At 35.2% G+C, this 72,089-nt stretch overlaps 4 protein-coding genes across 10 annotated transcripts; all 4 read right to left on the bottom strand.

Annotated features, from left to right (window-relative positions):
• Positions 1-5,243: 5,243 nt before the first annotated feature.
• LOC125680152 (toll-like receptor 4) lies at positions 5,244-7,696 on the bottom strand. The gene has a single exon (XM_048919595.2). It carries the CDS (start codon positions 7,674-7,676, stop codon positions 5,598-5,600), a length of 2,079 nt encoding a protein of 692 aa, XP_048775552.2. The 5' UTR covers positions 7,677-7,696; the 3' UTR covers positions 5,244-5,597.
• Positions 7,697-10,226: 2,530 nt separating this feature from the next.
• On the bottom strand, positions 10,227-24,285 carry LOC125682559 (patched domain-containing protein 3-like). The gene is made up of 4 exons (XM_056155612.1): positions 24,165-24,285; positions 16,031-16,968; positions 14,655-14,861; positions 10,227-12,703 (listed from the first exon to the last, which is right to left on the bottom strand). The coding sequence occupies exons 2-4, from the start codon at positions 16,962-16,964 to the stop codon at positions 11,304-11,306; spliced, it is 2,541 nt and encodes an 846-aa protein (XP_056011587.1). The 5' UTR covers positions 16,965-16,968; positions 24,165-24,285; the 3' UTR covers positions 10,227-11,303.
• Positions 24,286-32,554: 8,269 nt separating this feature from the next.
• On the bottom strand, positions 32,555-43,009 carry LOC130051992 (patched domain-containing protein 3-like). 5 transcript variants are annotated; one of them, XM_056155608.1, is made up of 5 exons: positions 42,896-43,009; positions 40,037-40,136; positions 38,962-39,899; positions 36,053-36,259; positions 32,555-34,068 (listed from the first exon to the last, which is right to left on the bottom strand). In XM_056155608.1, exons 2-5 carry the CDS (start codon positions 40,051-40,053, stop codon positions 32,669-32,671), a joined length of 2,562 nt encoding a protein of 853 aa, XP_056011583.1. In that variant the 5' UTR covers positions 40,054-40,136; positions 42,896-43,009; the 3' UTR covers positions 32,555-32,668. The 5 variants fall into 5 exon arrangements, with proteins under 5 accessions (XP_056011583.1, XP_056011585.1, XP_056011584.1 ...); XM_056155610.1 differs by having other exon boundaries at positions 40,048-40,136; positions 42,896-43,008; XM_056155609.1 differs by lacking the exon at positions 42,896-43,009 and adding an exon at positions 41,286-41,414.
• A 6,102-nt stretch (positions 43,010-49,111) lies between these two features.
• On the bottom strand, positions 49,112-59,861 carry LOC125682557 (patched domain-containing protein 3-like). Of its 3 annotated transcripts, none has more exons than XM_056155605.1 (5): positions 59,747-59,861; positions 57,761-57,897; positions 52,889-53,850; positions 51,547-51,753; positions 49,112-51,381 (listed from the first exon to the last, which is right to left on the bottom strand). In XM_056155605.1, the coding sequence occupies exons 3-5, from the start codon at positions 53,844-53,846 to the stop codon at positions 49,982-49,984; spliced, it is 2,565 nt and encodes an 854-aa protein (XP_056011580.1). In that variant the 5' UTR covers positions 53,847-53,850; positions 57,761-57,897; positions 59,747-59,861; the 3' UTR covers positions 49,112-49,981. The 3 variants fall into 3 exon arrangements, with proteins under 3 accessions (XP_056011580.1, XP_056011581.1, XP_056011579.1); XM_056155606.1 differs by having other exon boundaries at positions 57,761-57,865; XM_056155604.1 differs by lacking the exons at positions 57,761-57,897; positions 59,747-59,861 and having other exon boundaries at positions 52,889-54,501.
• Positions 59,862-72,089: the final 12,228 nt, after the last annotated feature.

Genomic DNA, 72,089 nt, shown 5'->3' with positions numbered 1-72,089 from the left:
CGTCCGTCTGTCCGTCCGTCTGTAAACTTTTCACATTTCAACTTCTTCTCAACAACCACTGGGCCAATTTCAACCAAAGTTGGCACAAAACATTCTTAGGTAAAGGGAATTCTAACTTGTTAAAATAAAGGGCCAGGCCACCTTCCAAGGGGAGATAATCAAGAAAAGGTAAAAATAGGGTAGGGTCATTAAAAAATCTTCTTCTCAAGAACCACTGGACCAGAAAAGATGAAATTTATAGATAAGCTTTATTAGGTAGTGCAGATTCTAAATTGTTAAAATCATGGCCCCCGGGGGTCGGATGGGGCCACAATAGGGGATCAAAGTTTTACATACAAATATATAGGGAAAATCTTTAAAAATCTTATTCTCAAGAACCACTAAGCCAGAAAAGCTGAGATTTATATGAAAGCTTCCTTATATAATGCAGATTCTAAATTGTTAAAATCATGGCCCCCGGGGGTCGGATGGGGCCACAATAGGGGATCAAAGTTTTACATACAAATATATAGGGAAAATCTTTAAAAATCTTATTCTCAAGAACCATTGGGCCAAAGAAGTTCACATTTACAAGAAAGCTTTCTGACATAGTGTAGATTCAAGTTTGCAAAAACCATGGCCTCCAGGGGTAGGTTTGGGGCCATAATAGAGACTACGGTTTTACATGCAAATAGATATGGAAAATCTTCTGATATGGACCAAGGTGACTCAGGTGAGCGATGTGGCCCATGGGCCTCTTGTTAAAATGTATTGTGCATGCATGAAAATTATCCGTGCTTAAATTCTTAAAATCCTTCATGTGGACATATCCATGTAATGCTATTGATTATATCTGATAATATAGGGATAATGTTTCTGTTTTATTTATTACGTATCTAATATCCAGGTAAACTCAACCAGTATTCCCCCTAGAAGGCTATTTCACCCCCCTATATAAGGAGGTGTTATTTTTGGCGGGTTGACGTTCGGGGAATAAACCATATCCGGAACTGACGTAACCAAGGTCAACAATTTACGTAATATCGAATCATTTAGACTTACGTACTCACGCGCATATATAATCAATCAATTTTTATTTATTTCTTTGAGCCAACTGACTTATCAGAGTAACAAATACAATAATAATTACAGGCCTCAAGATCATAATGCATTCAAAATCTAAATATTGTGATGAAGTGATTGAGAAGTCAATCATTCCAAAATAAAATTGAATTAATTTAAAAACATTCGGTCTAGAACAATAATACTTTTTCAATCCCCCTCGGATCGTTGTACAGTGGACATTTTAATATAAAGTGAAATTCGTCCTCAATATCATGAAGGTCACATGTACAGCTTTTGTTACGTTATGGTGCCTGCCTACTTCAATATTCAAAAGATGGCTTGACAACCTAAATTTAGTTAAAGGTACACATGCTCCAGTTTGCATGTTAGATTTTAATAAGGCTATCATACCATGGTATTCTATGAATGATATAAAACAAATAAAAAACCTCTCTTAAATATGCATACAAAAATCTACGGTTGTAGAGATATCAATGAAAATAGTTTTAAAAGAAAGTCGGTCTTTTTAAACACTTTCTTTCCGAAACGAGCCGAGACACTATGAATTGTTTTGATTTAGGAATTTACATGAAATAAAGCCGAGAGTCAAAACTCTGGGGATATGATTTCCCAATTTTAGCTTATTCTTTTCTGCTTTTCCTAAATATACAAATATACTACTACTACTTTACATTAAGTTTTTATGCATCTTCACTAGCCAAGGGTTTTTGGTCCACTCCTTTCCCCATTTATTAAGTTTGGTCCTGCCCTGAAAAGCCAGAACCTCTACTCCGTGGATTATGAAAAAAAAAAATTGTAGAGGCCTTCCTACTCTACATGAATATGTATTTAGTTTTTGTTACAGATTTGCAGTTGTAGAGAAGAAGATATTTTCGAAAATGATCTATCTTTGTCCCGCTCCTAAAGCCCCTGGGATGCAGGAGTCTTCAATTTTACGTCTCACTATGCCTTGTTTAAAACATGCTTCATACGAAATTTGAAAAGAATTGGAATTGTAATTATCAAGGAGAACTTTTAAAAAATGTTTAGTTGTTAACACATTTAATCACTGACCATTTTGGCCCCACCCTGTTACCAAAACCCCAACTCTAGGGATCATGAAATTTACAATTTTGGTTAAGGACTACCTGCTCATTCTGAATATCCATTTAGTTTCAATTTAGTATTAATAGCATTAGAAATGTTTTTAAAATGTTTTACACATAAACACTATATACCAAGTTTGGCCCTGCCCTGGGGTCAGAACTCCTACGGGAATCATGAAATTTAGACAATTTATACCCCCCTCGTTACAATTTTGGTAGAGACCTTCCTTCTCTACATCACAATGCATTTAGATTGTCTTACACACGTGTGGTTGTAGAGAAGATGTTGCAATATTTGTCAATTGTTTAGCTTTTGCCCCCACCCCAAAGGCCCCAGGGGTGGAGGAATCCTGAAATTTACAATTTATACCCCCCTCGTCCCAAAGATGCTTCATGCCAATTATGAAGAGAATTGGAATGGTAGTTATCAACAATTAGAAGTTAAAACTGTTCAATTGTTAACGCACGTTGAACGACGCACGACGACGGACGCAGACCAATTACAATTGGTCACCTGAGCATATTACTCAGGTGATCTAAAAAAAAAAAACTTTCCAAATTCTTTTCGAAGCCACAAATAAATACAAAATAGATTCTTTAAAACCCCCAGAATATTGTTTGAACCGTAAATATACATGTATTAGAATTCAACAAAAATTGTCAATAAAAGAAAAAATTCAATATTTCAGATAACATTTATTCCGACGACGGGATTGCTTATCATGGGTTGAAGTTGACAACTATACAGCGTTCTTTTTCCCCAAAGAAAAATGTTCTTATCTAATCCTTAATAACTACTGCCACATTTTGTCCGTAAACATGTATTTACAGATATTTTCGTGCCGACAAAATCAGTGAATTTAGCTGTTTTGTGAAAAAATGAACTAGGATTTATATGTGGATTTGTGTTTATTTATTGAGCAGGTCTAAGATCAAAAGAAACCTGCGATCTGGGGATGCGAAATATGGGTATCTAAAAGATAGTGCTGAATATGACATGGACGAAATATCCGTGACGGGGGAATCCGTGAGTGCATGATGACACCGAGAGTGATGTCCGATTAAGTGTTGAATCGTATAGGGGTTACACTCACGGATGAATTAGCGAACCGTGGATAACGCATAGCTCGATGATGTAATGTACCGTAAGATACGGATCCACTCTGACTTTTATCGCGCGTTATATGCTTTCGGGTTTCGGCCGTACTACATTTACCGCTTACCTGTTGAATGTATTGGTAGTGCGCAAACTCCGTACAGCGTCAAATTCTCCGGGACTACTTTCCCCTACGAATAATGATAGTGGAGTTGTAGCATAACGGAACATACTAAGCTGACCGGAGCTTGGGTAGTGCGTGTCACAATAACAAATAAGTAAACAAGCACGGAAGACTTCAATCGGAATCAAGTTCCTGCATTAAAATGCTATATTTCCAAGAAAGGAATGACTACAACCATTTATATAAATTAGGCCTATATAGTATGATAAAAAACAAAATACATACATATTTTTTTTCCTCATTCAATTTCTGGTTCATTATAAATGGCATGCCTTTAAACCCAACTTTTACAGTCAAAATCGCTGCTCTATAAACAATGTACTTTTAACTTTATCCAGTCAGGTATGCCCAGAGTACTGCTGGCTATCTAGCTGTGTCTAGCATCTTGATCGATAAATACACACATGGGTGACGTTCATATTTTTTCTCCGTAAGTTGAAGGTAGGAAAAATAAATGATTTATACATTTTATTTTGACATCAAATAAAGAGTTAATCGTGCATGGACACATATTTTGGAAATCATATTCATTGATTTATTTAGTCATCAATTCATTTGCCGAGAATCAATTTCTTCATGAAAAAATAACTTGACATCTACATCAGTGCTCACGAAAACTTCTTTGAGACACTAACCATACTGGCTAATTAATTCCACAATATTGGATTATCAGGGGCGAATTCAGGAATCGCAGTTGGGGGGGGGGGGGGGGGGGCGTAAGTTTATGAGACAGAGGGTCGGGAGGTCGCCTTGAGGCGAAGCCCCCGGAAGCTCCTGGATTTTACAGATTTTATAGGGCCTGAAATATGAATCAGTAGTCAATTTTACTATTTCTGTCATTTTTAATGAGGTAAAATTAATAAAATGCAATTTTTGAAAGGATTTTTGGAAAAAATGTAAGTTCTCCCAATAAAAATAATTCAATAAATCCAAAGATTTTGTCATTTATTTCTCTGAGAGTGGAAGAAATTATTGTTTCTTTAACCGTTTACATTTTCCTAAACAAGAGACCACGATTTACCTTAATTTTGAAAATTTTAAAGGAGGTTGGGGGGGGGGGGGGCGCCGTCCTGCGCCCCCTTAAAATAGAACATAAACATTAAAGAATGCATTTTAATAACATTTGATAACATGTAATGATTGACAAACATAAACCATACTACTTCAATCCCCCCCCCCCAAAAAAAAAAACCAAACAAAACAAAACCCAACTTTATAGGAGATTTTTTGAATCCAGCCGTTTACTGATCCAATTTTCTTCAATGTTCAGATAGGTACAATGAGTGCTGAGTTAATTTCTATAAGCCAGTAGCCTTAGGGAGTCGGGTTGTTGATGTTTTGATGAAGCAGACCTTATATTTATTATGTTTCGTCGGTTTTAGCGTTTTTTCTTTACTCCCTCGATTAACATATTTTAGTACTTTTTAAAAATCTCATGAGGCTCACTTTTAAAATATTTTTATGTTCTACTGCGTTCTTAACCGGACACGTCCGATTTAAACCTAAAGTGACATGCAAACGATGAGATTAAAAGTTCCTATTTCATGACTGAATAACATGTTTCTATTTTATAAAGTTATATTTTAATCTGCATTATCTAAATCCATGTACTCCATGAAAATTATGAATTAAAATGTATTCTGATAAAGGATGCACAATGACATTAAACTTTGAACATTTCTTTTTTTTAAGGGGGGGGGGGCTTAAATCCGGTGGTGTGAACGGGATTTCTATGTAATCATCAACTGATCTAAAGATTCGGGACACTAATTTGATATTCATGACAATATGAAATTTTTGTAAAGTTCGCTCACTGTTATTTATATAAAATAGCATGTGTAATTTCCATTGCCCCCCCCCCCCCCCCCTAATCATCTCTTCTGTATTCAGACATCGTCGATGCTTCATTTTGTTTTCAATGTTTATGATTTTATCAAAAAAGGTTATTACTTCCGCTGAACAAATGGCTTATTTGTCATTCGCGGATACACTAGATTCCACAACACGGAACAAGCTCAGCACTTGGACCGAGACTTTCTTCACAGATGAGAAGAAAAGAATAATAATAAAAAAAGCTATGAAAATGCATGTACAGTTCTTTGAGAATCCATTGTAAGGAAAGCAAAGGATCTGATATCAAAAAGTATCAAACTGAAGTTATGTCAAGCTATTTTCTCAAAGAATCGCGGATTTGATTCCAAAAAGATTCCTTTTCATCTTCCGTTCCTTGGGCTTGCCATTTTGCATATGTCATGGTTGAGAGAATTAACCTTAATGGAGTTGTAATGTTCTTTGGTTCAATTTTGTCAATCAAAATTACAACGAGATTGTTATTCTGCTCCAAAACCATCCGATTCTGTACGATAATTAGCTCAAAGTCACACCATTTACTTTTTGTAAAGTTGTTAGATAAAACAACAATGATCTTTCGACTCGTTTGAATGCTGGTTATTATATTGTCTACTATAAGCTTTCCTACTTGAAAGTCTCGGTTATGAATACACAGATGATAGCCCTCCCGCTCTTCGAGTGTTGGAACCAATGTATTATGTACAAAGCCCTGGTCCTCCTCTGCATAAACCACGAAAGCGTCGTAATTAAAATCCCTCTTATCTTCAATGGTTTCATACCCATCCCTTCGTAATCTGTACATGTAAATCAGATATCGAATGTGCCACCGTGCCTTGTAGACGACGAGAGCAATAACAAGAACGAAGAGAGAAACTGAGCCGATAATTATTAAGACTTTTACATACTCCGGATATGGACACATTTCGGATTCTGTCAATTCTATGATGATTTTATTCTTTAGGCTTGAAGGAGATGCACAGAGTATGGTTTTACAGATTTCTGTTTTCGGACATATTTTCTGTCTATTGTCTATTGCCCAGTCATGAAACCATTGTACTTCTTTGCAGGTACACGAGAACGGGTTATTTCCTAGGTTTATGAATCTTATGCTTTGTAGAAAATCGGGCGGAAAGGATTTTTCATCTACAGTGACGATGCGGTTATCAGAAAGGTCGAGGTATCGAAGTGTTTTTGACTTTCCGAATACTTCATATCCATTCCATTCATCTATAGAGTTCCTGCTCAGAATTAGTTCCCGTAACTGAGGCAAAACTCTAAGAAGACCACGTGGGATATATCTTAGAACACATTCCACAATGATTAGAGATTTTAAATTTGTGAGAGGGGTCAACATTTGTGTAAAAATCGTTTCATTCACCTTAAAGTAATTCATTGACAAATCTAAAACTTGAAGTTTACGGGTATTTTCAAAAATCAAAAGTGGGTAAAAGTTTCGAGGAAACAAAGAAAAATGAAATGCATTGTCTATGAAATATAGGCGCTTAAGACTAGAACTGTTAAATGCATTGTTTTGTATAAATTCCAGTTGTTCCGCCATTTGGCTCAAGTGAAGTGTTTTAAGTTTTGGAAGCATTGAGAACGTGTTAGAGAACAGTGTCCGTATTGCGTGGTTATTCAGATTCAAATATTCCAAATTATCCAGGCATTTAAACTCTTTAAAAGTTGAGAATTTATTACTCTGAAAGTCAAGTATTTTCAAACTACTTAAGTTGAAATTGCAGAAATTCGGAGAAACATTGAAATAATTGCTTGAAAGATTCAAATATTCAACGTTGCTGAGATGGGAGAAGTTCGTTGTTTCCGTTTTTAACCTGTTTCCGTGGAGAGACAGATTGCGAAGAGAAGTAACTGGAGAGAAGAGATTTCCGTCGAGAGTCTTTATTGCATTAGACTCTAAAGTAATGTTGAGGACATTGGTGCTTTCTAGTCCCTGGAAAAATGTGGCTGGTATGGAAGTGAGATTTACCCTGTTTATTATCAGCTTAACTAATTTCGGACTGAGTGAATTAAAACTTTCTGAAAATTGTTGCCCACTTAAATGTTGTTCATCCTCAATATGAATGTGAGTTAGGTCACTTAAATCTGCAAAAGAGTCGTTTGAGAGTGTGTTGATTCTATTTTTCACAAGAATAAGAACCTCTAATTTCGATTTTCTCGTCAAAGGATTCGTTAGATTTAGGAAAGTAGATCTGTTGACCCGACCCAAGCAGTTCTTATACATATAGAGATAGGTAATGTTGTCTGGAAACCGCGGGATGAAAGTCAGATTTAGTCCGCTGCATAATGCGAAGTTTCTGTAACACCGACATGGATTGTAGATGCACTTGCCCCATGGAACATTCTTCGGAGCGTTGAGAGATTCATTGTATTCCATTAAAAGCAGAAAGGAGAGGAAATATAATGCAATACGTGCCTGAAATGAAAAGGAATTTTCCTTGAGAAAAGTTCGTATTGTTCATACTCGTATGTGTAGATAAGAAACTACTACAACACTTGGAGCGTTTTATCATTTAAAGATATCAATAAGATCATTTTATATATTTACGACATGCAACCGATTCTTGTGTGATTTTTTAAAAATGAATTCTAAGGGTTCTTAGTTTTCAACTAACAGTTTGGTTACTGATATATGTTTGTAATCCTTCCTGAAGAATACTGATTTTAAGTTAGAGATACACATATACTACATGAGTATTTTCGGTTACATTCTGTATCAATTTTGAACAAATATTTATCAACGTTTGTCATGCTTTCTATCCATCCCAGAGACCATAATTATGATTATTTTTGATTAAATCAACTAATTGAAGGATACACTATCATGTGACAAAATTTACTTACAATCTGTTTAAAAACAGGAATTAGATTCGTCGTCCTTAATAAAATCCATGGCTCATGGACAGTAATTCTGAAATTATGAATTGGAAAAAGCCCACAAAGCAATTCAAAATATATTAGAACAGGAATCTTACCTCCATTTTTCATCTCGTAAAATTTTCAAAGGTATATGAGTAACTTTTGCACACCTTTTGCACTTTATATAGCATTTTCCATGTCAATAACTTCCTTTAAATTAATCTATTTCTGAGATAGACCATGCTTCTTTGATAAATACAAGGACAAATATAGATCAAATGTGGTGGCGACAAGCTGTGGGGGGTGCTAGTTACGACTCCTTTTACGAGGATATGCGGAACAAAAATATTATGTACTGCTGTGATTTTTATGCCATATTTACGTTACCGCAGTAGAAAATTCACACGCAGTTGTATATTGTAAACAAGATCAGGCCAACGTTTAGATCATTTGTCAGTTAAACGAAGTAATCCGTGGTCAAAGTCAGTGTGTCAAGAACAGCTAACAATCGATATCAAACACGTCCAACAGCCCTTTAACATTAACTTATTTGGCAGTAACCTGCCTCGATTTAAAAACTGATCATACGTAGAACAAACTCTCGCGTATCGAATCATATATCGTGGTCTTTGGTGATCAGGTCTTCCAACAGTCTGTTGGGCACGAATTGTGCTCCTTTGTTAGCTGACCTGTTTTTATATTCATATGAAGCAGAATTTATTCAAAAACTTCTACGTGAGAAGAAAAAATCTCTCGCTGTGACCTTCAATTCGACTTTTAGATATATCGATGACGTTTTGTCTATTAACAATGATAGCTTTCATTCATATGTCGATTTGATATATCCCTGTGAGCTCGAAATAAAGGACCCACGGAGTCGTCCACTTCTGCTTCATACTTAGATATTTTATTGAAAGTAGACATTAACGGCAAACTAACAACTCAACTGCATGACAAACGGGATGATTTCAGCTTCTCCATCGTCAACTTCCCACATTTATGTAGCAATATTCCATTATCACCTGCATATGGTGTTTATATATCTCAACTGATTCGATATGCAAGTTCTGGGTATAGTCAGTTTTTAAATCGAGGTAAGCTACTGACAAACAAGTTGATGGTACAGGGATTTCAACAGTCTCGATTGAAGTCAGCATTTCGCAAATTCTATGATCGTTATAACGATCTAGTTCGTCAATACAACCTCACATTGGGTCAAATGCTGTCTGACGTGTTTCATACCGATTGTTAAGCCGTTCTTGGCACACTGATTTTTACTGCGGATGACTCCGTTTACCTGATCAGGATATGGGGCTCACGGCGGGTGTGACCGGTCAACAGGGGATGCTTACTCCTCCTAGGCACCTGATCCCACCTCTGGTGTTTCCAGGGGTCCGTGTTTGCCCAACTATCTATTTTGTATTGCTTATAGGAGTTATGAGATTGATCACTGTTCGTTATCTTCACCTTGCATATGAGAGATGTAAACACCATATGCAGGGGATAATGGGATATTACTACAGAAATATGGAAAGCTGGCGATGAAGAAGCTGAAATCATGACAGTTGTCATAAAGTTGAATTATTAGTTTGCCGTTTATATCTATTTTCATTAAAATATCTTATGTATGAAGCAGATGTGGAGAACTCTGTGGTGTCTTTTATTTCGACTTCACAGGGATATATCGAATCGACATATCAATATAAATAATCGCCGGTAACAATAAATAAAAAACGCTGTCGATATCTAAATGTCGAGTTGAAGGCCACAGCAAATTCCTTTTTCTTCTCATGTAGAAGCTTTTGAATAAAATCAGCTAACAAAGGAGCATAATTCATGCCAATGGGAATTTCAACAGACTGTTAGAAGACCTGATAACCATGCAAAGACTACGAAGATATTGTCAATGAAGAACCCCAGCATCTTTTTGATTTCAATTTCAGAGTAACTGTGCGTCGAATTAATGTGGTGAATATTTCCTTGTTCTATCTTTATTGACAAAACAACCGTCTATAATGTTCAAAATCCTTGTCTTTCAGTTATTATGAGAAATGGTCGTGTAAAGTGAAGCTGTTGGTTTGAGAATAGTTTTACTACAGTTCTTTGAAATTTTTGAAAATCCTTATTTGATTTACACCACTTCTTGCACATGTGCACAGTTACTATTTTGTTAGGCGTGAAGATAGCGACTTGGTAGAACATTTACTGGATCCTGTAATGTATCTCTGATTTTGTATGGAATTTTATGCAGTTTTGGAGTTCAGTATAAGTACGGTAATTCATATTCATTCGTTCCATTGACTGGAATATCAAATGTTTTTCGAACTGAATCATGATTTTGAAAACATATACATTGTATCACTGTTTTGAAAATCTTTTGATGATCGGTGAATTGTAAAATGATATCGAGGTAAGCTACTGACAAACAAGTTGATGGTACAGGGGTTTCAACAGTCTCGATTGAAGTCAGCATTTCGCAAATTCTATGGTCGTTATAACGATCTAGTTCGTCAATACAACCTCGCATTGGGTCAAATGTTGTCTGACGTGTTTCATACCGATTGTTAAGCCGTTCTTGGCACACTGATTTTGACTGCGGACAACTCCGTTTACCTGATCAGGATATAGGGCTCACGGCGGGTGTGACCGGTCAACAGGGGATACTTACTCCTCCTAGGCACCTGATCCCACCTCTGGTGTGTCCAGGGATCCGTGTTTGCCCAACTATCTATTTTGTATTGCTTATAGGAGTTATGAGATTGATCACTGTTCGTTGTCTTCACCTTGCATCCGCTGTATTTCGATTTCTGCAATAACTGTGGTAAAATTGACAATAAACATCATCCAAAACTACCGCATATATTTCTTTTAAATTCTCAAATATTAAAGCTAAATAAAAAAATACGCAATGAAAGCCTAAATAGCAATACAATTAAATTATGATTATGAGCCTGTGGAGCAATCAATGAGAAAAAGATGCATTTACAAAAAAAAGAAAAAAAAGAGACCACATTTGCGTTAATAAAAGTACATTGTTCATCATAAGATAAAACTAAACAAAATTGTTAACTAAATTCGCTTTTGTTGTCACTCGGGTTTTGCCTTCTCCCGGTTCCTAACCAATTCAAAACAATGTATTTGATAATCAGATTGGATTTAAGCTTGTACTTGATTTAGTTCGGGGTATGGGTGAGCCTTCCCCGCCATTATTGTATAGTTTTTTGTCTTTTAATGGTCCAATGAACGATAGCACCACTGGAATCAAAAGTACAGAATGAGCAAGACCGAAACATATCACAAGGAACGTCAATTTTCCAAAAGTTTTAAAAATGTAACTGTTGGCAAATCGTAATACAGAGATCCCAAGGAGAGTGGAAAACGCAGCATTGAATATTGGTCCTCCTGACCTGTCCAAAGCAAGTTGAACTTTAGTATCTCTGTTGTCTGAGTCTACGGCAAGGTAGGCGTGGCAGATGTGGGCGCTGAAATCTACCGAGAACCCAACAGTCATGACAAGGTGTATCATGGATATGGAACTGAGGGAAATATCCCAAAAGTACATAAATCCAAACAATCCAAGAAGTATGGTAAATAAGGACACCGCTATAATGGTGATAAGGGTTGGATGAGGCATGAAGAAGATGGTGACGACTATTATAACAACGATGGCGATTCCGACAGTTTGCAACGTGCTTGGAAGAATTTCAACAAATTGTTCAAAGAAAATGAATTGGCCAGAATATACTATCATTGGAATAGCAGAATTATCTGTCAGTTCCCGCATGCGCAACATCATTTGACCTTGGTCGTAGGTTGATTTCAAGTTGTTGGTTTTCAAATAGAAACGGGACGAGATGATGGTCGATCCAGTTGAATCAATCACTACATCACTGGAATACTGTATCATAGATCTCAAAAATGTCTGGAGAGACTTAATAAACGCAGATTCAGAGGTATCAACATACAAAGGGGATTGTTTGAAGGCCGTCAACCAGTTTAATTCAAAGGACGAATCTATGTCTTTGTCGTTCTTCGCCGTAGTTAGCACTGATGTAATGACACTCTGTGTCCATGCAGAAGAATATGTCTGATTATTTTTCACATTAAGATACAATATTATCTCTGTTCTAAAATATTCTTCAAGCCAAGTGGCGTATTTGTGAAGAAAAGAGTCATCCGCAACAATATTTTGTAGAGAAATTCCTTGTTGGAGGTGAACGGCACCATACACAGAAAGTCCAATGTAAATTGCAAAGATAAATATAATCATAATCTTTAGTGACAAGTAACTAACAATCTTTTGAATGAGTTTTTTGGGATACCTCTCCAGAGGACTGTCAACATTTCTGCGATTTTTAGGTGGATACCCGGCACATGCGTAAAGTAAACATCCTGTTTTCCCATCTTCTCTCAACAATTCTTTATCCTTTGTTGTTACACAACATGCCACACAATGTCGATTGCTTTTGATTCTCCTTTCATGGATGACTATGCATGCAGAAAATATAGTCATTTGATTGAAGTAACAGAAAAGCACAGCCACACCTGAAACAAATACAAATTCGTTCAAAGGATGTGCAAAGAACACTATTTCCTATCGTGGACTACTAATAGCTTTCCTATCAATAGGATTGTGATGGTATTGATAAAGCGATGCACGATCTTTATCAAAAAGAATGAATGAACAGTTATAATTTACATAGACGCAAAACCTACAAGTTCCCAAAAATGAATTTTACACAAAGCTCCTGTCTAATTATGATGAAACTTGATGCATATACGTTACTTTGAGTACTTAAAAGCAGGTTGATAAAGCCTCAAAGCAAAATGAAGCAATCAACTTAAGAATCTCAAGATATCCCAAAGTGCTCAGCTGGCGTGAATAACTTCAGCCAGACAGAGAATAACATTTGCATGAAATGATAGTGGCATAGAAAGGTAATTCTGAAGAAATCAAATTTGTCTCATTCAATCGAAAGCCTTAGCAGACCTATTAGGATCGTTTCTATAAATGACATTAATAATGACTGAGGATGCAGTTGTTATTTAGGTGAAGATGATTGGGTCTGAAACAATAAAAACTCGTAGCCACGATTCTGCAACCCCTAGAGGAACATTTGTATTAAGTATAAGTACTAAAGATGCAGTCTTGACAAGTAAATATTTCCTCCACCAATAGAAAGTCATAGAGACCATATTGAAATCTGAATCGTCCCCTCTGCGAATTTTTCGCTAAAATAGAGACGTCACCATTACCAAGTGAAGTGATAAAATTTCAACCTATCCACGGCCATAACAGTGATGGCTTTCATTGTGACTACGCTTAAAAGATCCGTGATTTAAAAAACCTTTTACTGCTATGAGTTTGGCGAAAGAACAGTCACTATGTTTGACGAAGCGCAAGGATCGAGAACGAACCCACGCCTTCCACTTGCGAAGTGATCGCCTTAACCACTAGGTTATACCGCGACCGATTAATTCAGTAGAGGCATATTTATACAAAATATGGTGACTGGGGTTGCTGCCATTTTCTAAAGAAGTTGATTATGTGTCAGCCAATGAAAAGTCCTCGAGGCCATAATTAAATTCGAATCACTCCAAAAGGAAGAAAATCTGCGTGACAAGTACGGAGAAATTTGCAACAAGAATGGCGACTGGGATGTTGCCTTTCTAATATGGCAGATAATTTCGTTTTGGCAATTCGAACGCTATGGCGGTGTATCTGTCATATCTAAATTTGGATGACTTCAAAAGGTATCAAGATATTCAAAGAACAGCTAGAAGGTATGCACGTCTTTAGACGGAGCGTATTCAGGCACAGCGATGGCTGAATGTCTGTCCTTTCCTTCGGGGTTTTCAGTTTCTATTTTCATTTCTCTGTCATAAGATGAAACTTGCTGTGAAACGTCTGTATGGGTCACCCTAGATCATAAAGTAATTTTGATCCATTTCGACCTTACTTGCCGGAGTTTTGTCAATTTATTTGAAATTTACTAGTAAGATGATATGAAGGGTACATGGTTTGTCCGTCTAACTCCTCTCACGTTTTCAAGTGAGAAAATTATTTGACAGAGTGTTTGTATCAGTATTGAAGATGTGCATCTGGCAAGAATTTTGATTTTCTTCAAGTTCTGAGAAAATAATAGTTCATTGAACTTGGGATTAGGGTGGGTTAGAGTTACGATTTTGAAGAAATATTACAAATTGAGTACATGTACATGGTGTGTCCTTTTAACGCCTCTCACAGTTTTGAAGCTAAGACCTTTGTAAACACCTTGCAGATGTGGAGATTGCAAGAATCTCAATTCCCGACAATTTTCCTTGATGTTTGAAAAAAAATAAAGGCTGCTGAATTAGTCAATTTTGGGGAAATATTATACACACAGAGGTCTTGGCTTGCCAAGACAACCACTATCATGACGTGTAATCTCTGAAATAATGTATTTCAATCCTGTGATCATTGTCCTGTCTGTCCTACAACATAGCATTGAATTACCAATGTAAATACAGAAGTTTCTGACGCTAATGAAGACTGAACTGGCTCCAATGAGAAAAGTAAGAAAGTCTGTCACGGACGTTATGGTGATGGCTATTCCACTGGTCTTCATCATGAAGTAAATTCTGTCCGATACGCTGGATTTTTTAATGGACTTAGCATCAGCTATACCCGACATCAAGATAAAAACATCGTCGATTCCGATTCCTGAAAAATATATACAAAATAACGTTTTACAGATAAGTGATGGATGGGAATTTGCAATGTGTTTTGCCTCGACCTTAGAATTCAGAAGCTCTAAGAGATCGAAATACATCCTAAAGAGCAATTGTAATGAATGAATACATAATAAGAGAGGATTGAAGACCCTCGGTGGCGATGAATTCACCATACACTTCTTCATGAAAAATGAATTTGGAAATATCAAAATTCATTGTGCATGTTCATCAGTTTTGTGTTTCCCTTAGTTTAATCATGATTACTACCATTCATTTTGATAGCATGCTTTCACGGAGCGTATTACGTTTTCGCAAATTTTGAAGAATGTTAGTTTTACTTTACGGGAAATCCCAATTAAAGATGTCCTTCGTTGAAGTAATATAATTTTGAATCTTCATTCAATGATAAATATGGGCTTAGTCAAAGCTATTATAAGCATAACTAACACTGAACACCTACATCATTTTATGTTTTAAACCAATCACAACTTCTCAGTTTGCCAGAAAGGCCCGAGAATGTGCTATTGGTTGTAGACCTAAGCTTCTATGATATTGTCTCATTCTGGGCGCTTCGTTCTTGAAATTTCCATAAGGCTGATACTAAAATCACGGATTGAAGAAACGAACAGGCATTTTTAATTTATTCAAAAATGATCAAAACTTATTTCTTCTGTGAGATCATATCATTACTATCATTTTTGCTATTGCAGTGTAGTTTATCGAAAACTAAAGTAGGTTTTTAATTAATTTTACGACATTTACTAATTAAGTAAGATTCTATTATAGCTTACGGACTTCATCCCCCATATGGAACAATATTAAAGGTGCAAGCAGTAACTCTGCAGCAAGTGTTTCGGAGTTTATTGGCAACATTTGTTAATTAGTAAGTATATGTATTTAAAGATGTCTCTAAGGCGAACCGGCGTCTACCATTATGAATTTGCCTTCCTTAAACGCCATTGCAAATTGGAGCGAATTTGTTTAGGATTGTATGCCAAATGACTACCGCAAATGTATGTCGACAGGTGCTACTTGCATTTTGAAAGGCTGAGTATCCAGAATATTGGATTGAAAAAAATATCCAACTGTAATAGTTTAGTCAGTCGATCATTGAAAAAAAAAATACGTGACGACATTGATATCACTGTTAGTTCTTACCTATGATAAGAAAAGGGATGACGCCCACAATGCTCATATACTTCACTCCGATAAGACTCACAAAACCAAAGGAAGGCAAGACAGATAGAACAGCCGCAAAAACTCCAGCCTGGCCTAAAAAACTTCTGTCTGCTATAAAATTACAGTTCATTCTTGAGGTGGCAATGGAAGCATACGTCATCATTAGTGCTAATGTCAAAACGTAGAACAAAATGTCTCCCCCTATGTTCTTTTCAATTTCGTCATCTAATGCACTGGAACACGAGTATGCTAATTCTGAGATTGTAACAACAGCACCCGGAATGGCATTAATAAACTGATCTGAATAACCGCTACGAAGATAGTATGTGAGCTTTACTCCGATGGCAGACGTAAGCAACCCGTTTGACGCAGAGGGACTCGCAAGAAGAGAAGATAAAGACGTCTGCTTGAATATGGGGTATGTTATATTATTCGCTAACATCTTTTGTTTGAAATCATTCGACAAAAACATATCACCCGATACTAGACAAACACCAAATCGATTTAGACACAATTCAGTAAATGTAGAAGCTGCTTCCGATGCAGTGATGAAAATCAAGTTTCGAATATAATTGTCAACAGACTTGATATCATCTAAAAACGCTGACGTCAGCATATTTCCTCTATCCTTCGTGAGAATTAACTCTTCCCAGACATCAACTGATTTAAAATCCCGTTCACTAGGGTAGATGTTCTCTAGATAGTCCCTGTCTTTGGAGGCCTGACTGTTAACTGGTATATAGAGTCGCTCTGCTCCACTTTCCACCTGGAGTCGAAGCATTCCAAGACCAAGGAGACAATTCACTGCGATGGCGATAACCAGGATTTTAACAGGGTGTCGCTCCAGAAATCGTCCATAGAGGTCAAACAGACGACCTATCTTCTCTTCGTGTTTAAGGTAACACTCGCCCATATTCCTAAAACATGAACAGACATCTTTAACGGTGTCAAATAAAAACTTGGGAATGAAACCCTTTGGAAGGATTTTTAGCGACATTCAAAATCACTGCAAGAAAAACGAATTTTTTTTTTTAGATATTCATGGAAAACATGTAGGTCATTTTTGAATACAAAATGTGCGCATGAACTTCATGAAAAAATGTAACGCATGATAAAATACAAAGTTGTAAAAAACCCATTCAATGTTGGTACCACTTCATACAGAATGTTTTCAGGAATACTGCTGCTTTGTAAAACCTGCTAATCTGAATGTAGTTACTGGTTTCCTTTCCATAATATGTCAGTGATTTTTCGATAGTACAGGTCTGGCGAAGGACAGCCACTACCTATATTTAAATGTCTTCATTTTGACACGGCGCCAGTATCGTGAATCAAACCCGAGACCTTCCAGATGGGAAATGATTGCGCTACGCATTCTTTAATTTGATTGTTATTACGACTTGTCAAGAAAGCGTGTAAATTTGGATTGTTCATAATCTATCGCAATTTATTGAATTATTTCAGCTCAAACAAGAAAATGTATTGACGTATGCGTCAAATTCGGCCGCAACAAGTTGGTAATTAATCAAACTAAATTGTAAAATGTGTACGTTTTGTCACAGAGAGGAAGAGACAATCTAACATATACTGTGGGAATGCGATTGTGTTCAAGCTTTCAACTTTACATAGAAGATAAAACAAACTTTCATATAGCTTTTACCAAAAAATATTTTATTTTAGGTACTCCTGGTAAAAGGTTTTGTATGCAAAATACTCTTATCCTTTGGTTGAAATACTATATTTATACAGCAAGATGTACTGAGAAATCATTGAACATTCGTTTTGCAATATCCTACTTAAAATTCTTTTATGAAACACAAAAATTCCTATTTTACAAAAATGGTGATAGCGAAAATTTTGATACCCAGTGGAACAGATGGAGCCTGATCTTTACTTAACTCTCTCTCTCTCTCTTTCTTTTCCTCTCTCTGTGTGTGTGTCTCACATATAAAAAACTTGTCTGTATTCCTACACGATCCTTGGTATGCATATTTTGAACATATATTATGATATATACAGATTGTTTACAAAAAAAAAACAAAAACAAAAAAAATCAAACTATGTAAAGTAAAACAAAACCCGTGAAATAACGCCAGTGATCAATTTCAAGCAGTGATTAATTTTAAAAAAGTACCATAAGGTATACGTAATTAAGAGTAGGACAAACACGAACCCTGGAAACATCACGGGTGGGATCGGGTGCCTGGGAGTAAGAATATCCTGTTAACTATCAAAACTGTGTACAGTAAACCATTTAGAAACCTTCATCTTTTTATATCCCCTACGTTAGTCCTTCAATGTATGGTTCATTCTGGCAGGCTAAGGGTATTGCTGTCATTCCAGATAAAATCCTATTGAATCAATTTTCATCTTTAAAGAAGTAAAAAAAAATTACTCGCATGTAAAATGTATTTAACAATAAGAAATTGTCAATTAAATTTTTAATGAATATTGTTTGGTTTTTAAAACTATCATATGAATATTAAAAAATTAATGAAATAAAGTTCAATACTACAAACTCTGGTTACTTGATATAAAACTATAAAGTTGTGTTCTTTTGCAGTGCAAAAATAAATAGTACGAGTTAACTGATTCTGTATACCGAAAATTGTTATGTATCAAAATCATGATTAAGCATGTTAAATTTATTGTTATCTATCAAAATCGTGATTAAGTATGTGAAATTTATTGTTATCTATCAAAATCGTGATTAAGTATGTGAAATTACTGTAATTTAATTTGATAAAATAATCAAATAACAATGAAAGCTTATATATATATATATATATATATATATATATATATATATATATATATATATATCACATAATAATCAACGCTCAGTTCCTGCTGGTACTTTCCCCTTACGGCTCTTCAGGGAGTTTGCCTAGAATGTTTCAGTTTCATAGGAACTTGTTAACAATGTAGATTATTGATACTTGTCGTTTTTTCGTGGTGTGTGATATTTGTTCATGTAAAAAATGTCGCTTGATAAAGACGCGGGTTGCGTCGAAAATTTGAATTTTAAATAACCCATGTACAGTGTCGTGGCCTTTTCATATCTTCGCTAGCCAAGGGTTTACGATCCGCTCTGCTTCTCTACAAACCCTTGGCAGATTTAGTGCGATTTTCGTAGCTTTCATTGGCACCCTCTAGCAGATTGAAAAAAACAACCCTGTTTGGATTACATCGTGCTTATCCAATGAAAATGCGTGTTTCAGCTACTGTTTAAAAGTTGTTTAGAAATGGCTGCGCTCGTTGTTCAGAAATGGCTACGCTGAGAGAGTAACGCAATGTGGTATGCAAATCATTCAAAATATTAATAATAAATATAACTATCTGCGTACTTGAAAAAGAAATCGGTGAGAATATTATTTAGAAAATAAACATGTGTGAACCCATGAAATATATGTAGTCGTTGAGTCTACGTCTAAAAATAACCCCACGTGTGCAAGGTGAATTCCAAATTGAGGAAAATAGCAACTGTCTAAATCTAGGGTAGATAGAACATAAAACAACGAATTACAAGATATGTTTGATATTAAACTTATGGCACGGTACTGTAGTAAATAAAATGCACCTCTTTGTAGAGGGCCTCCGTGGCGAAGTGGTTAGAGCATTGTACTCAAAATCACACGGCCTCTTAACTCTGATCGGCGCGGATTCGAATCCCACTCGCACCGGTAAGTGTGAAAGTTTACTTTCGGAAGGTCGGTACATTGTATCTGGGTTTTCTTTTCCACCAATAAAAAACTGGGCGCCACCAGATAACTTGAAAAATTGTTGAGTATGGCGGAAAACATCAACCAATCGAGTCTGAACTGCGCACGTGACATTATTGGTTTGGATATGTATTTGATACACGACCAAGTAACAGTTGTAGGTATTTAAATTCCTTTGTTTTGCACGTGATCCAACGTAATACGTTCTCTAATTGAGCAGTGGACTTTCCCTGCGTCCAATCATATGCTGAAAGTTGACGCTACAAAACTCGCACTTAAATCTGCCAAGGGTTTGTAGAGAAGCGGAGCGGAAACCCTTGGCTAGCGATGATGGTCTTTTCAGTGCTTTTATAAATTTCTTTACTGGCCTTGTGTCTTCTTAGATCCGATACTTTAAGAAAGATGGGGTATATATATATATATATATATATATATATATATATATATATATATATATATATAGTTTATATTGTACGCCTGCAGTAAATTATGGAGGTCTTTTTAAAACCATAACGTATAATCGCCCGCCTCCTGGCGGCCGATATAATAAAAAGTAGAATAAAATTTTCACTGGCGAGGTGGGCGAGTGTGTTTAACACCATAAGTGCTACATAGGATTGTGGTTACGATTTCTATATGAAGGTAGAGTCGTTGCTTTATATTAGCACTCGTTGACATCCACAATCCACAATCTCCTTCTTTTGAAATACTGACAAAGCTTCTGAATAGTTTTGATGTTATATACACTAAAATTGTACAGGTTTGAAAAAAGAAAATTTGTAAGTAATAAGATTTAAGATATTTTTCACATAGACCAAAAAAAAAAAAAAAAAAAATAAATAAATAATGAAACCCGTCTTCGATATCATTCTTAACGAACAGTGGTTAGACATGGGATTCTTTTTAAGTTATTACGTAAAATGTTATTAAAAGGGAACATCTAATTAGGTTTACTGCTGTGATGAATTAACAATCTTTTTTATTAGGCCTACCATCCGACGATCCTATCTGCACAATAATTGTTTTTCTCACTGCAGTGTAATGGCGTCAAGTCTTACTTCTCAAAAGCCTCTCATCCTGACTCAGTTCTTTGTTGATTTCTTTTATATGTTTGCTGACTGCTCTATGATGCTTTGATGCTTTAATTCTAAAACATTTATTTTCTGACACTATGAAGAGGCATGAAAAGGGGCAGATAAAAAATTAACATAGACACTTGAGCAAGTCTAAATGCCCCACTGCAGCAATTATTTGTAATGCTCAGTCTTATTGATTCAATAGCATTTTCAAATGAGCTGAAATGCACAATGATTAAATGGTCGAATCGTCCTTTTTATGAGTAGCTGTATAATACAACATGTACATGGTTCAAAACATATAAATTCGATACTTCTAAATAATTTCCACTTAGGCTGCGCATATTGTCCTTTGGGCCGGATCTGCCCAAAAATTCTGGGTAGTGCCAAATATCGGATTACCTACAAACTATTGCAGGTTACATATGTAGCCGCTTTCTTTCTACCACTCCATCACTACATTCACGTGAAGACGTGATATCCATATTCCTTTCACCAGGTAACTTGCATAGGAAAATAACATAAAGGCAGACCGTGAGATCGGCTGCATGCGAATAGATCAAACAACTGTGGCCCACTCTAGACTGTTAATCACCAAATACACATTTTATCACTCGCAAGTTGTCCTTATTAAGCTTAAAATTATCTCTTTCAGGTCTTCTACGGATTCTTGTAATCCATAAATGTAAATGACATACAAGTTACATCGATATAGAATCCGCCATTAAACAGACGCTTCCCCGTTGTGGCTGCCAAAACTGTTACCCATAACATAAAGAATCAATGCTACTTACTCTAGATAGGCCCTCAGAAAATTGTAGTAATGCGTTACTGCCTGTTAAAAGCTCCAGTAAGGACTCGGCACCTAGTAAAGTCTTAAATCAGTTCTCGGTAACAACAAATTATTGACATTACCCTGAAATAATTTGCACCGGATGTAAAGAGAAAACTGTTCAGTTTATCCATGATCATGTGCTTCATGTATTCCAAAACTGAACGGGTTTGTTCAGCTGGAAATCAGTTTAGCGTTCCGTCCGAAACGCTAAATACTGATAATTTACGTTCCGGCTCGCAGAAGTTTGGTTCGGGTTGTGATGTTGGTTCCGGGCACATACTTGAGTATTTATTAAAACTTTACAAATATAAAGTGTTTACGAACGTATCTTGTGAGTTTTATTTCTTTCATCGGGTTATACAATAATCAATATCATTATATGACTATATTTATGTCTTTTCAAAAACCAAAAATTGTCAGATCGACATGTGTTTATTCTTGTTTTATTACGGAGGTTAGATCTCCATTTTTGTAAAACAGAAATGTGAAATGTCTTTACAGTTCAGACGGTTTCATAATTTTCAGTCACTTGGAGCTATTACGGAACTCAATTTACGAATAGGGGCAAGAAATTCAACTTAGAAATGATATCTAATGCTGCACATTCTATGTAATAGCTTGTTGCTATGCTCAAACACTCTATTTAGTCGTATAGTGCCAAGGCCCAGCTAAAATTCGATAAAAAATTAATTGGCATTTTTCCGAATTCATGTTTGCAAAATTTTGGGAAGTTTACGAAATTTTGGGATGAACCTTGATAGTAATTTAGATTTATTATGTATTAATATATTAGAATGCAGAATAGAATTTTACACCGTTTAGTTTATTGTTTTTACATCGGCGAACTTGGGTTCATTATATATAGAGTTCTATACCTTTATTCTTTAATAGTAAATCCGAACCGAAACGATATAATTGCCTTTACTCCAGCATGATAAGCGTTTGATATCGACAGAACATCCTAGAACTGCATTATGTCTGGGCCTACTACAAAACAAAGTCCACGAACTCCCTGTACAAATGACTTAGACACAACAGAACATGAACTGTCTGACCAGGGAAACTTGGACCTCCCGATTCTCCCCAGACCGTCCTAACGGTCCTTTTCCTCATAGTCAGTAGTACTGGTAAAGACTCCACAACTACTTCAGTATATTCATGATTCCCTTCGGAACATACCAGAATTTTTCATGAGATCGAGTAAAGTAGTATTTCCAATTTTGTATCACGCATGACGCAGGATTTTGCATGGAAATCAGTCATTTTACGAAGATTGAAAGCGAATCATTTACGTTTAGATTGTGAAAAATCAGTAGAGGTATAATAAGCTTACATAAAGCTTACATAAATGAAAGAAATATGTTTTTGCTGCAAATATCTGAGAACATTTTAACTACCAGTGTGGTCCTTCAATGGATATTTTCTTGACTCATCAATTTGCACTTTTTAATTCAGGTTTGTAGCATACAAATAAATTGTCAGTAGCCAGAGTTTTTTCCGTATGTACAAATAAGTTTCCTTTATATTCCTGTCACATATAGAAAAAGTTTTCTTGATAATTTTGAAAGTTTGCTGGTCAGAGGGAAAATAAGTTAACCAGTAAGCCAAAGATCTTTAATTACGGACTCAAATTAGATTGTCCGAAATTTACAACGACGGACGTAAAATCGTTCTGCTTTAAAGTGATTCAAAATTATTTGCTATAGTGTCATAACCAGATGTAATAGATGTAATAAAACCACAGGTCGTCTGTAAAAACCCAGATTCCCATCATAATGAAACGTAGCTGAAAGTAAACACATCTGATGTCAATGGCGGAAGTGTAAGGTATATTTCACATCACTTTCTGAATGTTTACAGATATATTTAGCGCTGTTAATTCCAGCTGTAGGAAATTGAATTCTGTAGGAAACTGTGTTAACATAATCATATTTCATCTTGTTCCTCTTGTAACGCGATTTCATGATAAAATCTTTATTTTAACCGAAAGGACCACGGTTCAGAAAAATTGGTTTCATACCCACAAATACCGAAAATGACGATTTCCTAAATTATAGTGGAGGGGAAGCTTCGCTATAAAAGTGAGACTTCCCCGGTAGATGGATCACTTCCCGGGTAGAGGGATCACTACATAGCCAGTCTTCCGAGGAAAGGGTCTTTCACTACATAACACCGACCTATAATTTTTCAGTACTTTTTGAAATATTGAACATTCTATCAGGAAACTTTTGTCGCTTTCTAAAGCATAACCGAGACATTAATTTTTTGCCGCATGTATTGACATTTAGTTTTACAGAGAGAAGATCGATAGATGCATGCATTTCGTATTCATAACAACCATAGGTCTCTCTATCTAGTTTCTAACTGTCATTTAACACAAAGGTTTATAAGTAGTTTTATCAACTGCATTGAATGAAAATGATATATTACATACTAGACACTCAGTTTGTGAACAGTACTGTTACAGTAAGTATACTTACAGTTTTACAGTAATAACAACATCTATGGGACTGATAAAAATAATGTCTGCTTGGAGAAATGATTGTCTAACGATCGATCCTTCCAGCCAATAAGTCAACAAATTACAATCGCATGATAAAAATCAGCATTATGTCACAGGAATTCTGGTAATGGTATTTAATTTGATGTACCACTAGGAAGATTTCTTACATCTGCAGTCGTTCGCATTCAAGCTTAATTTGATCTTTTCTAACAAATGGCGCTTCACACACACACACACTTCTCACACACATACTTCAAACACGCTCCGTCATTCCTCGCAGGTAACGTATGCGCTTGTTAGTGATGTTCATAACATTTCAATCACTTTAATCTTATGAGACAGCTACATTTATGTGCTCCCCACAAACGTCTGGATATTTTTATTGAAATTGTTCTTCATTAGATGGACAATTCATTTCATCTTTTAAAAAGAAATTGACGCCATGTTTAATTGAGCTGTCCATTTAAGAATTGCTGCATGTTAGTCTGGTGACCGTTAATACCAATAGGCCTCTAATGTATAGGTAATTCATTTCAGTTTTTAAAATCCCAAAATCTGTTGTAATTTTGGTGAAAATTATATACTGTATTGAAGTATTTGTGTCTTAATGACATTGATAATTAACTACAGTACAGTTTCTGATCTGCCCGTGAGTACACTACATTTCATTTCAAAATTAGGGATTATCTCCCTCATGCATAACTCCACTTTTTTGGCACGCTGTTTTTGGCTATAATAGCTCTAAAACTTCATTGTTATTTCGGATTTCAAACATTTCGGTTGAGCATCAATGAAGAGACATTATTTGTCGAAATGCGCATCTGGTGCATCAAAATTGGTACCGTATACAAGGTGAAGATAACGAACAGTGATCAATCTCATAACTCCTACAAGCAATACAAAATAGATAGTTGGGCAAACACGGACCCCTGGACACACCAGAGGTGGGATCAGGTGCCTAGGAGGAGTAAGCATCCCCTGTTGACCGGTCACACCCGCCGTGAGCCCCATATCTTGATCAGGTAAACGGAGTTATCCGCAGTCAAATCAGTGTGCCAAGAACGGCTTAACAATCGGTATGAAACATTTGACCCAATGTGAGGTTGTATTGTAAGTTTTACATTATGACCCCTGGGTCGAGGCCTCTGCTGGTGGACTGTTAGTCCCCGAGGGTCTCTACAGCCCAGTAGCTAAGTACTTCATTACTAGCTTGAAAATACGGATGTATATTTAATTGCTGTTATAAAATTTAGAAATTCATTTCAAAATTAAGGATTATCTCCCTCATGCATAGCTCTTATCCTTAGACGAATTTGACTCCACTTTTTTGGCATGCTGTTTTTGGCTATAATAACTCTAAAACTTCATTGTTATTTCGGATTTCAAAGATTTCGGTTGATCATCACTGAAGAGACATTATTTGTCGAAATGCGCATCTGGTGCATCAAATTGGTACCGTATAAGAGTTACATCATATACATGTTCTCATACATGTACGCGTATGTCCCAAGTTTGAAGAATATCTTTACCAACAACGAATGATATTTCTTTATTCCCGATTAGGTTAGCTCATAGCAGTACTAATATTTTCAGTGGGTCAAATCTTGTCTGATGTGTTTCATACCGATTATTAGGCCGTTCTTGGCACACTGATTTTGACAACGGATAACTCCGTTTACCTGATCAAGATATTGGACTCACGGTGGGCATAACCGGTCGACAGAGGATGCGTTCTCCTCCTAGGTACCTGATCCCACCTCTGGTGGGGTCCGTGTTTGCCCAACTCTCTATTTTGTATTGCTTATAGGAGTTATGAGATTGATCACTGGTTGTCATCTTCACCTTTCAATTAACATTTCTTAAATAGTCGAAATGTTTTCAGTTCTTTGTTCACTCAGAAACAGATACCAGTCTTTTGTTTGTCTGTAATAATTCTTTCAGCTTATACACAATTTACCCCTTTCTTTAGACAAAAAGTAGTGGAATATTTCGCTTTTTATATCTTCATACATAGCCAGTTGTGGCTTACACTACTCCAATGTTTGGTACGATTGTCTGTGTAGAGGTGAAATTATTAAGGTCTTCCGTTTTCCAACGGAAGACCTGATTGTTATTAAGTTTTTTTCTCTATTATTTTTTTTCTTACAAATTTTGTGCACGCAATTTCTCGGATATGCGTCGACTGATTTGCGTCAAATTTTCAGGAATGATAGATATTTACTTGAACTCGATACGTTTTTTTTTTCGATTTTGATTACGTCACTTATTACACAAGATATTTGACATAGCGCATTGTGATTTGTCTGATGAAAAGGCGTTGAAGCTCGTCTGGACTCGAAAATGCGTGACAATTTTTTGGTGTAAGTTTTGATACTTTTTCGTTAATATGTTTTTATACAAAAATAATTTGTAAGGACATATATAACAAAAGTTGTAGATAATGACAAGAACTAATTTACAATATCAAGTTTTAGGGACCAGCCCCTGAAATAAAGGGTCGAGAGGGGTCAAAAGTATTTTCTAAATATCTCAAAAACTAAAAAGAATTTGTGAACCATTATTGAAGCAAAGTTGTTTGTTTTGACGTTTTGCATATGCTGATGTCAGTGAAATGAACATTGATTACGTTATAAGGGATTTTAAGGGGAATCGTGTACGAAACTTTGATGCCTTCTATCCAGGGCCGTAAATTAACCTTCAATTTGGAGGAGGCAGGAAATTAGGCGGGGGTCTGGGGGCCGCCCAGGCCCCCAGACGCTGAGCACATTTTGTGCACACTGAACACGTTTCGTGCAAAATCCTTGATTCTAGGGCCTTCTAAGATGTTACTTGACTAACTCATTCTAAAAGAAAGATTTGGAATGCTTTTTAAGGGAGGTATCATGTTCTTAGTTATTGGAAACAACATAAATTCTAATGAACTTTAAATTTTAATTTTTTTTGGCTCAAAAGTTGGAGGAGGCAACTGCCTCCTCCGCCTCCATGTAATTTACGGCCCTGCTATCTCTTAAATGAAAAATATTTTGTAAAGTATTATATAATATAAATTGGTCGCCATGTGACTAAACAATATGCCATAATTAAATTTGGTCTTAAATTTCCTTTTAAGGAATTCAGGGGATGGCTCTTAAAACTGAATATCCTACATATCTTGAAAACTAAAACCATTTTGTTAAACGTTATAAAACAAAAGTTGTAGATAATGACGAGACCTATCCGACCATACCAGGGGGCCGAGGGGAATTAAACTTCAACATAGTTTTTGCTATGATTTGTTTAGAAAACAAGTGCTGTTTGGTTTATTTAGTTTGATATCAATTCAGTATAGGTCAATAAACTACTATTTAGCAAAATCTTTCAGTGCGATACACTTTCGACACAAATTAAAGCAAAAAAGTATGCGCGACATTTCGAATTCACTAAATCGGCTTTAATTCAGTCGCGATTTATTTCTTCGACAAATCATGTGTTGCGAGCAATGTGAATAAAGAATAATCAATTGGTTTTAGTTTAAATTCCTTGAAAATAGGAGAAAAAGTGCCCGTAACAGACAAAAAAGGAGAAACCGGCCATTTTGCACTCCTTTTTGGCTGCAATCTTTATACGAATAGAGTCGCAATGAAAAATCTTATAGAATTTCTATCTATTTAATGCACTCATCCCATATTTCAATGAAATTTAAACCAACAATTCATTTAAACGTCTATAATATTTCTTTCAATTCCAAATAATTTCACTCTTTAGTCAATCACGCAACACCTACCCATTTTACCTCTGTTCAATCTTGGGGTAAACTACATCCTGGTTACGCATCCGGGCCATTGCTAATCTGCTTTCGTATTGAAATAGTGATTCATACGTCTTTAAATACCCCGTCCCCTTTTCTTCCCGGAACAGTTTTCAAAATTTCAGTCAGTAGAAAGGATAAACAACGATATAAAGTTTAGGGTACAGCTGCTGGAAAAGAACCAAAATACGTCAGAAGTGTAAGACTTATGAAAACATTCCGAAAGCTAAATAGAGTTTGTTAAGCATTAGGTGTGTGTTAACTGTTAATATTGGGTTTAATTGCTCCTTCATTATGTACGAAGTGCTTCATAAACAATGAATGATTTTCAAAACTTTGTTATTCATTAAAGGGAAAGGCAACCCAAACTATTTTTACATGATAAATGATAGATTTGTCATACAATTCTGTTGATATATGGCCTAGATAAGCTTCAGGACTAATTTGAAAACGTCAAAAATTGAAATTCCCGCGATCTATAGAGGTTGCCTTGATGTGGAACTCTTTTGTATTCAAGACCAGAAAAATCAATAATTTTGACGTCACACCGTCTATTCCGGTTTTGATGAGATTCTAAGATCATCCACAGGTGCTTGGGTTCAGGAACCCCCACCCCTCCGAATAAGCTACATGAGTTGATTTAATTATTGTTTCTTGAAAACATTTCTAATGCATGTCAACAACGTCTTGCATGCCCTTTAAGTCCAAAATAATTCAAAATAAGCCCTTTAAAAACACCCTCACTGGTTATTATAACAGAACTTATAATAACAAGTGAGGGTATTTTTTTTTTTAAAAGGGCTTATTTTGAATTACATGTATTTTGGACTTTATGGGTATACAAGACGTTGTTGACATGCATTAGAAATATTTTCAACAAAAATTAATTAAATCAACTCATGTAGCTTATTCGGAGGGGGGGGGGGGGTCCTGAACCCAAGCACATGTGAGATCATCAAAGATGTGCATGTGGTAGATCTTACGAATTAATAGGTTGATGCCTTCCTGGCAAGCAGTTTTAAAATTACACTACTGCGAAGGGGAGATGTGAAGAAGAAAAAATTCTCGAAATACCCGACTCAACAAGTCATTTGAAAAGAAAAGACTACGTAAACTGTGGATTCATCATTTGCGTAATAACAAGTTGAGGCTCAAGACATTTTTCTGAAGAAACGTTTACTGTCTGCCTGTTCTGCGACTTGACTGAATGTCTTCTTTTCTCAATTTCTTCTTGCGAAAGAGCGGGCTCAAAACTATACGACTCCAAACTTAACTGTTCGTGATTTGTCATGTTTACAGTGCTGCTAATGAAATAAACCGGAATAGACGGTGTGACGTCATAAATTAAACTTCAATGGCCACTCTCTTAGCGGCGGGTAATTCAAAATACATGATAGATTATATTGATTTAATTGCTAAGTAAGGGTTTTTGTTGTTAAAGACTGTCAATTACGATATCAGTAAGTAATACTTTTATCATAAAAGCAATAATGTGGTTAGGGTTGCCTTTCCCTTTAAAATATTTCGTAAAATGTTATATAAGAAAATTGGCCAGAATATCTTTGTAATTATTTGCAATCGTTAGAAATACGCGAACCAATTCATAATGACCTTGACGTTTTTCTTCCTTGGAATGTCATGAAATCATGTCATCATCGAACTGAAGACGTTTCAGGAGCGATCGTTCTTCTTCAAGCTCAAAAAAAACCTGAACAATTGATTGCTCATTCCCCAAATGCTCGCCAATAAGTAACTATTACGGTTTCTTTCGGATACGACCTCGAAAATCAGATCTACGTAACACATGGAAGAATTGATACAAACCCGCACTGAGTTGAGTATGAGCCCTAAACATAGGTCTGGAGTTGTGGTACTTTACTACAGCTTGTGTAGTTTTATCACAAAAGAAAAGATGAAAATAACGAATAGTTATATAAGTTATAAGGACATCGTATAAAAGGTGACCTTCAAAACGGAGTCCTGTGTCGTGAAAGGCGTTGGCACCTTAAGGAACCCCCACTGTTACAGTCATGGGCATATCTAAATTCATGGGGTTGTACTTACACCTGATGATATATTTTAGATATGAGTTAAAAAACTTTAAGAAACATAAAACCAAACAAACATCATATGATAGATGACCCTAACCACAGAGTCCCGTGTCGCAACAAGCGTTGGCACGAAAAAAAAAATCAATATTATGGAACATAATAGCATTTATGTTTAAAGCGTATATATGTGGCATTTACCCTATTGGGGACCTCGTATAACTTTAAACCGTTGGGGGCCTCAAGTTTGTTAGCCAATCAATGGCTTGGATAGGCACGCGATAGCTTGTGTTTTGCACACGTTAGCCTTTTCATATACATGGGATTCAGTGAATACAAATTGTAAAGCGGATCAAAGTTTTTTCATTTTGTTCAAATCGAAGGATCCAAATTTAACTTCTATAACAACAAGTAAGTTGAATGACTGTGCGGATTCGTTAACCGCAGTTACGTATCTATTCGCTCGGTTTGAGCTGATATTTTCGGTGAACTTTCCTATATATAGGGACAGTTCCATCGCCAAACGCTCGGCAACAAATGTGGATGTCAAGGGTCCTCGGAGATAACCTTAAAAACGAATATTACAGTAGGTGTGGCACGCTAAAAATCCCTCACTACTCAATGGCCGAAAGTGCTGAGCATAGGCCTAAATTTAAAGCCCTTCACCGGTATTGGTGACGTTTCCGTATGAGTGAAAAATTCTTGAGAGGGGCGTTAAATAAGATAAAATCAATCAATCGGATATGCTGCGACCGATGTTCATAAAACTTCGAAGATTGTGTCATGGAACTATCCAGGAACATTGAATATTGTTTTACGTTCCTCTTGAGAATATTTCGCTCATATGGAGACGTCATCACTGCCGATGACAAATTCATTTCAAAATTAAGGACCATCTCCCTCACGCATGGCTCTTATCCTTAGACGAATTTGACTCTACTTTTTTTGGCACAGTTTTTCCCTACCATAGCTCTAAAACTTCGTTGTTATTTCGGATTTCAAACATTTCGGTTGAGCATCACTGAAGAAACATTATTTGTCGAAATGTGTATCTGGTGCATCAAAATTGGTATCGTATAAGTTTTGTGACTTGTAGACGTGACATACGTTTTTCAATTTTGCTGCTGTCAGTTCCGTCTTTCACCCGAAGTGTAGTTTTAACATATGCACTTCTAATAATTTGAAGAAAAGAATATAACAGAACACATCAAACCATTTCATTTTCATTGGAAGTTCGTTCTTTCAAATAGGAAGTTGTTCAAAATTGAGCATTTTTCATCGAAACTTTTCAGCTAATAAGAAATTTATAGAAGCACTGAAAAGGTCCGACACTGTTCCACATCACCCGCGTCTTTATCAAGAGACATCTATTATATAAACAAATATCACATACTACACACTACGACAAAAACAACAAATAATAATAATCTACATTGTTAACAGAATTTAAGCACTAACAGACAAACTTGAGAATAAACAATACCTAAGTGTGGAAGTGTACTATTACATGGTATATATATGTATATATATATATATATATATATATATATATGTGTGTGTGTGTGTGTGTGTGTGTGTGTAAAACTTATACGGTACCAATTTTGATGCACCAGATGCGCATTTCGACAAATAATATATATGTGTGTGGTCCTGTGATGATCCGGATTAGAATAGGTCCTCAGGAATCCTTGCTTGTCGTAAAGGCAACTAAATGGAGCGGTCTTTCTTGTGAGTACGCAAAAGCCGAAGCCCAGTGTCACAGCAGGTGGGTCACGTTAAAGATCCCATTCTACTGAAAGACTGTAAGCGCCTAACATACGCCTAGATTTTGCATCTCTTCACCGGCAGTGGTGACGTCTCCATATGAGCGAAGAACTCTCGAGAGGGACGTTAAACAATAAACAATCAATCAATCTTACTATCTATCTACATGTATCTCTCTCTCTTTTCCACTTTTACTGTAAATTACAACGATAGTAAGATAAAACTGGATTGAAGATTACTGTTTACCTGATCGAGATGTAGGGCTCATGCCGCGCGTGACTGGTCAAAAAGGGAAGCTAACCTCTCCTAGGCATCTGGTCCTACATATCGTATGTCCAGGGTTCGCCGTTCTCTTAAATTTGCATTCTTTACCGGAGTTAATGAGATTGAGCACTCTTCGTTTTCTTCACCTTTCATTAAGGATACTTGATGACAGACATACACACTGGATGCATGAGTCCGTGTATATTTTTGGGCTTAGTTTGATTCCAATAAGTACATGTACAAATATAGAATTCTTTTTAAAAAATAAGGGACTTGTAAATTTTCTGTCATGTTCAAAAGTTGATATATTTTATGCTTTCCTAGCTCTATAACTCTATACAAAATTTCACCACTGTTTTTTGTCATACTTTGTCACAACTGTCAGACAATTTAACATAGAAAATATTGATTTAAATGCTAGACGGAAACACGCGTACATACATATTTGTAGTCCATGACTCGGCCTCTATAACAATACACCTATACTTGAATTTATATGCAAAAGACAGGACATATTTTTGTTTATTAGATAATCTATAGAGTTTCTTCGCTATAGTTTTCATTAGAGTTTTACTTTCCCTTGGCACCCTAAATGATCAAAGAACAGGTTGTCAATCATTAAACTGGACCTGATCTTGCTTTAGAATTCGGCCCAGGTATGGGTGACGTTTCTCCGCTTTCTTTGTCTTCTCCTTTGTTATTCAGTGGACCAATAAACGAGAGGATCACTGGAATCAAAAGCACCGAATGGGCAAGACCGATAAATATCACAAGGAACATCAGCTTTCCAAACGTTTTAAAAATATAACTGTTGGCAAATCCTAAGACAGAGACCCCCAGGAGCGTGGAAACCGCAGCATTGAATATTGGTCCTCCTGACCTGTCCAAGGCAAGCTGAACTTTAGCATCTCTGTTATCCGAGTCTACGGCAAGATAGGCGTGGCAGATATGGGCGCTGAAATCTACCGAGAACCCTACAGTCATGACAAGGTGTATCATGGATATGGAACTGAGGGAAATATCCCAATAGTACATAAATCCAAACACTCCAAGAAGTATGGTAAATAAGGACACCGCTATAATGGTGATAAGGGTTGGATGAGGCATGAAGAAGATGGTGACGACTATTATAACAACGATGGCGATTCCGACAGTTTGCAACGTGCTTGGAAGAATTTCAACAAATTGTTCAAAGAAAATGAATGGGTCAGAATATACTATCATTGGAATTGCAGAATTATCTGTCACTTCCCGCATACGCAACATCATTTGACCTTGGTCGTAGGTTGATTTCAAGTTGTTGGTTTTCAAGTAGAAACGGGACGAGATGATAGTCGATCCAGTTGAATCGATGACTACATCACTGGCATACTGTGTCATATTTGTCAAAAATGTCTGGAGAGCGGTAATAAACGCAGATTCCGAAGTATCAACATACAGAGTTGATTGTTTGAAGGCCGTCAACCAGTTTAATTCAGAATTTGAATCTATTTCCTTGTCCTTCTTCGCCGTATTTTGTACCGACGTTAGGACACTCTGTGTCCATGCAGACGAATATGTCTGATTATATTTCACATTAAAAGACAGTGTTATCTCTGTTCTAAAATATTCTTCAAGCCAGGTGGCGTATTTGTGAAAAAAAGAATCATCCGCAACAATATTTTGTAGAGAAATTCCTTGTCGGAGGTGAACGGCACCATACACAGAAAATCCAATGTAAATCGCAAAACAAAATATAATCATAATCTTTAGTGCCAAATAACTAACAATCTTTTGAATGAGTTTTTTTGGGTACCTCTCCAGAGGACTGTCAACATCTCTGCGATCTTTAGGTGGATACCCGGCACATGCGTAAAGTAAGCATCCTGTTTCCCCATCTTCTCTCAACGATTCTTTATCCTTTGTTGTTACACAACATGCCACACAATGTCGATTGCTTTTGATTCTCCTTTCATGGATGACTATGCATGCAGAAAATATAGTCATTTGATTGAAGTAACAGAAAAGCACAGCCACACCTGAAACAAAGACAAATTCGTTCAAAGGATGTGTAAAGAACACTATTTCCTATCGTGGACTACTAATAATTTTCCTATCAATAGGATAATAGGATTGTGATGGTATTGATAAAGCGATGCGCGATCTTTATCACAAAGAATGAATTGTATACAAACAGTCATAATTTACATAGACGCAAAACCTACAAGTTCCAAAATATGAATTTTAGGCTAATCTCTTGACTCATGTTAAAAATTTTCTAAATATGATGAAACTTTATGCATATACGTTACTTTGAGTACTTAAAAGCAGGGTTGATAAAGCCTCAAAGCAAAATGAAGCAATCAACTTAAGAATCTCAAGATATCCCAAAGTGCTCAGCTGGCGTGAATAACTTCAGCCAGACAGAGAATAACATTTGCACGAAATGATAGTGGCACAGAAAGGTAATTCTGAAGAAATCAAGGTCTCATTCAATCGAAAGCCTTAGCAGTCATATTAGGATCGTTTCTATAAATGACATTAATAATGACTGAGGATGCAGTTGTTATTCATGTGAAGATGATTGGGTCTCAAACAATAAACACTCGTAGCCACGATTCTACAACCCCTAAAGGAACATTTGTATTAAGTATAAGTACTAAAGATGCAGTCTTGACAAGTAAATATTTCCTCCACTAATAAAAAGTCATAGAGACCATATTGAAATCTGAATCGTCCCCTTTGCGAATTTTTCTCTAACGTAGAGACGTCACCATTTCTAGGTGAAGTGCTAAAATTTCGACCTATGCACGGCCGTAACAGTGATGACTTTCATTGTGACAACGTTTAGAATACCCGTGATTTAAAAAAACCCTTTTACTGCTATGAGCTTGGCGAAAGGACAGTCACTATGTTTGACGAAGCACAAGGATCGAGAACGAACCCACGCCTTCCACTTGCGAAGTGATCGCCTTAACCACTAGGTTATACCGCGACCCATTAATTCAGTAGAGGCATATTTAGACAAAATATGATGACTGGGGTTGCTGCCGTTTTCTAAAGAAGTTGATTATTTGTCAGCCAATGAAAAGTCCTTGAGACCATAATTAAATTCGAATCACTCCAAAAGGAAGAAAATCTGCGTGACTAGTACGGAGAAATTTCCAACAAGAATGGCGACTGGGGATGTAGCCGTTCTAATATGGAAGATAATTTCGTTTTGGCAATTCGAACGCTATGGCGGTGTATCTGTCATATCTAAATTTGGATTACTTCAAAAGGTATCAAGATATTCAAAGAACAGCTAGATGAAATCTTTATATGCACGTCTTTAGACAGAGCGTATTAAGACACAGCGATGGCTGAATATGTCCTTCACTTCGGGGTTTTCAGTTTCTATTTTCATTTCTCTGTCATAAGATGAAACTTGCTGTTAAACGTCTTGATGGGTCACCCTAGATCATAAAGTAATTTTGGTCCATTTCGAGTTTTGTCAATTTATTTGAAATTTACTAGTAAGATAATATGAAGGGTACATGGTTTGTCCGTCTAACTCCTCTCACGTTTTCAAGTGAGAAAATTATTTGACAGAGTGTTTGTATCAGTATTGAAGATGTGCATCTGGCAAGAATTTTGATTTTCTTCAAGTTTTGGGAAAATAATAATTCATTGAACTTGGGGTTGGGGTGGGTTAGAGTTACGATTTTGAAGAAATATTACAAATTGAGTACATGTACATGGTGTGTTCTTTTAACGCCTCTCACAGTTTTGAAGCTAAGACCTTTGTAAACACCTTGAAGATGTGGAGATTGCAAGAATTTCAATTTCCAACAATTTTCTAATTTTCTTTGATGTTTGAAAAAAATTAAAGGCTGCTGAATTAGTCAATTTTGGGGAAATGTTTTGCACACAGAGGTCTTGGTTTGCCAAGACAACCACTATCATGACGTGTAATCTCTGACGTAATGTATTTCAATCTTGTGATCATTGCCATGTCTATCCTACAACATAGGATTGAATTACCAATGTAAATACAGAAGTTTCTGACACTAATGAAGATTGAACTGGCTCCAATGAGAAAAGCAAGAAAGTCTGTCACGGACGTTATGGTGATGGCTATTCCACTGGTCTTCATCATGAAGTAAATTCTGTCCGATACGCTGGATTTTTTAATAGACTTAGCATCAGCTATACCCGACATCAAGATAAAAACATCGTCGATTCCGATTCCTGAAAAATATATACAAAATAACGTTTTACAGATAAGTGATGGATGGTAATTTGCAATGTGTTTTGCCTCGAATCTACAATTCAGAAGCTCTAAGAGATCGAAGTACATCCTAAAAAGCAATTGTAATGAATGAATACATAATAAGAGAGGATTCAAGACCCTCGGTGGCGATGAATTCACCATACACTTCGTCATGAAAAATGAATTTAGAAATATCAAAATTCATTGTGCATCAGTTTTGTGTTTCCCATATGTTAATCATGATTACTACCATTCATTTTGATAGCATGCTTCCACGGAGCATATTACTTTTTCGCAAATTTTGAAGAATATTAGTTTTACTTTACGGTAAATCACAATTAAATAATATTGCATAGAGGATGACTTTTTCAATGCGTGCTTGAATTGTTGCGCACATAAATTGAATGAACGATATCTTTAATTCAAATGAATTTAGGAAAATTTTTTGAATAATTATGAGCATCAGTTGTGTTATACTTACTGATATCAATTACAATGCATAAAACTTGATTATCAGGTAGTCACTTGGAGCTAATTAACTCCATTAAATCCATCTTCAACTTCCCATATTTATGTAGCAATATTCTATCATCACCTGCTTATGGTGTTTGTATCTTTCAACTGATTCAATACGGAAGAGCTTGTTCTGCGTATGGTCAGTTTTTAAATCGAGGCAAGCTATTGACAAACAAGTTGATGGTACAGGGTTTTCAACAGTATCGATTTAAGTCAGCATTTCGGAAATTCTATGGTCGTTATAACAATCTAGTTTGCCAATACAACCTCTCATTGGGTCAAATGCTGTCTGACGTGTTTCATATCGATTGCTAGACCGTTCGTGACACACTGATTTACCTGATCAAGATATAGGGCTCATGGTGGGTGTGACCAGTCGATAGGGGATGCTTACTCCTAGGCACCCGATTCCACCTCTGGTGTGTCCAGGGGTCCGTTTTTGCCCAACTATCTATTTTGTATTGCTTATAAGATTTATTAGAGTGATCACTGTTCGTTATCTTCATCTTTCATGTTCCGTATGTAACATAAATGATCTACCTGCGTATTTGAAATTAGATAATGATATTCCGAATGCAATTGTAATCCGTCATGCCAATTAATTGACCAAAGACAAAATGAACGGTCTGTCATAATTTCAAAATTTGAAACTCAATATTGCGAATGTGTTTATAATGAGTGCGAGAAATTTTAGGACAAAATTATGAAAACACGTCGAATGCAGTATATGAATGACAAATAGAAAAACGGCAATATTGCAAACAGTAACCTGATTTCTTGGACATTGTCAGGTAGTGTACAACCTAATTTTGGTAATATCGGGCCATTCGATGTATGAGAGTTTTCGACTTATTACTTACTTTCAAGATCTGTGTCATCACAAACATGTTCGACCAAAATAAAAACTTTGTTGTGTTAATCATTGTGTTTGTGCATATCAGTTACTGTTAATAAATTATTGCAAAGAGTCGTAACAGTGACTTCTATAATCATGGGAAAAATTGATAACATCGAAAATATCAGATGAATATCGTATTTAAATATTTATTGATGTGTCAGATCTTTGATCTCGGGAGGGAGAGATGTCCTTCGTTGAAGTAATATAATTTTGAATCTTCATATAATGATAAATATGGGCTTAGTCAAAACTATTATAAGCATAACTAACACTGAACACCTACATCATTTTATGTTGTAAACCAATCGCAACTTCTCAGTTTGCCAGAAAGGCCCGAGAATGTGCGATTGGTTGTATACCTAAGCATTTATTATATTGCCTCATTCTGGGCGCTTCGTTATTCAAATTTCCATAAGGCTGATACTAAAATCACAGATTGAAGAAACGAACAGGAATTTTTTATTTATTAAAAATGATCACAGCTTATTTCTTCTGTAAGATCATATCAAGCATCGATGATCAACGGGTTTACTTTGTATCGTATTATCTTAAGTTTTCATTAAAAAAAATAAAACTGCTTTAGCCAAAGCGTGTCCGCCACTGTACTATCATTTTTGCTTTTTCAGTGTAGTTTATCGAAAACGAAAGTAGGTTTTTAATTAATTTTACATTTACTAATCAAGTAAGATTATATTATAGCTTACGGGCTTCATCTCCCATATGGAACAATATTAAAGGTGGAAGCAGTAACTCTACAGCAAGCGTTTCGGAGTTTATTGGCAAAATTTGTTAATTAGTAAGTGCATGTATGTAAAACTTATACGGTACCAATTTTGATGCACCAGATGCGCATTTCGACAAATAATGTCTCTTCAGTGATGCTCAACCGAAATCTTTGAAATCCGAAATAACTATGAAGTTTTAGAGCTAAATATAGCCAAAAACAGCGTGCCAAAAAAGTGGAGCCAAATTCGTCCAAGGATAAGAGCTATGCATGAGGATCTTATATAAGGATGTCTCTAAGACGAACCGGCGTCTTCCGTTATGAATTTGCCTTCCTTAAACGCCATTGCAAATTGGAACGAATTTGTTTAGGATTTTATGACAGATGACTACCGCAAACGTATGTCGACAGGCGCTACTTGCTTTTTGAAGGGCTGAGTATCCAGAATACTGGATCGAAAAAATGTTCAACTGAAATAGTTTAGTCAGTCAATCATTGAAAAAAAAAAACGTGACGACATTGATATCACTGTTAGTTCTTACCTATGATAAGAAAAGGGATGACGCCCACAATGCTCATATACTTCACTCCGATAAGACTCACAAAACCAAAGGAAGGCAAGACAGATAGAACAGCCGCAAAAACTCCAGCCTGGCCTAAAAAACTTCTGTCTGCTATAAAATTACAGTTCATTCTCGAGGTGGCAATGGAAGCATACGTCATCATGAGTGCTAATGTCAAAACGTAGAACAAAATGTCTCCTCCTATGTTCTTTTCAATTTCGTCATCTAATGCACTGGAACACGAGTATGCTAATTCTGAGATTGTAACAATAGCACCCGGAATGGCATTAATAAACTGATCTGAATAACCGCTACGAAGATAGTATGTTAGCTTTACTCCGATGGCAGACGTAAGTAACCCGTTTGACGCAGAGGGACTCGCAAGAAGAGAAGATAAAGACGTCTGCTTGAATATGGGGTATGTTATATTATTCGCTAACATATTTTGTGTGAAATCATTCGACAAAAAGATATCACCCGATACTAGACAAACACCGATCCGATTAAGACACAATTCAGTAAATGTAGAAGCTGCTTCCGATGCAGTGATGAAAATCAAGTTTCGAATATAATTGTCAACAGACTTGATATCATCTAAAAACGCTGACGTCAGCATATTTCCTCTATCTTTCGTGAGAATTAACACTTCCCATGCATCAACTGATTTAAAATCCCGTTCACTAGGGTAGATGTTCTCTAGATAGTCCCTGTCTTTGGAGGCCTGACTGTTAACTGGTGTATAGAGTCGCTCTGCTCCACTTTCTACCTCGAGTCGAAGCATACCTAGACCAAGGAGACAATTCATTGCGATGACGATAACCAGGATTTTAACAGGGTGTCGCTCCAGAAATCGTCCATAGAGGCCAAACAGACGACCTATCTTCTCTTCGTGTCTAAGGTAACACTCGTCCATATTCCTAAAAGATGAACAGACATCTTTAACGGTATCATATAAAAAATTGGGAATGAAACCCTTTGGAAGGATTTTTACTGACATTCAAACTCACTGGAAGAAAAACAATTTTTATTTCTATCAAAACTGTGTACAGCAAACCATTTAGAAACCTTCATCTTTTTATATCCCCTGCGTCAGTCCTTCAATGTATGGTTCATTCTGGCAGGCTAAGGGTATTGCTCTCATTCCAGATAAAATCCTATTGAATCAATTTTCATCTTTAAAGAAGTAAAATGTATTCAACAAGAAGAAATTGTCAATTAAATTTTTAATGAATATTGTTTTGTTTTTAAAAGTAACGTATGAATACTAAAAAATTAATAAAATAAAACTCAGTACTACAAACTTGATATAAAACCATAAAGTTGTGTTCTTTTGCAGTCCAAAAATAAATAGTACGAGTTAACTGATTCTGTATACCGAAAATTATGATTAAGTATGTGAAATTTATTGTTATCTATCAAAATTATGATTAAGTATATGAAATTTATTGTTATCTATCAAAATTATGATTAAGTATGTGAAATTTATTGTTATCTATCAAAATCATGATTAAGTATGTGAAATTACTGTAATTTAATCTGATAAAATAATCAAATAGCAATGAAAGCTCATATATATATATATATATATATATATATATATACATACATAAAAGCACAAAAACCCAACAACACCCTACTTTCTTAAAGTGTCGGATCGGAGAAGATACAAGGCCAATAAAGAAATTTATAAAAGCAATGAAAAGGCCACGACACTGTTGGTTATTTAAAACTCAAATACCATGGTACAAACTCTCTAAACCATCACCAGTAAACACGCGTTACAACGAAACCACCACCATTTTTATCACTCAGTACAACAGTGTATCACTTTTGTCACCAATGTAGTTTATGTTGGGGAAACTACAAACATCAGACTTAGGACCAACAACCACCGATCAACCATCAAAACCAAACGCGTGACCGAACCCGTAGGAGAACACTTCAACAAAGAGGGTAACGTTTAACAAGACATGCAAGTGGTTGTTATTGATCATAACTCAATATGGACCGATGCAGAGAGAAAGAGCACAGAAAAATCCTGGATGCATCGTTTGAAATCATTCCGTCCAGGTGGAATGAATAATTTCACGCGCATGAATCCAGGATAAATTCTTAGTTAAAATCAGTTTCCACAGCCTGATCGCCAAAATTCACCCGATAAGATATCTTCTTTTGTATGATTAATATAAATATAATTCGTTTCTCTCGTTGCAAGACTCTGACCTTGAATTTCTTAATTACACCGTTTATTTAATTGTTATTACATTGGCGAACTTGGGTTCATTATATATAGAGTTCTATACCTTTACTCTTTAATAGTAAATCCGAACCAAAGCGATATAATTGCCTTTACTCCAGCATGATAAGCGTTTGATATCGATAGAACATCCTAGAACTGCATTATGTCTGGGCCTACTACAAAACAAAGTCCACGAACTCCCTGTACAAATGACATAGAGACAACAGAACATGAACTGTCTGACCAGGGAAACTTGGACTCCCGTTTCTCCACAGACCGCCCTAACTGTCTTTTTCCTCTTAGTGAGTAGTACCAGGAAAGACTCCACAACTACTACAGAATATTCATGATTCCCTTCGGAACATATCAGAACTTTTCATGAGATCGAGTAAAGTAGTATTTCCAATAAATTTGTATCACGCATGACGCAGGATTTTGCATGGAAATCAGTCATTTTACGAAGATTTAAAGCGAATCATTTACGTTTAGATTGTGAAAAATCAATTGAGGTATAATAAGCTCACATGAATGAAAGAAATATGATTTTGCTGCTAATATCTGAGAACATTTTAACTACCATTGTAATCCTTCAATGGGCATCTTCTTGACTCATCAATTTGCGCTTTTTAATTCAGGTTTGTAGCATACAAATAAATTGTCAGTAGCCAGAGTTTTTTTCCCGTATGTACAAATAAGTTTTCTTTATATTCCTGTCACATATAGATAAAGTTTTCTTTATAATTTTGAGAGTTTGCTGGTCAGAGGGAAAATAAGTTACCCGGTAAGCCAAAGATCTTTAATTACGGACTCAAATTAGATTGTCCGAAATTTACAACGACGGACGTAAAATCGTTCTGCTTTAAAGTGATTCAAAATTATTTGCTATAGTGTCATAACCAGATGTAATAGATGTAATAAAACCACAGGTCGTCTGTAAAAACCCAGATTCCCATCATAATGAAACGTAGCTGAAAGTAAACACATCTGATGTCAATGGCGGAAGTGTAAGGTATATTTCACATCACTTTCTGAATGTTTAAAGATATATTTAACGCTGTTAATTCCAGCTGTAGGAAATTGAATTCTGTAGGAAACTGTGTTAACATAATCATATTTCATCTTGTTCCTCTTGTAAGACAATTTCATGATAAAATCTTTATTTTAATCGAAAGGACCACGGTTCAGAAAAATTGGTTTCATACCGAAAATGACGATTTCGTAAACTATAGTGGAGGGGAAGCTTCGCTATAAAAGTGAGACTTCCCCGGTAGAGGGATCACTTCCCGGGTAGAGGGATCACTACATAGCCAGTCTTCCGGGGAAACGGTCTTTCACTATATAACACCGACCCATAATAATTTTTCAGTACTTTTTGAAATATTGAACATTCTGTCAGGAAACTTTTGTCGCTTTTTGAGTTGTTGACCTTTCTAAAGCATAACCGAGACATTAATTTTTCGCTGCATGTTTTGACATTTATAGTTTTACAGAGAGAAGATCGATAGATGCATGCATTTCGTATTCATAACAACCACAGGTCTCTCTATCTAGTTTCTAACTGTCATTTAACACAAAGGTTTATAAGTAGTTTTATCAACTGCATTGAATGAAAATGATATATTACATACTAGACACTCGGTTTGTGAACAGTACTGTTACAGTAAGTATACTTACAGTTTTACAGCAATGGCAACATCTATGGGACTGATAAAAATAATGTCTGCTTGGAGAAAGGATTGTCTAACGATCGATCCTTCCAGCCAATAAGTCAACAAATTACAATCGCATGATAAAAATCAGCATTATGTCACAGGAATTCTGGTAATGGTATTTAATTTGATGTAGCACTCGGAAGATTTCTTACATCTGCAGTCGTTCGCATTCAAGTTTAATTTTATCTTTTCTAACGAATGGCGCTTCTCACACACAGACTTCAAACACGCTCCGTCATTCCTCGGAGGTGACGTATGCGCTTGTTAGTGATGTTCATAACATTTTAATCCCTTTAATCTTATGACACAGCTACATTTATGTTCTCCCCACAAACGTCTGAATATTTTTATTGAAAATGTTCTTCATTAGATGGACAATTCATTTCATCTTTTAAAAAGAAATTGACGCCATGTTTAATTGAGCTGTCCATTTAAGAATTGCTGCATGTTAGTCTGGTGACCGTTAATACCAACGGACCTCTAATGTATAGGTAATTCATTTCAGTTTTTAAAATCCCAAAATCTGTTGTAATTTTGGTGAAAATTATTTACTATATTGAAGTATTTGTGTCTTAATGACATTGATAATTATCTACAGTACATTTTCTGATCTGCCCGTGCCTACTCTAGGTTTCTTTTGATTAATTCATCACATTTTATCATATACATGTTCTCATACATGTACGCGTATGTCCCAAGTTTGAAGAATAGCTTTACCAACAACGAATATTTTTTTATATTCCCGATTAGGTTAGCTTAGTCCAGTACTAATACTTTCATTGGTTCAAGTGTTGTCTGTGTTTCATACCGATTGTTAGGCCGTTCTTGGAATACTGATTTTGACTACGGATAACTCCGTTTACCTGATCAAAATATTGGGCTCACGGCGGGCGTGACAGGTTGACAGGGAATGCTTTCTCCTCGTAGGCACCTGATCCCACCTCTGGTGTGTCCAGGAGTCCGTATTTGCCCAACTCTCTATTTTGTATGGCTTATAGGAGTTATGAGATTGATAACTATTCGTTATCTTCACCTTTCATTTAACATATCTTAAATAGTCGAAATGTTTTCAGTTCTTTATTCACTCAGAAACAGATACCAGTGCATATACACATAAATACAGATAAAAGTAAGTGTAAAAAGATAGACAAGTATACGAAGAAAATAATGTATAAACATACAACGACAATTACATGATGTATGCAGAGAGGTTCAGGAAGAGCTGACAGCTTTAAATTTCTTGATATGTTTTAACAAGATTTTAAGAATTTCTACACTGTCTGTATCATTCACCTCACTGAATGTAGTACGTTGGGGTTTTTACAATATATCTTTTCTGTCGTTTGGAAACTGTGCATACAATCAATAACAATAAAAAGCATCACCAATATGAACACATTTTTCATGATTTAATCGTTTATCTAATCAAAGTTTACCAGTCTTTTGTTTGTCTGTAATAATTCTTTCAGCTTATACACAATTTACCCCTTTCTTTAGACCAAAAGTAGTGGAATGTTTCGCTTTTTATATCTTCATACATAGCCAGTTGTGGCTTACACTACTCCAGTGATTGGTACAATTGTCTGTGTAGAGGTGAAATTATTCTATTTATTTTCACAGCCTTGGGATGATTGGATTTAGATGGGAATTAAAATCCTACATTTGAATTTTGGTTTAAAGAATATTCCACTAGCGATTGTGAGTTCAAGCTTGAGCTGTGTGTATGCATTTCTATTTGACTGAACGGATGGTATAAACCTCCGGACTTTGTTGGGTAACAGTTGAATGCGTGTCCTACTGGTAATTTTAAAAATATTTTGATATAGTGAGATAATTTTTAAAATGGGCGTTACGTTAATTATTAAATGCATCTTTTCTTCCTTTCTAAACATATTAGGGGTTCGTTTGTTTCTTTGTATGTTGTTTTAATAATTATACAGTCGCACTGGGACATCACCAGATTTAGGTAAATGATTTTGACCTACATGCATTTTAGTTTCCCCGCGTTTCGAAGAATAGCGGGAAAACGTATGATAGGAACGTGTTCGAATGCCTATGCGTAGTAATACAAGGCGTGGCCATAGGAAGGCCTATATAAAGTGTCGATATAATGAGTAAGGTCATTCCAAGCCAGTCTCACGAAGTGCACGTAGCAGAATTTTTTATTATTATATTTAAAGCTGTATGGTCCGAATTACAATATTTTTTCCCATCTCGTAAAAACGCTATTAAATCATCGCACGTATGTAGTTATGAGACTGTACGACATATAATAAATTATTTCACCTGTTTTAACCCAAATAATTTGATTTTAAATCGATGTTTACAAATAACCGCGTCACTCTGGCATTTCAAGTGACAGTCACGTGACCAGTTCAAAATTTCAGATCATCGGTGGTCTTATCTGTGTAACGCTGTGTATTTTGTTATAACAGTGCCGTACCATAAGTTTAATAGAAATAAAAATATCAAATACCTCTTAGTAATTCGTTGTTTTACGCTCTTTCAGCCTTAAAACTAGACAGTTGTGTATGAGTTACATACATCATGTTGGGATTCCCCTGACGCGCGTGGTTCTATTTATAGACGTCTATTATGGGATGATTTATACATGTATATGTAGCCACTATATTTACTTTCTAAATAATATTCGCACTGTTTTCTTTTACAAGCAGATGTTTTCAAGCATGTAATTAAGGGAAAGTTAATAACTTTATAAAGTAATTAATCTGCTTTAAAGTAATTAAGTACAAACAAAAATACATGGGCATCGGGTCATACAGCTTTAATTATGAATAAGGTCCGATATTCAACCTTAGACGTTACTTAACACTTGCTTTCGGACACAGGTTTCCATAGTTTTTTTTCAAATATTTTATCTATGGTTTTTCCTGGGCGGTTTTTAACGTCAATGATGAGGGGTTTCTTGACATTTTGTTATTTAATTCAGTACTTGCATAAAACTTGTTCAAGTCAGTTACCATGCATGTAGCATATTTGTTGTAAAGTTATTAAACGCCGGCTGCCCAACAAGCTTGCCTGGCTTACACCAAAGTTGTGTTTGGTTGTCTTTTATGCAAAAGGATTGCATTCACAGAAGTGTATATTATACGTATAATGCTTATGGCCGTAGAAGTGAGGGTTTTTTCTTTGAAAGTCATATCCAACAACACCTTACTTAAAGTGTCGGATCTAAACAGATACAAAGCCAATAAGAAATTTATAGAAGCACTGAAAAGGTCACGACACTGTTCCTTTATCAAGAGACATCTATTACATAAGCAAATATCATATACTACACACTACGACAATATCAACAAATAATAATAATCAACACTAACAGACAAAATTGAGAATAAACAATATCTTAGTGTACTATTACATGACTGTGTTTCGTCACCAGCGTATCGAATTATATATATATATAATTCAATAAAAAAAGCATGAAAATATACAGTTCTAAAATATATTTAAATCACTAGCGCTTTCTGGATTTTAACATCCATCCTCAGGTGAATACAAATTAATAATGAATGCAAAGTTGTTTATCTTAGAGACGTCTATTGTGACGTCAGGAGTCTTTGCGAGGAGCGAATAGATACATGACGTCATAATACAAAAATTCGGGAAAGGTGACTTGGACAAAATAAACATGAACATTTACAATCAGAATTTTTCATATATGCATTGATTAAAGTTTGTTTAGTTTAGGAGAAAACAGTTTAAGGAAATAATTTTCTTTAGCAAGTCTCATGGACGTTGATTCTGTTTTAAGTTTATAAAATGGAAATACGCTGTAGTTGCCTCTAGCACAGGTGTCAAAGTGTTCGCTGCATGGGGTATTTCTTGTACTGGGATCGTTAATTTGTTGGCGATAGACACGCATCCTTGCTGTTAGTTGTGTTCCGGTTTGGAACTGTATATTTTCCTGCTTTTTTATTGAATTATTTTGACTGTGTGATATCAACTCTTTCTATTTGGATTATATATATATATATATATATATATATATATATATATATATATATAAACACTTTTCGAAATATTTCAGCCGTTTCACCAGCCTTCATCAGTCGTGTTTATTAAAATGCATAGCAACTAACGTTGAACAACGTATTATAACGTCACAATGTACATACATCTGAAAGGCAACGTCATGTATCAAAATTGCGCCAAAAACATCTGAAAAATTGCGAGAGCTACTGTAATAACCTGTTTAAATCATACCTGTAAGTGCACTCTAATTGGTGTAAAATAAATTCTTGCATATACATAAACATGTATGTTTAAAAAAAATATTTTAAATAGATAGTACACATATACTACACCCAAAATGTTCATTAAGATAGTTTATAGACAGTAATGTTCCCTTTTGTTTATACCAACTGGTATATATGTATTAAGCTTTTTCTTCCATAGATTTTCTCTATATTTCCGGTAAATATCGCTCTTGTACAGTTTTTCAATGCCTATTATGAAACGGCTGAAATATTTCGAAAAGTGTTTTAATGTTTTTTTTTTAGTATTCTTACAATATATATATATATATATATATATATATATATATATATAAAGTCTCTTTCTTTTAAGTAAATTTAAAAACAAACCTCTAAACACTTTGTAGGAATATTTCGACTGTGTTACCAGTCTTCTACACGAAAGCTTCTAATTTAGCAATAACTGAAGAAGACCGGTAACACGGTCGATTTATATATATATATATATATATCTGTGGTGCTGTGAGGATCTGGGGATAGGTCCTTGCTTGTCGTAAAGGCAACTAAATGGAGCAGTCCGAAAAAACCGAAGCCTAGTGTCACAGCAATGAGTCACAATAAAAATCCCATCCTGCTGAAAGGCCGTAAGCGCTGAACAGTCCTAAATTTTGCAGCTCTTCACCGGCAATGGTGACGTCTCCATATGAGTGAAAAATTCTCGAGAGGGACGTTAAACAATAAACAATCAGTCAATCTAACTATCTATCTGCGTAAAGGATATAAGCCAAAAACTGTCCATTCTGTTCTTTCTCTCACAGAATGGACAGTTTGAGGCTTATATCCTACTTAAAACATTACATCTTTTGTTCTAAGAATGGACAGTCTCAGGTAAACCCATTGACAATGATAATTATGAACAAGGCTATTTTGAATAGTCTGACAATATAACCAGTCTTGCGTAGAAGTCTGTTTCTTTTGTTCACTTATTGGACAGTGTCAGGTGAGTAGTCTTCTAAATATCAAAATTGGTACCGTATAAGTTTTTACATTCACTCACTCTATAGTACTGAGCCATATCAACATGTCTTCCTCTGATGGGGAGAGCATTTTCATTGCACAGTTAAAATTTAAGGATTTTAGTGAAAGCATTGCAAATATTCTGGATATGGAGGGTGAAAAAGTTATGAAGCCAAATTTTGATCTGAAAAGCATTGTGTTTTCGAATATTTGGATGAGGAACTAATTAACGCCAGCCAAAAGAACCCAATACATCTATCTCGTGAAGTGAAATTATTGATGAAAGCGAAAATAATAATTCAGAATTAGGATATGCTAATAAAGAAAACATAAAAAAGCGTTGTGAAGAAGTTTCGGAATATGCCTCTGAATCCATCGAAATTCAAATACAGTATGGAAATATGTCTTTCAAATTTAAGTTTTGATGCGATATAGTAATGGCCAATGGAATTAAAAAATTGTGAATCTTACGAGTTGAAGCAGAGAATTCTACTAAAGGGAGATATCATTTTTAAGTGTTTTAGTGATATTTCCGATATCTGTGTTGATTCTTACTCTTAGGGAATTTAAAATTAAATTTGTATCTCTTTGACAAATGTATTGTCTTTCTCTTATTTTCAGCCTACCAGTAGATGTCGAATAAGTTATTGGGTTTACCTGTAGGTGTCCAATAAGTTGACAATTACTGTCCGTTATTTTTAAGAACGAACAGTATCTGTCCGTTCTTAAAAATAATGGACAGCAATTGTCAACTTATTGGACACCTACAGGTAACCTTTTCACTACAAGTAGACTTTCTTCTATATAAAAGCCTAAAAAGGCAAAGGATTGCTAACAAAAATGTACTTTTACTGTAAATTACAACGATAGTAAGATAAAACTGGATTGAAGATTACTGTTTACCTGGTCGAGATATAGGGCTCATGTATATCCAGGGTTTGCCGTTCTTTTTTTCTTTTCTTTTTTTGCATTCTTTACCGGAGTTAAAGAGATTCATCACTTTTCGTTATCTTCACCTTTCATGAAGGATACTTGATGACATACACACCCACTGGTTGCGTGAGTCCATGTATATTTTGGGCTTAGTTTGATTCCAATAAGTACAAATATAGAATAAAAAATTAGGGACTTGTAAATTTTCTGTCATGTTCAAATGTTGATATATTTTATGCTTTCCTAGCTCCATAACTCTATACAAAATTTCACCACTGTTTTTGTCATACTTTGTCACAGCTGTCAGACATTTTTATATAGATTGATTGATTGATTTTATCTTGCTTAATGTCTCGCTCAAGAATTTTTCAATCATATGGAGACGTCACCAAGACCGGTGAAGGGCTTCAAATTTAGGCCTACCGGTATGCTCGACGCTTACGGCCATTGAACAGTGAGGGTTCTTTAGCGTGCCACACCTACTGTGACACAGGTCATCCGTTTTTCAGGTAATCTCCGAGGACCCGTGACAATCACACCTGATACCGAGCGTTTGTCGATGGAACTCTCACTACCTGTTTTAACGACTTACGTCTGTCGATGCCGGGATTTGAACCCCGGCCTTCCGCATGCGGGGCGAACGCTCTTACCTCTCGGGCACCGCGGCGGTACCATTGAATGGTAGACGGAAACACAAGTACATACATATTTGTAGTTCATGACTCGGTCTCTATAACAATACACCTATACTTGAATTTACATGCAAAAGACAGGACAATTTTTGTTTATCAGATAATCTATAGAGTTTCTTCGCTATAGTTTTCATTCGAGTTTTACTTTCCCTTGGTACCCTAAATGATCAAAGAACAGGTTGTCAATCATTAAACTGGACCTGATCTTGCTTTAGAATTCGGCCCAGGTATGGGTGACGTTTCTCCGCTTTCTTTGTCTTCTCCTTTGTTATTCAATGGACCAATAAACGAGAGGATCACTGGAATCAAAAGCACCGAATGGGCAAGACCGATAAATATCACAAGGAACATCAGCTTTCCAAACGTTTTAAAAATATAACTGTTGGCAAATCCTAAGACAGAGACCCCCAGGAGCGTAGAAACCGCAGCATTGAATATTGGTCCTCCTGACCTGTCCAAGGCAAGCTGAACTTTAGCATCTCTGTTATCTGAGTCTACGGCAAGATAGGCGTGGCAGATATGGGCGCTGAAATCTACAGAGAACCCAACAGTCATGACAAGGTGTATCATGGATATGGTACTGAGGGAAATATCCCAATAGTACATAAATCCAAACACTCCAAGGAGGATGGTAAATAAGGTCACCGCTATAATGGTGATAAGGGTTGGATGAGGCATGAAGAAGATGGTGACGACTATTATAACAACGATGGCGATTCCGACAGTTTGCAACGTGCTTGGGAGAATTTCAACAAATTGTTCAAAGAAAATGAATGGGTCAGAGTATACTATCATTGGAATTGCAGAATTATCTGTCACTTCCCGCATGCGCAACATCATTTGACCTCGGTCGTAGGTAGATTTTAAGCTGTTGGTTTTCAAGTAGAAACGGGACGAGGTAATAGTCGATCCCGCCGAATCAATCACTACATCACTGGCATACTGTGTTATATTTGTCAAAAATGTCTGGAGAGCCGTAATAAACGCAGATTCTGAGGTATCAACATACAGAGTGGATTGTTTGAAGGCCGTCAACCAGTTTAATTCAAAGGACGAATCTATGTCTTTGTCGTTCTTCGCCGTAGTTAGTACTGACGTTATGACACTCTGTGTCCATGCAGAAGAGTAAGTCAGAGTATTCTTTACATTAAAAGACATAACTATCTCTGTAGTAAAGTATTCTTCGATCCATGTGGCGTATTTGTGGAAGAAGGAGTCATCCGTAACAAGATTGGGTAGAGAAAGCCCTTGTTCAAGGTGGATGGCACCATACACAGAAAGTCCAAAGTAAATCGTAAAAATAACTATAATTATAATCTTTAGTGCCAAATAACTAACAATCTTTTGAATGAGTTTTTTGGGGTACCTCTCCAGAGGACTGTCAACATCTCTGCGATCTTTAGGTGGATACCCGGCACATGCGTAAAGTAAACATCCTGTTTTGCCATCTTCTCTCAACGATTCTTTTTCTTTTGTTGTCACACAACAAGCCATACAATGACGATTGCCTTTAATTCTCCTTTCATGGATGACTATGCAAGCTGAGAAAATAGTCATTTGATTGAGGTAGCAAAAAAGCACAGCAACGCCTGAAACAAAGACAGATTCTTTCAAAGATTATGCACATGTATTTTTATTCTGAACCACCATGTTCAATGGATTGGAAAGCCATTGGAAGTAGTTTGTAATGAGATTATGAACGAATTCAAAAAATGATGATACAGATCTAATTTCATAACATAGAATTTACTTACCAGTATAAATGCAGAAGTTTCTGACGCTAATGAAGACTGAACTGGCTCCAATGAGAAAAGCAAGAAAGTCTGTCACGGACGTGATGGTTATGGCTATTCCACTGGTCTTCATCATGAAGTAAATTCTGTCCGATACGCTGGATTTGTCTACCGACTTAGCATCAGCTATACCCGACATCAAAATGAAAACATCATCTATTCCAATTCCTGAAAAATTAATAAACACAGAACGTTTTAAATTTGATCAACTTAGTATATCTCAGTTCCATTCCCCTCAGACGTATTTTGGGCATACCATAAACTCAAGCGATTTCTCATTATTAACATTGTCTGTGTACAAAATGATTAAGTCAATAGTGTTTCAATCGTAGAAAAAAGTGGTGTGTGGATCCAAAGAAAAGTTGGCTCATGGACCCAAAGAAAAGATGGTGCATGGATCCAAAGAAAAGATGGTGCATGGATCCAAAGAAATGATGCTACGTGAACCCAAAGAAAGAGTGGTGCTTGGACCCATTCTTAAATTACTGTAGGCATCATACGGAATGGAAATGTGATCGATATAACGTTATCTCCATGTAACATATGAATAACAAGGTAATGTTAAAGGTCCTTGGTGAGTATTTTTTATCTGAACTATTCAACACTATGGAATTAATTGTTGATATTGCCTAATATTTTCACTTAAAGAGGCCTGTCAAATATACTTACTATTCATCTTTTCGCCTACTAGTATGCTATAAAACAAACATTAGCACAGTCTCGAACTTAAATACTTCATGAGAAGAGTACTCATTGTAAAAACAATATTTTGGAGAAGAGGTCTGAAAGCAAAGAATATGGTTTATGTAACTAATCCTATTTAAATGAAGGACAATATCTATAGATAAATATTTTTGCATAGATAATGTGGAATCATTAGAATTCGTGGTGGCTCAATTTTCGTGGAATTCGTGGGTACCCCTCACCCACGAATTTACATCCTCAACGAATAATGACAACTAGGATACAAGAATCTTACAAATATATAAATCCATGAAATTACGTCCCCACGAACCCGTAAAAATTCAGCAATCCACGAAAATTGGCCCCCACGAATTTAAATGATTCTACAGTTTTGTCAAAATATTCAATATACATGTAACTGTTGATGTGTATTACATGTCCCTTATTTCACTCTCCCATTACAGCCAAATCAACCGTCTAGCTGTCGGAATATCAACACTCAAAATATTGGAATATCAACTCTCCGGCTGTCATAATATCAACTCTCCAGCTGTCGAAATATCAACAACTCTTCAATAGACTACGTCTTAATTTCATTTTGAAATATATAGTTACTTACCTATTATAAGGAAAGGCATGATCCCAACAATGCTCATAAACTTCACTCCAACGAGACTCGCAAAACCAAAGGAAGGCAATATAGAAAGAGCAGCCGCAAAAACTCCAGCCTGGCCTAAAAAACTTCTGTCTGCTATAAAATTACAGTTCATTCTCGAGGTGGCAATGGAAGCATACGTCATCATTAGTGCTATTGTCAAAGAGTAAAATAAAATGTCTCCCCCTACATTATTTTCAAGTTCGTCATCTAATGCACTGGAATATGAATATGCTAATTCTGAAACATTAACAGGAACATCCGCAATGGCAGCGACAAAAGCTTTTTCCCACTGGTCTGAGTATGAGTTGCGAAGATAGTACGTAATTTTTACTCCAATGGCGGATACGAGCATTCCGTTTGATGCAGAGGGACTCGCAAGAAGAGAAGATAAAGACGTCTCCTTGAATATTGGGTACGTTATATTATTCACCAACATCATTTGCTTGAAATCATTTGACAAGAAGATGTCACCCGATACAACACAAGCGCCGCTCTGTTTGGCACACATATCAGCAAATCTATAAACTGTTCCTGCTACAGTAATGGAAATCGAGTTCCGGACATAATTATCAACTTTTTTAACATCATCTAAAAACGCTGACGTTAGCATATTCCCCCTGGTCTTCGTTAGAATCAGAACTTCCGAGAAAGCGGTTGTTTCTTTATGTGGATAAAATTCTAAGGTACTAGGGTAGATGTTCTCTAAATAGTCCCTGTCTTTGGAGGCCTGACTGTTAACTGGTGTATAAAGTCGCTCTGCTCCACTTTCCACCTCGAGTCGAAGCATACCTAGACCAAGGAGACAATTTACTGCGATGGCGATAACCAGGATTTTAACAGGATGTCGCTCAAGAAATTGTCCGTAAAGGCCAAACAGACGACCTATCTTTTCCTCGTATTTAAGGTAACAGTCACCCATTTCCCTAAAACACAAACCAAGATAATCTTTTAATCGTATGTACATGAAAGGCGAAGATAACGAACAGTGATCAATCTCATAACTCCTATAAGCATACATTTCATATAAAAACCTGGAAATGAAAACAATGTCAAAATCTGAAATTTATACCGTTTACACATTATCATATTCAACTAACTTTCATGCGCAGAGTTTGGCGAGCAGGGTTGTATAGAATTACGTTTAATCATTTTAAATATTGGGGGTATTCACGATGATGTGGATTGAAATTCAAAAAATATCCAATAGCGATTATATATACAGTAAATAAAACTTGATTATTAGAAAGTCACTTGGAGTTCCAAATTAAATGTTCCTTATGTAAAACTTATACGGTACCAAGTTTGATGCACCAGATGCGCATTTCGACAGATAATATCTCTTCAGTGATGCTCAACCGAAATATTTGAAATCGGAAATGACAATGAAGCTTTAGAGCTATTATAGGGGAAAACAGTGTGCCATAAAAGTGAAGTCAAATTCGTCTAAGGATAAGAGCTATGCGTGAGGGAGATAATCCTTAATTTTGAAATGAATTTCTTTTATAACAGCAATTAAATATACACCCGTATTTTCAAGCTAGTAACGAAGTACTTAGCTACTCGGCTGTAGAGACCATCGGGGACTAACAGTCCACCAGCAGAGGCCTCGACCCAGGGGTCATAATGTAAAACTTATACGGTACCAATTTTGATGCACCAGATGCGCATTTCTACAAATAATGTGATGCTCAACCATAAATGATCTCTCTCCGTATTGAAAATTAGATAATAATTTTACGAATGTAATCCGTCATGCCGAGTTGACCAAAGGCAAAATGAACGGTCGTTCATAAGTTCAAAATTTGAAACTCAGTATAGCGAATGTGGTTATACTGGTAATCTTTGTTCAGTGCGAGAATCTAAGGACAAATTTATGAATACACGTCGTTTCTTCTCGTCGTACGCAATAATCAAAAACATAATGCACTCTGAATTACAAACAGAAAACTGCTATATTTAAACAATGGCCTAATTTCTTGGACATTTTCAGTTAGTGTAAAACCTAATTTCGGTAAAATGTTTTAACTTTAAAGTTATATGGCGCAAGTTCCCAGTACAGTCCCGGACCATTCGATATCTGACATATTTGGACTGTTTTCTACTTATTACTTACTTTCAAGATCTGTGTTATCACATTACATGTTCAACCAAAATAAAAACTTTTTTATGTTTATCCATGTGTCTGTACATATCAGTAACTGTTAATAAATTATTGCAAAAAGTGATAACAGTGACTTCTATACTCACGGAACACATTAAGAGCATCAAAAATACCGGATGAATATCGTATTTAAAATTGATCGATGTGTCAGATCGTTGGAAGGGGATGTCCTTCGTTGAATGAGATGTATATAAGTAATATAATCGTAGGATAAATCTTCATAAAATAATATACGAACACCTACACAATTTATGCTGATCATACAGTGTATGTTGTAAACCAATCTCAACTTCTCGGAAAAGCCCGAGAATGTGAGATTGGTTGTAGACGTAAGTGTCTATGGTGTTGATTGGTTCCGGGTGCATCGTCCTGGAAATTTCCATAAAGCTGATTCAAGACTAAAATCACGGATTGAAGAAACGAACAACCATATTTCCTTTATTCAACAATTATCAAAATTTATTTCTTTTGCAAGATCAAAATCAAGCATCGATAAATAATGGATTTACTTCATATCGTAAAGAAAGAAAACTGGCCTAGATCCACCATTTGACTTTGAAGTGTGTCCGCCACTGTACTCTCATTTTTGCTATTTCAGGGTAGTTTATCGAAAGCGGAAGTAGGTTTTTAATTAATTTTACGATATTTACTAATCAAGTAAGATTCTGTTATAGCTTACAGACTTTTCACGTATGAAACAATATCAAAGGTGCAAGCAGTAACTTTGGAGCAAGCGATTCGGAGTTTATTGGCAAAATTTGTTAATTTATAAGTATAGATACTTATTAGCTGTATGAAAGGCGAAGATAACGAATATATATACTGGATATCCACTTCCGCCCCTACCATGGTTTAAACTCATGACCTACGGAACCAAATCTCTAAGCAGCATGTGATCATCATGCTAGACCGCTCGACCATTAAGGCAAGTCAAACCGAGTCGTATATCTGAAATCGGGGCTGAAAGAATTCCTGAAAATATTCTATGTTCCGAAACATTTTGTGAAGAAATGATCAATTAACATTGTTTTAACAGACAAGAAAATCGGTTTCTGGAATTTCAGTTACATAAATAATGAAAGGTTAAGAATGTAAAACTTATATGATACCAATTTTGATGCACCAGATGGGCATTTTGACAAATAATGTCTCTTAAGTGATGTTCACCGAAATGTTTGAAATTCGAAATAACAATGAAGTTTTAGAGCTATAATAGGGAATAGTTCACGTGAATTGAACTTAATTTGAAACAAAGTTCACTTAGATTTGCAATTGCAAATGAACATTTTAAATCTTACGTTTTACGGAGATCTTCAAATAACACACGGCTGAAATCTTATGAATCATGATTGTACGTACAATTTATTTGAAATACAAGTACATGTACCTATTGGTGACGATTCACTTACAGATTAATATAAAAATGCCATTGTTTGCAAAAGAGTTGTCGGAGAAATTTCCTACATGTATACTTAAAGTTGAAACAACCATCAACTGGTGAATTTTAAAAGTAATTAAAAATTCCAAATAAGGCCCTAAATGAGCCTCAGCAAAATTATTTGTGAAGATACTTCTAGTTGAGTCAACTATTGGTTGTTTTTTGTTGTTGGTTTTCTGTTTTTGCTCAGAGCTACAGAAATATAAGAAGGAAATGTGGACGCGAGTTGGGGTTGAAGCCACATCTTTTGAAAACCAGATTATATTGTAGCTCCGTAAGGTGTGGATTTGAAATAATTCGATTTTAATTCTATGTACCAAGTCCAAGATGGAGACAGTTACTTCAATTTGCCCTTGATAGATACATAATGTCAAGTTATTTTTGTCTTGATATACATTTACACTTCAATTCACGTGAACTATTCATAACATTTCATTATTTATGCATAAAACTATTACATTTAGCGACTAGTAAAATCTAATCTTTTCGAGTAGACTTTCGACCGGTCTGGAAATCTTGCTTGTGTTATGGACCGGCAATGAATAAAATTTGATGATGGTATCAATTTCGGAATCTCGTGATACTCAATAGTATCAACGTTTGTATCTATCCACCGCTTTGTTTGGAGATTAAACACCACAGTCACTCGACAGTCACTCGACGCAATGTAATTAATTATTTTCATAAGTAAGCAGAACATCTGAACTGGTGTTGCCACACAAGAACAACTTCTCATTTTTTGGAATATATTTAGCAAAATGACATTTCTTCTCGTTTTATGCCATGATCATCTAGTGGAAGTAACCGACGAGATCCACCAATATCAAATAAACCGAGAGTGTAAAATCTTAGTTAAGATAAAATGGGTTGAAAACACTACTTTTCAATGAATTGAATTCATCCTTTGTAATAGTCTGGCAGTTATAAGCGGCTTTATAGTGTAGATTATCGTGTACTTTAAGCCATTGAAATGATAAAAAAAAATCCTCTTATTTACTCCTCTTTTTTCTAAACTCAGTTATTCGATATCATACTATCATTCCTGTGTTTCGTCATTTTAACAGAGAAATAATCGATACATATACATTCTAATTCATAGAACCATGCGTCTCTTTAATTAATTAATGTTCAGATGATGTCTAATGTGGAGTTTCTGTTAGATTTATCAATCGTATCAAATATATTGAATATCAAGCTTTCGGTTTCTTATACTGATATAACTAAATACTCTTACCTGTTTAAGGTAGCGGCAACATCAATGGAACTGATGATGAGATCCGTCTGATGGGTGTGGTTATCCAAAAATCAATGTTTCCAGTTACGTACGTGCGTACTTAAGCTAGTTGTTATAAAACCATACCATTTAATGTCCTAAATAAGGATGACAAAAGTATTTTAAAAATACAATGTCTGTCTTTAGTTGATTGGACCCAGTAAGCAGTAACGGAAATCGGTCAGATAATGCCCTTTCAATTCAATAAAATACAAAGCAGAGCGAAAATTTACAAAATGCTTTAGATTTTTTAAAAATGATTGAGTAATCATTACAGTTTCCAAACCTGGAGATTGTAGAATCATTTGCTACTTATTGATCTGCTATTTCTTTGAATTCATCATCGTATAGAGCCCTTAAAACAGACAATGTGTGTGCTTTTTTTCGCGTCATTTCTGATAACTCTAAACAAATCCAAAGGCAACAACATTCGCCGGAGTTTCATTGCTCGAATCTATTATTTAGCTGTATGGTCCGATGTTCATCTATTATATTTTTTTGAAAGTGTACATAATTACTTTAATTTCTTTGGATATATTCACGGTTCATTCTATCATATACTCCTCACTAGAAGACGACATCAACTGTTGGTATATTCACATACATATTTGTCGACCCCCCCCCCCTCCCCCCAGGTAGCTTTAGGTACAGGGAAACCAAAAAAAAAAAAAGGAGGGGGAAGAGTAAAAAGTGGTTGGTTGGTTGTGTATTGCTTAACGACTTAAAGACTCAGCCTACTTTCGCTACTTCTCTACCATTTACCTTTGGGGGGAAAATGTACTCGTCAAATATTTCCCTTTGGAAAGGAACGTAAATCTACAGTAATAGAGATGTTTAACCGTATAAAGTTTGAACGAAAATGGTCCAGAGTATTTTTAAAAAGAAGAGAAAGTTGAAAATTTCATGCAGGCGAATATATATATACTGATAGACTAACAAACAGGGACAGACTTCGATTAGAAATTTTGTTCTTTGAGCCTTTGGCGCAGATAAGCTAAAAACTTTGATTTCTTGATCATTTCCTCTCAGACCAGCAGAAACATGCCAATAAAAAAATGTCCAGGAAATTAGGATATCTGAGTAAAAATCGGAAGTTGACAATCATGTGACTTGATTTTCAGGGCCACAGATGAGAACAGTATCTTACGACTGACGATATATTCTTTTCAAAGGACAATTTGACCAAAGGTTACAATTGCGAACGGTTTATGGAGGCGGGGGTACACCTCTCTCTCCTCTTCACTATCCCTGCCTCTATTTCCTCTCGTCCCTTCTTCTCTTCCACGTATATCCCAACGTTCGCTCTATTTTTAAAATATCTCCCCTTCGCCTTTCAAAATATCTTATATACAAGATGTGTTTGTGAAACACAAATGCCCCCGATAATGGCCAATTCCGAAGATGGCTAAGGTCACAAGGACAAATATCTTGGTACCAGTAGAAATATCTTGTCACAAGAAATGCTCATATACAATATGGAAGCTCTAATATTTACCATTTAGAAGTTATAACCAATGTTAAAAAAAAAATAAAGTAGGTCAAATGTCAAGGTCAAAAGGTTTAGTACCAACGGAAAGGTTTTGTCACAAGGAATACTCATGTGAAATATCAAAGCTCTATCACTTACTGTTCAAAAGTTATTAGCAAGGTTAAAGTTTCAGACAGAATTACAGACAGGACAAAAACAATATGCCCCCCGATCATCGATCTTGGGGCATAAAAATGTGTGTTGCCGAACGTTGATTGGCCTTTTGAAAAGGGAAAATTAAATATAATACTGCAAGTAGGACTTGTGATCAAGAATACTAACGATTTCCCAATGTCTCATCAAACTTTTTCCTGTACAGGCCCTTGTTTAGGCCATTCATTTCTCTATATACATGTATATTGTATCCTATATTCTCTAAATAACCATCAATCCCCTTCAACATAGAGAATTATACTTACGATTGCTGAAGTTCATATAAATACCAATATGTAGAAAGAGACAACAGTACTTTTATTGATTTTTAAAATCCTATTACACTCGCTAGGACCATTGTTGTATATCTGAATAACGTACAAGGAAGTTATGTCAGGAAATGGAAATCTCACAATGCATTTACATATGATACTGTGCATATGCTAAAAACCCAGAGGGAAAAAAAACCGCTGACCTAAGTCTCTCAGTTCTTCAAATCAATAACAACCTTCGGAACTTTGATAATACATTCATTGCATAAGAAATTGAGAAAATGGCTCTGATAGTAACTCTTTAGTTCAAAAAGTTAAAACAACGAAAGAAATAGAGGTTTTACAGTACACTAAGTTCAACCGCGACTAAATTGTACCTCTACTGTACACCAAGTTAATAAACAGCGACTCTGATGATACCTCTACCGTACACCAAGTTAAACAGCGGTTCTATTGGTGCCTCTACCGTACACCAAGTTAAACAGCGGTTCTAATGTTGCCTCTACCGCACACCAAGTTAAATGGTGCCTTTACCGCACACCAAGTTAAAAAGCGGTTCTAATGATGCCTCTACCGTACACCAAGTTAAACAGCATCTCTAATGATGCCTCTACCGTACACCAAGTTAAACAGCATGTCTAATGATGCCTCTACTGTACATTAAGTTTTAAAACAGCGGTTCTAGTAATGCCTCTACTGTACACCAAGTTAAAAAGCGGTTCTAATGATGCCTCTACTGTACACCAAGTTACACAGCATCTCTAATGATGCCTCTACCGTACACCAAGTTAAACAGCATCTCTAAGTACTTTAAGTTTTAAAACAGCGGTTCTAATTATATCTCTGCCGTACACCAAGTTAAACAGTGGTTCTAATGATGCCTCTACCGTACACCAAGTTAAACAGCGGTTCTAATGGTGCCTCTACCGTACACCAAGTTAAACAGCGGTTCTAATGGTGCCTCTACCGTACACCAAGTTAAAGAGCATCTCTAATGATGCCTCTACCGTACACCAAGTTAAAGAGCATCTCTAATGATGCCTCTACCGTACACCAAGTTAAAGAGCATCTCTAATGATGCCTCTGCCGTACACCAAGTTAAACAGCATCTCTAATGATGCCTCTACCGTACACCAAGTTAAACAGCATCTCTAATAATGCCTCTACCGTACACCAAGTTAAACAGCATCTCTAATGATGCCTCTACCGTACACCAGGTTAAACAGCATCTCTAATGATGCCTCTACCGTACACCAAGTTAAACAGCATCTCTAATGATGCCTCTACCGTACACCAAGTTAAACAGCATCTCTAATGATACCTCTACCGTACACCAAGTTAAACAGCATCTCTAATGATGCCTCTACCGTACACCAAGTTAAACAGCATCTCTAATGATGCCTCTACCGTACACCAGGTTAAACAGCATCTCTAATGATGCCTCTACCGTACACCAAGTTAAACAGCATCTCTAATGATGCCTCTACCGTACACCAAGTTAAACAGGGGCTGTAATTGTACCTCTACCGTACACCAAGTTAAACAGCATCTCTAATGATGCCTCTACCGTACACCAAGTTAAACAGCATCTCTAATGATGCCTCTATTGTACACCAGGTTAAGCTTTATGTTTCTCCGCCCTAAAATCACTACCTATGTTGAACGTCTTAAAGTTGCCAAAACGAACACCCTAATCACTAGAATACCATGACCAGTCGTTCTCATGTGAATGTTTTCACTTTTGAAATACTACCTACTGAGCCATTTATTCCCAATTTAGCCAAAAGTATTGATGGGCTATAGGGAAATAGCATAGCGTGATCTGTGGGCCCTCTACCTCTAACGACAGAACGAAGTGCCCAAAAGTTCAATAAATTTAGGCAGTTGCATTCTGTAGAAACTGTCAAAACTGAATAACAAGTACATATGTAGTTGACTTATTGTTGTGACTGGTAATGTCTCTTCTACAACAAGTGGTAAAACTTTATATGCTCCAAACGATATCAATTATAGATGTGATTTTTTTAAACGGGCTAAAGAATGGATTAGTAAATATACAGCAAATTTTGATAATCTATTGATATGTGGTGACCTTAATTGCTCAACAGAAAATGAATCAGATAAAAGTGTTATAATTTTAAAACAACTACTGAACAAGCTCGATTTACACGACATGTGGAAAACTATGAAAAGCGGAAAAAAGGATATTCATGGTGTAACGGAGTAAATATCCCAACAAGTAGAATAGATTATATTTTACTATCCGATACCTTTTGTTTTCAATGTGAAAATATAAGGCTTCAAAACATTCCTGGTTCACACTCAAACGGTACTAGGATGTCTGATCATAAGTGTTTAATTTTTTCTTTGATTGTAAATGAAAACCTTAGAGGTCCAGGATACTGGAAATTTAACACATCTTTAATTGAAAATGAAACCTTCATGAACGAAATGAATACATTCCTGAAAAACTATAATTTCGATAAAGAAAATGCACTAGATTCATGGGAAAATTTGAAAAGGAATATAAAAACAAAATGTATAAATTTATCGAAAAATATATCTAAATCTTACAAAAACAAAATAAATTCTATTCAAGGAGAAATAAGTAAGATAGAAGACTTGCCATATGAAAAAATAGATATGAGTAGAAAAAGAAAATTAGAAAATGAATTGACAGAATTAATAAACAAAAAGGCAAAAGGTGCACAGGTAAGATCAAGGGCAAAATGGATTGAAGAGGGAGAAAGAAATACCTCTTATTTTTTAAATTTAGAAAAGAGACGACAAATATCAAATGTGATAAAATCATTAAAAAATGAAAAAGGTACAGTTTTTGATGAAGATGAAATATTAGATTCTACATGCAATTTTTATGAAAAATTGTATACATCAAATAATGAAAATGATAATAAAGTGAATGAATATTTAAGTAATATACAATTAGAATATAGTCTAAATGATGAAGAAAAAAATGAATTAGACACCCTTCCCTCACTATCAGAATGTACGGAAACAGTATTCATTATGAAAAAAAATAAATCACCCGGATCTGATGGATTACCGTGTGAATTCTATCAAACTTTCTGGGAAAACATAAAACAACATTATTATTGCACTCTTCAAGAGATCTTCCAAAAGAATACAATGACATATTCACAAAGACTATCTTTAATTACTCTCTTATTTAAAAAAGGAGACCCGCAGAGTCTTAACAATTATAGGCCTATTAGTCTTACAAATACTGATTATAAAATAATAGCTTTTCTTTTAGCTAATAGACTACAAAAAGTGTTGGATAAAGCAATACATGTTAATCAATCAGCTTATATAAAAGGGAGAAATATAGGTCTGAATGCAAGGTTAATTATTGATATTTTTGAATATTGTGAAGAAAATGATATAGAATCAATAATGTTATTTCTTGATTTCCAAAAAGCGTTCGACTCTGTGGAATGGAACTTTATGACGAAAGTTCTTAAAAAATTTAACTTTGGCGAAAACTTTCTCAAATGGGTCAACATACTATACAATAAACCTATATTTAAAATAAAAAATAATGGATGGATGTCCAAAACATGCAATATGCAGAGAGGTATAAGACAAGGATGTCCCATCTCTGCAATATTATTTCTTTTTGTTATAGAAATATTAGCGGTAAATATTAGATCGAATTCAAATATTAATGGATTTCAAAAACCAGGAATGACTAACAGTATTAAGATTATACAACATGCAGATGATTGTACTCTTCCTCTTAAAGATGAAACCTCTCTAGAACATTCTTTAAAAGTCATAGCAAAATTCAGCAATGTTTCGGGTATGTATTTAAATATGTCAAAAACAGAATGTATATTAACGGGTCCTCACAAATATCATTATAAACAAATTAGAAATGTTAACGTAAACAATGATAGCATAAAAACTCTTGGAATTTATATAGGACACAACAAAGAAATATGTTATAAAAACAATTGGACAAAAATTGTAGATAACTTAGAAAAACTGTTTGAATCATGGAAAAAAAGAAAACTAACCATTTTTGGTAAAGTTTGTGTCATCAATAGCCTAGCAATATCAAAGATTATATATGTTGGATCAGTTCTGAGCTTTCCAAATGAAGAAGTAATTAAGAAATTTCAAAGTTTGTTATATAACTATATATGGAACAAAAGAGATAGAATTAAAAGAAATACACAGATTGGAAATGTCCTAAAGGGAGGCATTGGAATTGTCGATGTATCTTTGAAATTAAAATCCATAAAAGTATCTTGGATAAACAGGATTTCAAGCGAGAGAAACTCTCTATTCTTTTTTGTAGATAGTTTGTGCAAAGAAAGAGACTTTGATTTTGAATATCTATGTAAAACAAATATTACGAAATCAAATGATTATCAAATAATGGAACATTTTCCTCTATTCTACAAGGAAATGCTTGTATTTTTCAACGAATGTAAAAAAAAAAATAAAAAACAATTTTATCTGAATGCATTATTGAAAGAACCGTTGTGGTGTAATAAAAATTTTATGTACAAAAACAAGCCAATATTTTTTCATAATTGGCTGAGGAGCGGTTTTAAATTTTTGAATGATATTGTAAATGAAAATGGCATAAAACCTTTGGAATGGTTTGATGACAAACTTATATGTAAAAAAAACTGGATGTGTGAATATATGATTATAAAAACAGTTATAACAAAAACCTTCAAAAGTTATGAATTTTCAAATATACGATACGAAAACATTTTTCATGGGAATACATCATACGATTTATTATGTAAAGGACATGTTAAAGTGTGTGATATCAATTCAAAGTTGATTTACGAAATTCTTTGTCATGAAAAATTTATACCTCCATTACACCAAACATATTACGGAAAGGTTTTTGAAATAACAAAAACGGCTTGGAAATCTATTTATGAACAAAAAATCTTATCCATAAGAGACAGAAGTATATCAGAATTTAATTATAAATTATTAAATAATCTATTGTGTAACAGAGAATTGCTGAAGAAATGGAAGATAGTAGAAAATGATTTTTGTGTCTTTTGCAGAGATGCTAAAGAAAACAATGAACATCTTATCTTAAAATGTAAAAATGTTTCTCATATATGGGACATTGTTAAACAAATTTTAAAATTTGATATATCGTGGAAAACAATTGTGATAGGATTTTACTATGAAAACAATGAAAAGACACTCTTTTTGAATAGCATAATATCTCTTATTGCCTGTAAAATATACAAGTATAAAATGTATTGTAGATTAGATAACAAAGACGAAAAACCTCAAGAAATATGTAACCACATAAAAAGTAAATTGAATTTTTATACAGAAGTGTACACAAAAATTCAGGATAAAAAATATGCTAAAGTTATGAAAGCAATTAAAGACAAATTGTAATTTATACACCTTTGCAGGTATGACTTTTTATAATATGAAACCTCTGACAAATATCTGTCTATGCACATTTTTAACTATGTTACAATGTGAGTTTATTTTGAACAATTTGAATTGATTACAAACAACTATATTTCTATATCAAATAAAATTTTGTAATAAACCTTTTATATACTGGTATTTTGCAAAAAGTTCCCACTATGAGGAGGGGTCCTGTCCTCCTATAGTGCTGCCATGGGGGTTGTGATATGAACTTTTGAATTGTTAACCCCGCATATGGCAGTTTCAGGTTCTTTATGTACATAATTATATTGTTGTGTTGTTGGTTTTTCCGTAAAAATAAGAACCTTTTTTGCCATAACATGTTAATAAATTTTGTTATATAACAGTATATTATATGTGTGTGTGTTTGTATGTATGCATATATGTGTTTTCTATATGTAGAAATTTATATGATAAATTTATATATATGTATATGTATGCCTATATACATCTAATCCAAGGGGCCCCTGGCACCCTAGGTAAAGATTATAAGGGGGTCTCTGCGGAGACTTTACCCCGAAATAGTAATGTATTTTGGAATTAAAGACTGATATATGTGGGGAAAAAAAAAAAAAAAAAAAAAAAAAAAAAAAGTGGTAAAACTCACCTGGGTCCGGGGGAATGGGATAATGGGATGGAGCTATATGACTTATAAAGTGAAAATGTATTATTTCCGTAAAATGCTTTTGTTATTCTTGGACATCAACTTATCAAATCAAAGACATACAATATCGAGCAGGGGATAGAAAATAACTGAATTTCCTCATTTTATTTCTTAATTATCTAGTGGAAGTAAGCAATGAGTTCAATGCATGTAACATCTTAACTACTATATAATGAGATGAAAACCCAACCAATTAAACTCGGGTTGTCATTAACTTAAACTGAAATAAAGTACTTGACCAAGTGTAGTAGTTTAACTGACACGGGAAGATTTGAGTAGAATTCTATTAAAATCCCCAATTATGGCACTTCTAGAAAAAACTCACAATTTAACCCATGTTAAAGGGACTGATTCACGATTTCCCCCCATTTGTCTTTCCCTTTAAATGATCAAAATGTACAGTCTAGTATATTTAGAAGGTTTCATTAAAAAAATTAAGGTTATTTATCATGACAAAAGCTCATTATATTGATCCAAGCAAAGTCATCTTTGGCAATATCTTTCCACACACACACACACACACACACACACACACACACACACACACACATATATATATATATATATATATACATACATATACATACATATATATATATATATATATATATATATATATATATATATATATATATATATATAAAATCCAAATAGAAAGAGTTGATATCACACAGTCAAAATAATTCAATAAAAAAGCAGGAAAATATACAGTTCCAAAATATATTTAAATCACTAGCGATTTCTGGATTTTAACATCCATCCTCAGGTGAATACAAATTAATAATGAGTATTCATTATTAATTTGTATTCACGTGAGGATATTTTCCTGCTTTTTTATTGAATTATTTTGACTGTGTGATATCAACTCTTTCTATTTGGATTATATATATATATATATATATATATATATATATATATATATATATATATATAAAATCTCAAGTATACTTTAGGTAAAGTGTGTCGTTTAAAACTTAAAATTTGTGATTGTAGATGCTTTAAATTACAATATTAACATTTCGAATTCACTGATTTGTTTGTTTACATAAAAAGACCCGAGTCTTTGTTGACATAATACAGAATAATAGCTCAAATATTGCTCTTATCCTTGCATTCAGAAGGTTCAAAGTTTGGTTATAAACATTAAATGAGTTATATGTTTAATTTTTAACATCAAAAATAAAATATATTTCTTCCCAAAAACGTGAACTAGTCCCTTTTTAAGGCGAGATTCAATCTCATTAAAATGAGATGTTAGATCCGCTCACATACTCGATTACTTAAGCCGTTTACATAAGCGAGTGTGTGAGCGGATCTAACATATAATTTTATTTACATTTGGCGAGATCAATGCCAATAAGGCAAAAAATATCAATACCAATTCATGCATACCTCGCATTCAAGGAAACACGTGTCTATCATCATTAGGTACACAATATATCCTTTTCAGAGAAGGATTATTGCAATTTGATCAATTTACATGAAATGATATATTGAATACCAAGCATTTGGTTTATTGCGCTGTTACATGTACAACACGTATTCGTAGCTTTTTATGGCAGTAGCAACATTAATAAAGCTGATATGAAGGTTTGTTTGGAGGAAGTGACTCTAAAAGATTATATCTATGCAACAAAGTGCTTGTGTACTAAAGATATAGCTGTTACACAAGTATTTTAAATAAACACCATTGTGTGCAATTTAGACTCATGTTTAAACTGTAGATCACGCTTATGTAAGTCTCTGAGTCATTGATATCCACCCCATTAGAATGATTTAGTACAATTATAAATAAAATTCAGTTTACAGTTAAAAAAGAATGAGAAACCTTGGAATTGTTACCACAAAAGTACTACAGTTTGCAGGGAAATGAAATGTTTGAAAAATTGCTGATTATGGTACTTGTCATTTTAATTCTATTCCTTGTCATATGGTACATCTCTAGTAGTTATCAAAGTGTTCTGCTTTAATCACCTGATGGATTGGTTATTGAACATGACCTGCTTTTCAGACTATATGAATCCATCACAATATTGAGTTACGTACATGATCATGTGTTGTTCATGTCAACCCTGTTCTAGTGCTCGATAAATATTTCATGATATGCTGTATTCATTACTTTTATGTAAAATTCATTCTATTCTATCCCTATAGTATTTCGAAATGTTAAGATTTATATCCACATATACTAAGAATTAATTCTGATCACTGTGTACAAGATCCATAAAGAATAAGTTTTACTATTAAAAAAATTCTACTTCTACTATTTTTTTCTTGTCTTGTTTCATGATTATTTTCATTAGTACATAATACATATAATACATTTGTATCTCTTTTATTCATATATTGTATATGTTCATGTGTTTGATTCATTGTAACCTTGATGCGAGGAGAGGGCTGAAATAGTATATGCCTTCTGCCCAATTCCATTCACTTATTACTGAATAAAATATTGTTTCAATTAATACAATGTTTGTGCTCTGTTCGGGTTTTTTTCAACTCGATCTGAAAGGTTACAACATTCACCCGACTTTCCGGTAGCTTGCTTGAATCCCTAAGATTTGTATCTTCATTGTGCTCCTTTGCCCTATCGTCGGGTAATCTAGGCTGACTTTGTCCTAAGCTGATCATCCAATACATCGACGACGATGTCCTTACTCCTTCGACCTTGATTTGAATAAACTTGAATCTACAATATTATTAAGGTAGAAATTTGCGCCATCCCGGTGGTATATGATTTGATCAAAATTTTAAGAAAGTCACGTCTTACAGCTGTACAAAGTACATGTATATGTCATGATAAATTACTTGAAAATTCCTGATAGAAAATGTTGATACGTAGCTTAAAAATGCCTGGTAATATTTTGTGTGATTCAAGATAATATGAATATACTAGTATATAGGGGTTTGTCTATCAAGATGATATGAATGCCGCTGTGGGGAATTTTATTAATAAAGGGTATTTCAACACACACGCAATCGATCAAATCATTGATACATGTATCATATTGACATTGAGCTGCTCGTAGAATTGACACTGGAAAATATAACAAAAATCCTATGGGCCACATCGCTCACATGAGTTACCTTGGCCCAGTTGTTTCGTTGTGATTTTGAAATCTTTTTGTTCAACTTTTATTCAGGACTATAATTTTTTTTATCCCATATTGTGGCCCCAAACACATATGTGACCCCATAAGAAATTGAACAACGGCTCTGATAGTGCCTGTAGAGTTCAAAAAGTTAAGCAGTTGAATAAATAGAGATTTTACAGTACATCAAGTTCAACGGTAACTCAAATAGTGCCTCTATCGTACACCAAGTTAAACAGCGGTTCTAATGGTGACTCTACCGTACACCAAGTTAAACAGCGGTTCTTATAGTGACTCTACCGTACACCAAGTTAAACAGAGGTTCTATTGGTGACTCTACCGTACACCAAGTTAAACAGCGGTTCTAATGGTGACTCTACCGGACACCAAGTTAAACAGCGGTTCTAATGGTGACTCTACCGGACACCAAGTTAAACAGCGGTTCTACTGGTGCCTCTATTGTACACCAAGTTAAACAGCGGTTCTAATGGTGACTCTACCGTACACCAAGTTAAACAGCGGTTCTAATGGTGCCTCTACTGTACACCAAGTTGAAAGACGATTCAAATGGTTCCTCAACTGTATATCTTAATAGTAACTCTACTGTGTACCAAATTAAACAACAGATTTGATAGTGCCTCTATTATATATAAAATTAAACAGTAGGTCTAATGTTGCCTCTACGTTCTACCAAGTTAAACAGCAGCTTTGATAGTACATTTACTGTACATCTTAATGAGTGACTCTAATAGTATCTATGTATTTCAACAGTAGAGGGCATCGTAGTGTGATAGAAATTTTTCATGTGAAGTATAATTGTAAAATCTCAAATGGTAAATGATGACTGCATTTACTTTCCTGACCTGACAAACATTGAAGAAATTATACCAAAAAAATAATATAAAAAATACAAGAAATTCATGTCTCTCCACCCTCGAATTACTGGTATATGTCTTTGATTTGTGCTACTAAAGATTAGATGGGAAATAATTAGTGAGGATTTTTCTTGTAAAAATCCATTTCAATATCTCAGATTTTCAAAAGATATTCCAAAGATCATTTGATACCCATTTAAGCTGCTGTTGATCTTGACCTTTGATATTTTGTGATAGAGATTTATCATTGTAAAATCTCAGTTAGTAAATGATGACTGGGGAATAAAAACAGCATGTAGTGAATCAATTTTTCAACATATCTAATACTGTCTTTAATATCGAAAGAAGGGAAACAACTCACCATTATCACACATCTCACTAGAAAACAGGAATGTGTTGTTTGATGTAGCCATTTCTATTTCAGACAACAAGATGCTGGGTTGTACGTCATGACTTTTCAGGTCACCAGAGTAAATAGCGATCTATTTTTGTGTACGAAAACATTTGACGGGTTGTATGTCCCCTTACGTCTCATACCCGGAAGTATTGTTTAGCTCACCTGAACTTTAACATTTTTCGTATCTCGAGCCACAAAAGTTGACCTATACTTGCCACTCAAGACCGTACCATTATGTGAAGGTTCTTTATCGTGCCAAATTGACTTCCGTTTTAAGGTCATATCCAAAAGTCTCTACTAATACCAGGCCTGGATTTCTCGACACAATCATAAGTTGAAACTTCTCGGTTCAGATAAAAAAAAGAACACAGCTCAAACTTAAGTTTAAGATATTTTTGAGAAATCTAAACCAGGCTCTTGGTAAAGGGGCAGTCACTACCTATGTTAAACGTCTTAACGTTGCCAAGGGAAAATCTTAATCACTAGGTCAACCAAGATTAGTAGTTCACATTTGAATGCTTTCAACTTTTGAAATACTACCTACGGAACTATTTAATCCCAATTTGGCAAAGAGGATCTATGGGCCAGGGAAACAACATATTGTAATATATGGCTCCTGTACCTCTAATAACAGAATGACATGCCCAAACTTTCGTTAATTTTAGGCAGTTGCATTCGTCAGAAACTGTCAGTACTGGATAACATTTGGTAGATTTCTTGTTGTGACTGGCAATGTCTTTCCTACTACAACCGGTGTAATTCACGACCTTGGGTCCCGTGTGGGGGGATGATAATAGGGTACAGCTATATGACTTATAAAGTGAAAATGTACTTTTTCCATAATTGTTTTTTAATTCCTGATCATCAAACTATCAAATCAAAGAAATACAATTAGAAACCTGGGGAGAAAGTAGCTATTTGCTTGTATTATTTCGTAAATATCTAGTGGAAGTAAGTTATAGGTTGAATGTATGTAACATCTTAACTGATAAAAAATGAGGTGAAAACTCCGGCTGTCATTAACTTAAACTGAAATAAAGTACTCGACTAAGTGTAGTAGTTTAACAAACTCGGAAATATGTGAGTAGAATCTATCAAAATCCCCAATTATGCTACTTCTAGAAAGAAGCTTATAATCTAAGCATAACCCATGTTAAGGCGAGATTCAATCTAATTGAAATTAAATGTTGGATCCGCTCGAATACTTCCTTACATAAGCCGCTTACATAAGCGAGTGTGTGAGCGGATCTAACATCTGATTTTAATTACATTCGGCGAGATCAATGCCATTAAGGCAAAAAGATCAATACCAATTCACGCATACCTCGCATTCAAGGAAACACGTGTCTATCATCATTAGGTACACAATATACCCTTTTCAGAGAAGGATTATTGCAATTTGATCAATTTACATGAAATGATATATTGAATACCAAGCATTCGGTTTATAATGCTGTTACATGTACAACACGTATTCGTAGCTTTTTATGGCAGTAGCAACATTAATAAAGCTGATATGAAGGTCTGTTTGGAGGAAGTGACTCTAAAAGATAATATCGGTGCAACAAAGTGCTTGTGTACTAAAGATATAGCTGTTACACAAGTATTTTAAATAAACACTATTGTTTGCAATTTAGTGTTGCGTTCAAACTGTAGATCACGTTGCTGTAAGTCGGTGAGCCCAAGATATGCATCCAATTAGATTTGTTAAGTAAAATTATAAGCAAATTTCAGTTTACGGTCAAACAGACTGAGATATCTTAGAATTGTAACCACAAAAGTACTACAGTTTGCAGGGAAATGATATGTTTGAAAATTTGCTGATTATGGTACTTGCCATTTTAATTCTATTCCTTGTCATATGGTA

This window comes from Ostrea edulis, chromosome 2 (genome assembly GCF_947568905.1).
Source record: "Ostrea edulis chromosome 2, xbOstEdul1.1, whole genome shotgun sequence".
Taxonomy (NCBI): domain Eukaryota; kingdom Metazoa; phylum Mollusca; class Bivalvia; order Ostreida; family Ostreidae; genus Ostrea; species Ostrea edulis.
This window is presented reverse-complemented; position numbering and strand designations above follow the sequence as displayed.

What these genes read in the sequence shown, in the direction of transcription:
- LOC125680152 (XM_048919595.2), bottom strand. Translation starts at nt 7,676, where the DNA reads ATGGAATACAATGAATCTCTCAACGCTCCGAAGAATGTTCCATGGGGC.
- LOC125682559 (XM_056155612.1), bottom strand. Translation starts at nt 16,964, where the DNA reads ATGGGCGAGTGTTACCTTAAACACGAAGAGAAGATAGGTCGTCTGTTT. An exon ending in CATCCCTTTTCTTATCATAG is followed by an intron (nt 14,862 to 16,030) that starts GTAAGAACTAAC and finishes TATATTTTTCAG; the next exon opens with GAATCGGAATCGACGATGTT. An exon ending in AAACTTCTGTATTTACATTG is followed by an intron (nt 12,704 to 14,654) that starts GTAATTCAATGC and finishes TATTTGTTTCAG; the next exon opens with GTGTGGCTGTGCTTTTCTGT.
- LOC130051992 (XM_056155607.1), bottom strand. Translation starts at nt 39,979, where the DNA reads ATGTCAGTAAAAATCCTTCCAAAGGGTTTCATTCCCAATTTTTTATAT. An exon ending in CATCCCTTTTCTTATCATAG is followed by an intron (nt 36,260 to 38,961) that starts GTAAGAACTAAC and finishes TATATTTTTCAG; the next exon opens with GAATCGGAATCGACGATGTT. An exon ending in AAACTTCTGTATTTACATTG is followed by an intron (nt 34,069 to 36,052) that starts GTAATTCAATCC and finishes TCTTTGTTTCAG; the next exon opens with GTGTGGCTGTGCTTTTCTGT.
- LOC125682557 (XM_056155604.1), bottom strand. Translation starts at nt 53,945, where the DNA reads ATGTATGCTTATAGGAGTTATGAGATTGATCACTGTTCGTTATCTTCG. An exon ending in CATGCCTTTCCTTATAATAG is followed by an intron (nt 51,754 to 52,888) that starts GTAAGTAACTAT and finishes TTAATTTTTCAG; the next exon opens with GAATTGGAATAGATGATGTT. An exon ending in AAACTTCTGCATTTATACTG is followed by an intron (nt 51,382 to 51,546) that starts GTAAGTAAATTC and finishes TCTTTGTTTCAG; the next exon opens with GCGTTGCTGTGCTTTTTTGC.